The following is a 68,499-nucleotide window of genomic DNA, read 5'->3' as shown; positions in this document are numbered from 1 at the left end:
TGCAGTCACTTGCTGAGGGTAACGTCTTCCTTGTTCTGCGAGACCCTCCTGGGGCCCCCCGGGCTGCCGACCTTCAGCAGTCGAACTGGCTAATGGAAATCGGGCATGCTTGCAATTCCAAGTATTTTCTAAATTCTCTGGGGCTAGTTTAAATGGACATCCTTTGATTGAAAATATGTATGCTCATCATATCCATGTTGGTAACACATAGTTCATAAAGTTAGCATCAGGTTGATTTCTAGGAACATTTTGATTTTTGTTTTAAAGATAGAGTTCATTTTTAGAGCAGTTTCAGGTTTACAGCCACATCAAATAAAGGATACAAGGATTTTCCGTGTGCCCCCGACCCTCACACATGCTCAGCTCCCCTTGTTATCAACGCCCCCGGCCAGAGTGGGACGTTTCTTACAGTCAGTGGACCAGAGTGATGTCACGATCGCTCGGAGTCCATAGTTTAGGTTCAAGTTCCCTGCTGGTGTTTCTCCAGTCTCTGAGTTTGACACATGTGTGACGTACCCACCGTTGTAGTGCCGTACAGAGCGGTCCGTCGCACTGCCCCCAGAATCCTCTGTGCTCTGCCTCTGTCTCTCTCCCTGCCCGCAACCCTCGGCAACCACAGACCTTTTCATCTGGGATTAGTTCCTAGTCTCTTCTGTGTCTATGTGCGTATATCAATAGTATAATAAACCTGGGCATCTAGTGTGTGCACAGTTTTATTTTCTGTTTCAGTTTTCCTTTTAAACTTTTAAAACTTCCCATTATGGAAGTTCTCCACCATCCCTAGAAAGAAGAGAGAAAACTGCAATGAAGCCCTAGGTGCCCGACACCTGGCTTCAACTGTGTTTCCATTCTCTTCCTCCACTGCCCTTTTTTTTTTTTTGGCCGAGGTATCTTGAAACAGATCCAAAGCATCATGTCATTTAACTCATAATGTGGACACAGGTATGAATGCAGATGGCCTTTGCATTTAGCATGACATCACGAATATTTTCCATGTTATATACTCTGGTTTGAAACATTATTTTTAACAACTGCCAAAGATCGTCACTGTCTGTATGTATTACAGACCTTTGCGTGCATTGCTGACTATTTCCTTGACATACGGCTCGAGAAGTGAGTAACAGGATGAAAAGGTAAGAATTCTAAAGACAGCCCTGACTGGCGTGGCTCAGTGGGTTGAGCACCGTCCTGCAATCCAAACGATTCCTGGCCAGGGCACGTGCCTGGGTTGTGGGCCAGGTTCCTGGTTGGGGACCACTCTCTGTGGTTTCGGAGACTGTAGCCTGGAGAGAGCAAGCTCTGAAAGGGACTAGTGAGTCTCCCTGGAAAACCAGGTAATGCAGGTGGCAGGCGTGACCTGACTCTGACACCCAGGGTTCCCATGGGAATCAGGTCTGAGATGTACAACGTCTCCTTGGAAGCTTGCTCTGCCTAGCATACATAGCTCTGCTGATATAAACCAGATGTTTAAGTTCAAGGCAGAAGGAGCAAACTCCTCATCTCATGAAAACCGTCTTAAAGAGCACCTGGCGCCAGCATGACTTACAGACCCTGACCTGAGGCCGATCTCCGTGTTCCTTCCATTGTTATCTATAGCTGATGCCTGTTTTTGAATGACTGTGGCCTTTTGACATTGACTGATGGGCTACGATGAAGGCTGTGTCCCCCTACACATACCGTTCCCAATAACAGCCGTTTGGGAGAAGGGCTCAGGGCGTTCTCCACTAGAGGGAGTCACCACCCCCTTTTCCACCGGAACAACAAGATCCTGTCCGAGATGACTTGTTCTCATCCACAGCGGCCAGGAGAGCTCTGCGGGACAGAGTGTCTCCCACAGGTCCCCGGCCGGGAGCTTGCGAGAGGCAACTGATCAAAGTTTCTCTCCCTCTCTCCCTCCCTTCCTTTCTCTCTAAAAATAAGTAAATCTTTAAAAAAAAATTCTAAAGACACAAGAGACGTCATATTGATTGCATTCATATATATCCCAGTCAGTGAACCCTCATGGACTCTGGGTATTACCAATTATATACATCAAGGTTCCATTGCAGATTACAGAATCCACTCTAGCTGGAAGCAGAAGACTTCTTACCAGTTTTTAAGAAATCATCAGCCCTGGCTGCTGTGGCTCAGTGGGTTGAGTGCCAGCCTGTGATCCAAAGGGTCGCCAGTTTGATTCCCAGTCAGGGCACCTGCCTGGGTTGCAGGCCAGGTCCCCAGTTGGGGGCGTGCAAAAAGCAAGTTACCTCTCACACATGGATGTTTCTCTCCCTCTCTTTCTCCCTCCCTTCCCCTGTCCTTTCCTTCTCTCTGAAAATAAATAAATAAAATCTTAAAAAAAAAAAAAAAAGGGAAATCACCAGAAGATTTGGAAGAGCTGATTGAGCTCCCAGGAATGGATCACAGAATCACACTGCAGAGCGGGCACCCTGCTCCCCCAGGAGCTGCACCCCCCCAAGGAGCTGCCCCAGCTGCCCCTGCCCGCCTACGAAGGGGAGCTGGGAAGTGGAAAGCTGCCGTCACAGTCGCGGGGTCTAGGTTCACAACGCCTTTGTCGTGATTCATGGTATCGAAACGGGTGCCTATGAATGCCAGGGAAACTCCAGCTCCCTCTGGGACCTTGCTTGCTGGCAGAAGCATCAGAATTATGGCTTGTGTCATGTAACACCAATTTTTATTGTCCAAACTGCAAATGGGCACATTGCTAGTCTGATTATATACCCCTTACTGGGCAGGTCATGCGGGTAGTCACATCCCAGGCCCGGAGCCTCCTCAGCAAAGGTCAGTCTTTACCCTCAGTGAGCTCCGTCCACTGCTCTCACGCAGGTAGGGCCACATGCCTTTGAAATGTCAGAGTAATTCTCCCTGCTGGACCCTCTGAAGGCGCCGGAGCAGGAGACCACAGAACCCCTCACCGTATGTCCCCTGGTGCCCGCACCCCCTCTCCACGCGCTGTGGATGTTCATCAGTCCCCGCACTCGCCGATGAACAAGGAGCACAAGCTCCTCTTTTGCTTTTTATCCAACCCCAGAGACCTCCCCGCCATGCTGTCTCCCGCCTCCTCCATCCACCGCCCGTGGACTTCCCGCCCCTCCCGTCCCCTTCTCTCCTGTGACTCTGAGTGTATCAGACGTGAGCCGCAAAACGGCCGTTCGCCGTGGCCTTCTTCTCTGCCCTGGGGGTCCTGCCTCTGGGCACGTCCTCAGAATTTTGGCTCCAATGAACTCTTATAAACGTCTTCTCTAGGCAGCACGTTTTTCGTCGACACCTCAGAACCAACTACAGGAGCAGGGGCTGCAGCTCCTCCCGTGCCTTTTCCCGAGTACGTCCCTTCGGTCAGAGCCGGTGAGTGTCCGTCCTCCTGGAGACTCGCTGCTTTGGACCTATGGTGTGGCACACGAGAATTGCGAGATGCTAGTGTTCTCCCCACGTCCTCTTGGTCTCTGGTACCATTTGGGGCACACCAGCTCCCTGGCAGTTTTTTCCCCCAAGAGCCAGCACCTGCAGCTCTTTGTCCAAGGGCTGCCCCCCGGGCTGCTGACACCACTGTGCCTTGGACACTGAAGGCCAAAGTGCTTGGGACGACACTGCCTCCGCCTCTCCTCCACCCTGACTCCCAGCCCTTAACCAGTCACTGAAGGGCATGGGGGGACAATTGCTCAAGCTTCCTGGTCCCCGTCAGGACAGTGTAAGTCTTGTCCACAGTGTCCAGAGCTCCCCAGGGGAACTGAGCCAAAGTTACCTCCACGGACTTCGCCAGACGTCACTCACTGGGCCTCAGAACCTTCTCCTCCCACGTCCCACACCCCTCACCCCTGCCTGCTTTTTCTGGGAGTACCTCCTAGTTGTCTCAGGACCCACTCCTAGGACCCGCCTATACTATCAGAAGGTTGAAATAGTTTTGAATAAGCTGATCTGTAATACTGTCCACCCTCATGATACATATTGATTTTTTATGGCTCCCAAACTTTAGTGCCCTGATTCTTGTTACCTACTTGAATAATCCCTAATTAAAATTTTGAGGGTAAGAAGTTTCTAAGTACATTATTATTCTCCCTGCTCACTCATTCTGCTTAAACCACCCTCCCTAAAAGAAGACACATTTAAAAATTTTTTTTTTAGTTTTATTGATTGATTGATTTGAGAGAGATTTGTTGTTCTGTTTATTCATGCATTCATTGGTTGGTGATGTGCCCTGACCTGGGATCGATCCCATGACCTTGGTGTATCAGGATGATGCTCTAACCAACTGAGCTACCCAGCCAGGGCAGAAGATACATTTTTAAAGAGGCAATATTCTTAAAAGAGGGTTAGCTTGTAAATGTCATTATTGACTCTCCTAATTATTGTCACATGGTAAGCCAGAAAAAAAAAAAAAACAGAAAAAATTATCAGACCTGGGAAACAGAGAATTCAAATAGCACAAGGCACTTTGGTACAATTTTAATGTAGAGGCATTAGTACTTCTTGCCTCTTTCTCCCTCTCTCCCTTCCTCCCTCTCGTCCTCCCTCCCTTCCTTCCTCCCTCTCTCCCTTCCTTCCTTCCTTCCTTCCTTCCTTCCTTCCTCCCTTATCTACGGGTTAGAGGGGCACCCTAAATAAAGTAGTTTTCCACCGTCAAAGAACTCACTGTAAGAAGACAGTCGTGTAAATGCAATAAAACACGGCACAGTTTAATAGCAGAAGTCAATGGAAGGAAAGTCCCTTTTCCTAACTCGCTGAATCCTCAACTACAACACAACTTCTCCATCCCAAAGGAAGGTGTTTCAGCACCTGTTGAAACCCATAGTATGACATCTGTCCCTTAGTTGTCACCCCCACCGAAGGTGGTCCTTATAGGTTCTCTCATTGAACGGGACTCTCCTCTCTAAAAGTGGAAGTCGCAAGCAAGAGCACGATGAGAAAATAAGTTCACAATATCTGGTAATAGACGAGGACAGAGGAGGATGGCAGTTTAGGATAACCCCTACATCTAGCCTCTGTTTTATACTGCACGGTGTTTTTGCGGGTGTTTTTATCAATGAAATATAGTTCAACAAAATATAGAAGCAAAAGCAATCCAAATCTTTATTAAGTCTGACAGTGCCCAGGTGACATAGTGGGAAGTACTTTTGTTAATTCAAAGAAAAAATTTTCGATATCTTCTTTGGGCAGGGGGACTGGGAATGTGGAAGGGGATGGGGATAGGCAGTGAGTACTGCGAACTCTGTATGTGTATCCCTACCATGTGCATTTATATAAAGTTGTCTACCTTTGTTTCTCACAGTTGAACATAGAAGTATGTGCTCAGTTAAGTGGTCCCCTTCCCTAAATGAAGAGGATAGTTTGGTGGGTAATAACGATCTGTCAGAAGCTCAAGAGGTAAATGCACGAGCTCAGGAAGCAAGCAGAAATCTGACTCCCCTTTTACTAACCTGTTTAATTCTACTTTTACACCTGCAAAATGGAGAGTATTAATGGGTTGAATTGTGTCCTTTAAATTCCTTTGTCAATGTCTTCGCCCCCGGTACTTCAGAGTGTGGCTGATTTGGGAACAGGGTAATTGCAGATGTGATTGGTTAATGTAAAATAAGATCACCTTAGAGTAGGGTGGGCCTCTAGTCCGACACAACTGAGGTCATTAAAAGGGGGGAATTCGGATGCAGATGCGCACACAGGGAGAATGCCACGAGAAGATGAAGGGGAGAGATCAGAGGGATGCTTCTAAAAGCCAAGGGTCCTGCCCTGTCAGCGCCTTGGTGTCCGACTCCCCTTCCCCAGGCCTGGGAGACAGGGAATTTCTGTGGCCGGAGCCACCCAGTGCGAGGACCCAGTGGTGCTTTGTCACGGAAAACCTTGCAGACTAGTACAGACATTCAAAGAGTGACCAGCCCCACGTTACGCGTGGACAACATAACCATCCTGGGGTGGGCAGCAGGGAAGAATGAACTTACATCACTTTGGTAAAGAATATCTTTGACTATCTACTTGAGGGCTGAGGGGGAAAATTGAGCACAAATGTTGGAGTGGCTGAGTTCAGGGCTAGGGCAGGGACAGTACAAGATGCAGGCGAAATAGAAAGCAGGAACTCTGCGCGCGCACACACACACACACACACACACACACACACACACACGCAAGGATGGAACAGGTTCGAACAGTGCCGGAGCCCATTGGAGGAGGCTTCAATAGTCTATTTGAGCAAGAGATTAAATATTAAGAGTATTAGCTTACAACTGATAGAATAAAATAAGAATCATGAGTTCCTACTGATACAAACAGATAACTACAGAGACAAGAAGGACAAGCTCTTTTTTACCATAGAATTTCAACTAGTAAATGAAAATAGAATAATCTTATTTGGCAACACTCGGGCAATCACTTTTAGGTAAGAATCAGGAACAGAAGCTAGAACGAGTGGGTAAAATACCGTGAGAAATGGGACATTGACTTAGTCTCAAAGATGAAGGAACCTGGTAGACATCACCCTAAGCAAGCGATGGAAGTGCACGCCCTCAGAAACGGGACAAACATCGCGTCCCCCCCGAATGTGTCGCGCTGAGAAGGACATGGCACTGCTTCTTTGGTAGTCCCAACAGAAGCGCGTAAGTTGAATTTAACCAGCCAAACCCCAAATGAAGACCACCACTCTACAAGACCACCTGCCAGTTACCTTCACAAATTGTCAAGCACACGGGAGACAAAGGATGGAGAAACAGCTCCAGACTAAAGGAGGCGAAGCAGACGTGACAGCTAAACGCAGGGAAAAGGGCTATTAGTGGGGCAGCTGGGGAGACTTGAATGAGGCCTATGGATTAGATCATGGTATTGCATCAGTGTTCATTTCCTGGCTTTGATCGCTGTGCTGTGATTACGTAGGATGTCAACGTCTGAGGAACCTGGGTAAAAGATACACAAACGTTCCTGGTTCTATTTCTGCAATTTATTTACATCTGGAAAAAAGAAATCATCAGCCTTTGTCGCCTGGGGTTGCCTCATTCCAGCAGGCAAAATCTTCTTGGCAAGGTCTCGTAAGACTTCTGTACCTGGTTGCTTCGGATGTGCCGAGTTCCGGAGGTGCAGACCAAGCCCACCACGGCTCGCTGTGCTTTCCCAGCTGAGAGTCAGGCAGCAGTCTGTGGCCCCACCTAAGCTCCAGGGGACACAGGTCAAGCGTTCCAGAACTCTCCCACCACCGTTTGCTCCCGTTCATGGTAGCACTGAGGCTAGCGGAGGTAAGGGTACTTCACTTCCAGGCCGACAATGCCTTCCACAGAAACCTCTTCTCTTCTCTCTTGGTTGAGTGGCTTCATTGCTTTTCTCTAACTAGAGTCCACAGGACTGGTTTAGCTACCTCCCTGTAAGTTATGTATGGGTGGTGCACTTTGTCATCTGATTTGAGGCTGAAACCGGAGCCTGAGAAAATGCCTAAAATGCCAATTAGCACCTTGTAACACCTGCACCTGAAAACATTCTCAAACATGTTTCCAATGACAAGGAAATGGTAGCATTCCCGATCAACCCTTTCTTTTGTTTTGCTTGAAGGGATTCAGTGGCACCCTTGTAAGGGATTGGTCCGAACATTACTGCAGGTCAATGAGCCGGGCAGCTGCCAAACCAGCTGCCTCGTGTTTAGGGACACTAAATGGTGAATTTCAGCAAGGCTGACATAAAACAACATCATATGTAAGAAAGCATCTTTGCAAGCCCTGGCTGGCGTAGCTCAGTGGATTGAGCGCAGGCTAGGAACCAAAGTGTCGCAGGTTCAATTCCCAGTCAGGGCACATGCCTGGGTTGCAGGCCATAACCCCCAGCAACCGCACATTGATGTTTCTCTCTCTTTCTCTCTATCTCCCTCCCTTCTCTCTCTAAAAATAAATAAATAAAATCTAAAAATAAGAAAGCATCTTTGCAATCAAATAATTTACCTAAAAGAGGAGGTTCTCTATAAGATAGCAAGTATACCCAAATGTATTGGCAGTCTTTTGTTCAAGTCAGAGCTACACGCTGGTTTATTTTGTGCTTTGGGGTAGGAAGGGCATTCTTTTCACCCCATTTATTCCTTGCTACCTACTGTCTGATGACAGTAATCTTAACGACACTTCCTCTCAAAGATCTTCAACGGCTATTCGTCAACTATAGACATCTTTAATCTGGCATTTAAGGGCCTTCCATGTTCCAGGTCTATTTTTATTTTCACAATTTTTTAAACTCGACTTTGCTGTAACTTGCTAGTCCCCTGCCCACCCTGCGATTTCCTTCATTTATTTGCTTGTATCCTTTCCTTTGCTTAGCACACAGTTCCCCTCCATCGATGCCTCAGGGGTCAGTTCAAATCCTACCTCCTCTGAAAGACCTATTTGTTCATAGCTGTTGAAGCTGGGTGATTGGCAGAGAGGTGTTCATCATACTATTCTTTCTACTTTTGTCCATGCTTGAATATTTCCATCACAACATGTATTACTGGTAACAAATGAAGAAATGAGTAAAGCCTAGACTTTAAAAAATAGTCTGTGTTCATGAGACGGACTGTTACACAACTCCTCAAAAGAATGCGGTGGGCCTCCACGTCATATCGTGGGAAGATAACTAAACCACGCGACATTAGGAAGGGAAGTTGCAGAACAATTGCTATCATCTGAATGTTTGTGTACCACGCCCCCCCTCAAATTCCCATCTGAGATCCTAACCCCCAAAAGTGACGGTATTGGCAGGTGGGGCCTATGAGAGGTGATGAGGCCAAGAGGGCACAGTCCTCAGGCCTGGGATGAGTGCTCACAAGAAAGAGACCCCATAGATTCCTTTCTGCCGTTGGAGGACACAACCATGTGTTCGGCCTGGAAGACAGCCCTCCCGACGGGGGATTCTGGTCTCGGACTCCCAACCTCCAAAACTGGGGAAATAAGTTTCTGTGGTTGATAAGCTACCCAGCCTGTGCTTGTTTTGTTACAGCAGCCAAAACACACTGAGACAGTGATCTATAGAACATGACCCTATTTGCGTAAACCATGAAAAAATGTGTTTCTGTGCGCACACATTGGTAAGGAAACACCTGCCCTTTTACTGTGTAAGTCCAGTTCTCAGAATACATTGACGGAACTACCCTTAGACATCCCTGAGGGTGTCTGCACCAAGACACTGATCAGTGCATGTTTTGGAGCTGGACAACTGTCTCATCACTTCCTTCCGTCTCTCCACCAGCTTCCTTGTCTGCAAAATGGGGAGAGTCGCACACACTGCGGACAGACAGCCTTTTTAGTAGCCCGGGCCTGGTTCCTGTCCTGCTGGTATGCAAGAGGCTGACCCCCAAGATGACATAAAGACGAGGGATTTCACTTCAGAGATGTTGCCTCAGAAAGAACAGGGCTATAAAACCAGAGCTGAGTAAGTGTGGCCAGCAGCTCTAGCCTTTCTCCCCAACAAAGAATAATCCGGAGTGCACTCTGGCGCCTGGAGCTCTAACTTTGCAAAAACCACACGCAGCGAGCCCAGGCCTTTAGGCACGTCACAAATCCTGAAGTGGTTCTGCCAGTTTGCAGGCCCGCGAGGCACGAGGGGAAGGAGGACGGGGAGCCGAGCCGCTCTCCGGCTTACGACCGGCCCGCCCTGCATTCCTCCTCCAAGCCGGGGGCTGTCGTCGCCATTTTGCAGGGTGGGCTGCGCAGGCTCTCGGCGTCAGGCCCCCTGCGCCCGGACCTGGAAAGCTTGGGAGGGGAGGGGGCGCGCGCTACCGGGGGGAATCACGCGTGCGCACCGGCGGCAGCGGCGGCGGAGGGGTGGGGCCTGCCTAGTAGGGCGCGTGCTCGGTGGGAGCCCGCGAAGCACCTGGGGGAGGTGGGGGGCGAGGAAAGAGTGGGGTTGCAGAGCGCTTGCGCGGGAGGGCTACCGTGCGGGAAGGGGGGGGACTTCCCGAGCACGCGCGCCGCGACGGGACTTTGGGAGATATCGCGAGATCTTCAGGTACTATATATACACGGAGAGAGCCCGCGTCCTTTCCCTGGTGCGATTCCGTCCTGCGTGTCTGTTCTGCGGAACAGAAGTCGCGTACCTCCGTCCGCCTTCTCTCCCACCTAAGTGCGTGCTACCACCCCATGGAAGATTCGATGGACATGGATATGAGCCCTCTGAGGCCCCAGAACTACCTTTTCGGTAATTGCTGGGGGGTTGGAGCAAGGCCGAGCAGGGCCTGGTGGCTTTGAGGTGGGGTGGGCGCGCGGGGTGGGGGTGGAGCGGGAATCCGGCCGGGGCCAGGGTTGTGGAAGAAAGCGAGGCAGTCTGGAGACCTGAGGGATTGGAAAGCGAGCTGCGGGGGGGACTGCAGCCTAAGGGATGGAGAATCAGGAGGGGAGAACTAGCGGCACGAAGGGATGGGAAGGAGGGGCGGCCTGAAGCCTGGGGCGTGAGCGGTCCGAGGCCCAGAGTTGGAGGTAAATTGGAACCGACTGTCTCGGGGTTCGGCGTTGTCTGAAGCACACTGTAGAGGTCCGGGCATCATTTTTTTCTTACGGGTGTGTGAGTTCGTAGGCTGCTTTCTGATTTTCGGCCGGGGTCTCGGGAGCTGGGCCTCTGGTTGATGCAGGAGGTGGAGTGGGCGCGCGGTGGGAGGCATGGGCCTTCTTTCTGGAGGAGAGGATGGGTAGAGCCTGGCGTTGCCCCCCGGGCCTCAGGAGTTACAGGGACGGGCAGTCCCAGTGCCTCGGCGGGTTACAGGGGGAGGGGAGGCGCGGCCTGGCGTGTAGAGGCCGCCAGCGCTGGGAGCACGTGGTTGCCACGTGGTTGGGGGAAGGAGGGGGTGTGGGCGCTACATCCGGGGCTCGCCGGTGTCTTGGCACCCCCGAGCCTGGGATCTCCCTGGGATCTCGGGGCTCCATTGGGGCTGCTGGGCGGGAAATGTTAGGTGAAAGGGCTGGTAGCGCCCGAGTTGTGAAGGTCTTTGTTCAGGACTTAACGCCTCTGAAGGCAACCCTCGTTTATGGAGCCCTTGCTCAGCCTCAGTGGACTGGAAATGGCCCACTAGGCGGATGGCGATTGTGATGCTCAGAGAACCAACGTGACTTAACGAAGGTAGCGCTTGTAGGTAAATAAATAGAGATCAAATCTAAACCACGATTCTTGTCTCCAGAGCTGGTGCATTATAAATGACTTTGAGGGGGTGGGGGGGGGTGATCCCTGTGTGTGGCATCCAGCAAACAACTTTTTGTTCTTAAAGGTGAGAAATGTGATGAGGTTCCATTTGGGTCAATAGGATCTGGTACTGTAGTAATACTGTACCAAGGTGTTGGGGTCCTCCCACCCCAGGACCGGTACCTTCCACCCTAAGGGGAGATGCGGTTTGGTTTTCAATAAACTTAATTGTTCAAGCCATTTCTTTGTGGTAGGCTTTCAAGTAACTGCAAATTCTGCCCCAAGTTTATTTTGTTTTATATACCATGCTGAGTTTGTTAATTGAGTGATAACATTTACGCATGTGTATGCCAGTAACTGTTAGGTGGTAATTAAATAGAGTCATTTAAATTAAAATTTTATTCTGACAGTATTCAAAACAACTTGTTTATAAGTGGAATAGGAAATTTGCACTGCACGTTGAGGCTTTTATTCCTAGCCATTTTTGACAGCTGGGGTTTCCGATCAATTCCTATCAAGGTATTTTCTTAACCGCTTCTGTTGGAAACATTCCTCAGGGTATGCCTAGTTGCCTAGTCTTGCTTTAAACATAACTTCTGAACATAATTTAATGTGCGTCATTCTGTTCCGAGATAAAATGTTGCCCAGTATCAAGTTTTAGTTCTTCTACATTTGCAGTTTTTCTGTTGTAAACACAAGCTGTTCATGTAGGTGTTGGTGTAATCGTTCTCGTTTCTAATACTTTTCTTGGGAGTTTCAGTAGGTGATTCGGCCTTTTTAAATAGTGGGTTTTTATTAACGTGCCACCTTACGTTTGGTTTCTAGTACTCGTTTCGTTTCGTGTACTCAGTCTTGGAGCCCGTTCCCGCCTGAGAGCAGTAACAGCCGTGTGGTGGAGAGGGATGTAGTGTAACCGGACAGTGGGATTCAGGGCAGGTGTGGCTGTGACCTGGTCGGTCCAGACATTCCTGTGAAAGAAATCTGGGAAGAGAGGCCTGCTGGTAGAACAGTGAGAAATTAGTTCACAAGTTAAATGTGACCGTTTTGGTTGCCCACACTGAAGTTTCAGTGTTATTTTTTCTCCTGTGACATTTGCTTTTTCCCTTCATTTACAGGCTGTGAACTCAAAGCCGACAAAGACTATCACTTTAAGGTGGATAATGATGAAAACGAGCACCAGTTATCTTTACGAACGGTACTTACACTTTTCCAAATAAACTCCCCCTTTCCTGACTTCAGCCTTAGCTCCTATTTACCGTCTGTGGCTTTAATACTAATTTTTGCCATTGTGTGTTTATAACTGAGTGTGGCCTATACCCTGTGACACAAAGCCTGACACCCTTACCACCCCTTTGGTAGTCACACGCAAGTCCGGTCACACTGCTGTCCAACTTTGCATATTTATATGCTGCGTTTGCCTTCTGAAGTCCTTTACGGCAGTGACGGGTCTTGGTTCCCTGCAGAGATTAGCCCGTAGCCCGCTGGTCGGCTTGTAAGTGGTCCGTACATGTTAGGTGGTCTGTACTGTGGGTGATGGGTGGTGGCTTGGAGAGCTGTCATCAGCCTCCTTTCTTGTGCATTTGTTCAAATTTACTGGATGTGAGGAACGGGCTGTCGGGGTCCCGTAAAACTGGAAGACCGCGCTGGGCACAAGTTAGTTTTCTATCAGTGGTAATGGTGAAAAGCTCGTAACTTTTTTTTACCATGAGGACTTCCAGGGGGCTTGTAAAATAGTGGAAACCTGGGCTGAGGTACCGTTCTTCTGTTCGCAGGTCAGTTTAGGGGCTGGTGCGAAGGACGAGTTGCACATCGTGGAAGCAGAAGCAATGAATTACGAAGGCAGTCCGATTAAAGTAACACTGGCAACTTTGAAAATGTCCGTACAGCCAACGGTAAGGGCACTTACGCTGGGGATTGGAGGTCGAGGTCTAATCCTGTTGGCGTTGGGGTAGGTGTCATTTGGGTCACACCAGGAAGATGGGGGAATTTGGTTTGTTTTGGGGGGATTCGGCTTGGTTCTTGTAGTCACAGCTGCATCACCTGTTGTTGGTCGCTGTGACAGTGAACGGTGAACTCTCAAACGTGGGAGTTGCTGCTTGTATGTGTGGGGTGGAAAAACAGGTTCATTGGTTTATTTAGATTGTGGATTTGCCTGTCATCCTATTAATGGAAACATTTGTGAACAGGTTTTTTACCAAACATTTAACTTACCCTTTTTAGGTTTCCCTTGGTGGCTTTGAAATAACACCACCCGTGGTCTTACGATTGAAGTGTGGTTCAGGGCCTGTGCATATTAGTGGACAGCACTTAGTAGGTATGTTATTTTTATTTGTTACGCTGTTTATTAACTTGTATGTGGTCACTTTGTTCTACTGAACTATCTTTTACAGTATGTTCCACTGGGGCTTGAGTGATTTATAACTAGGAAAGACTGGTATTTTGCATTTAAAACCTAGTAAATGAGGATTCGGCCTCACGATTCCTTTTAGAAAATTTTAGGTGGTTTGCTGTATTTTTTCCCTTTTTTGTAGTAGAATCTGTTTTTAAATACTCGCCGTATATTGGCACTTTTCTTTCTGAGCACTCGCCCCTCGGGTGAGCTGGAGTGCGCGGCGGCTAACAGAGAATTCCCTTGCAGCTGTGGAGGAGGACGCGGAGTCGGAAGACGAGGAGGAGGAGGACGTGAAGCTCCTCAGCATGTCGGGGAAGCGCTCGGCCCCCGGGAGCGGCAGCAAGGTCCCACAGGTGCGGCGGGGCTGACCCGGGGCCTCATGCTGGCCTTTAGTTCGCTGATGGGGGTCAGCACTTGCTCACGGGGTTTTTTTGTCTGTCTTTGTCCTGGTTTTCTTTTTACAGAAAAAAGTAAAACTTGCTGCAGATGAAGATGATGAGGATGACGATGAGGACGACGATGATGATGAAGAGTAAGTATGCGCGTAGAAACTTGACATGGTTGTAAGGGTGAGTATTAAGAAAAGTATTTGCCGGACTATTACTGTGGAAGTGAGCGATACAGGGTGCTGGTCGTTGATTGTCGGTTTGGGGTGAAGGAGCTGAGGTCAAGGGTATCGTTGGAGCCGGGAGCCCTCGAGTGCTGCGGTGCACTGCGCATTCTCAGAAGGCTCTCCCAGATGTGTCTGAGTGGGTACCTTTCCCTGAGGAGGGTTGCCGTGGACACGTTACTGCACACTAATGAGTCTGGTGTGTTTTATGCTGGACGGTTGGTGGCGGAAGGATTGGGTGGAAAGGGAATCTGAGTAGCTTCTAGCTGCGTGCATTGTGTAATGTGTTGCCTACAAATCTGCGCCCCCCCCCCAAAGGGGGTGGGAGATTTTGGCCCGTGGGTCTCTGGCCCTTACTGAGAAAAATAAGATTTTTTCAAAAGAACAGGGTTTCCATGGAGAATTTAAAATTTGGTTGGAAAGAAGGTTTGGTGTGTTTATTGGCCTAAGCCAGGCCGTGGGAAATAGTTACATGCCTACTGTGGAATGATGTACCACTCAAAGCCAACCTTCCCTGTGTGCAACTGTGTCAGTAACTTTGACTTTGTAATTGTCCGTCAGCTTTGTCTTTGAGTTCCCAGGTTGATCCGTGTGTATTTATTTCTTGAAAACATTTGCATAGACTCAAAGACTTCAATGAACACATTCACTAGCGAGCACCCATGGAAGTTGGGTTTTTCCGTTACTGCCTTGACTGGCTGGTGGCGTGTTTACAGCCCTTTGAGCGTGACGGTACAGGCAGAAAATAGGGAAAGGATGAAAGAGTTGAAAGAAGTTGGTGTCAAACTTAACAAACCCAGTATAGTGGGTATTTGATTGTTACTACTTTTAGGGTATTTTCATTAGTAAGAATTAAAACAATGCACCAAAAGGGGGGTGTGGGGCAGAAACGAGAAATCCGTGTGACACGTGGAGTTGAATTAGGCTTCAGTTTGTGTGGTCCTCGGTGGTTTCAGGTTAGCCTTGTGTGGGTTTATGCGTGAGTGTCCAGCAGCACAAAAGTCACTGAGATTTTGGCAACGTTTCCCAGGCAGGCTTTCGAGCCGGGGGTGTGCGACTTGCAGGCCGCATGTGGCCCAACACAAGATCGCAAATTTACTTAAAACGTTGAGGTGTTTTGTGATCGTGTGTCGTAATTCAAGTATAATGAGTGTACATGTCCTCGCTGTTTGTGTACAAGTGTGGCTTCGGTCGTATGGCGTGTGTGGCGTCCAGTGTGTCACCTTTCAAGCGTAGACGGTAGAATTGACGCTGTCAGCTGTCACACGTGCTTGCGGTGACTCAGAGAGGCAGCGATTATCAGTAATATCTCCGCTTACCATCGCAGCGTTGGGTGTTTCGTGTTATTTGGAAGTCAGGCAGGCATCCCGGTTTGGTTATGGAAGGTCCTTCCACGCCTCACCTGCCGTTACTTACAGTCGGCCCTCCGCCTGGCCCTGCGTCGGCAGCCGAGAGCTGGGGAAGGGCCCGAACCTTGCTTTCTAGTTCCCTGTCAGTTAATTTTCATAATAAAAGTGAGCAAAGTTCCTAATTTATTATTGTTTTTTTAAGCCCAGTATGGCTTCCATACTGTGTCAAGAAAAACAAACACCACAAAAGAAAAATTACACATGAAGGAAGATTGTTCAGTGAAAAGTGGACAGATGACTGCTTATTTGTCATGGCACATAGTAGGGCGCTCTGCTTAACTTGTAGGCATTTTATGCGAGCTTTCAAAGACAAATTTGAAGCGGCATTATATGCAAAAAACGTGGTTCCAGATTGAATCTGGATTGCAGATGAAGGATTGTTTCATAAAGACAAAATAACAACTGAAAAAAGTCTGTCTTAACAAAAAATTTTTCAGAGACTTACAGCTTGGGCAGGTGTTGTGAAAGCGAGTCATGCGGCAGCATACTCAGTAGCCAAAAAATCAAAGCCGTTCATTGATGGTGAGTTTCTTAAGCAATGTGGAGGAAGCATGGCAGATATAATTTGCCCTGAAAAGGGAGGGTATTTCTAAAATCAGTTTGTCTCACCAGGCTTTGTCAGGTGAATTGAAGAAATTGGAAATCTGTTGAAAGAAGTTTGGAGAGTGAAGCTGCTAATTTTAAATTTTATGCTTTGGCAATGGATGATGCAGCTCAGCTTGCCATTCTTATCAGGGGTACTGATGATGAATATAATGTCACTGAAGAAGTGGCTTTTGCAGTGCCATGAAAAGACACAAATCAAGATTTATTATGCAAAGCAGTAAAAAAATGCATTGAAGCCATTTTCTCTGTCCATTGTCAACATACCTGGTGCAGTTACTGGTGGTGCCCCAGTGGTGTAGGTGAGAGAGAGGGACTGGTGAAGCTGATACAAGACAATGCTGCCGCCGCCCAGAGCTCACCTTCGATGGAGTGTCATCATTGCACAGCGCAGCGAGAAGAGGGATGCGCAAGAGCTTTAGAATGGATAGCATGCAAATCATCGTCAAGACCGAGTTCCCTGAGAGCCAAGGGATCGAATCACCCCCAGTCCCAGGAATTCCTTAGCAGTGCTGATGCTGACTAGGGCAGCGTCATTTACTGTTCGGAAGGAAGATGGCTAAGTAGAGACCAAACGCTGAAAAGATCTTAGGTTTGTGGCATGTTATCAAGTTGTTTGTGGTATCAGAAAACCAGTTTGTGCTGGAACTTGACAATGATGAAACTGGCTTACAGATTTGGCATCTTTAGTGGATTTAACTGCTCATTTAAATGAGTTAAACATGCATCTTGAAGGTGAAAACCAACTTAATACTGTTTGAAGCCATAACAGCATTCCGAGTGAAACCAGAGTGCGTGGCAAGCTCAGATTAAGACAAGCAGCTTTTATGCATTTCGACAGGTTGGCTAAACACAGTCCTGTGAACGGTGAAAAATATGCAGCCTTGCTTTTCGATTTGATAAAAGAATTTGAAAACATCTCAACATTTCTGAGAAAATAATACTTTGCTACATTTGCAGCCCCATTTTCAGTCGACATAAATGTTACCTGCCAGTTTTCAAATGGAATGCATAGAGTTACATTTTGACATTCAACTTAAAGAAGTTGTTGGCCATATCTCATTACTGGGGTGTCATGAGTCCGATCTTCGCAGAGACGAATATGCCTTGCTTCACGGTCAGGCTTCACTCATGTCCTTGCTGTTTGGCAGCTCCTACGTTTGCAAGCAACTATGTTCAAGAATGTAACACAGTAAGGGTAAAAAGAGCCTGGGCTGGTGTGGCTCAGTGGATTGAATGCTAGCCTGCAAACCAAAGGGTTGCCGGTTCGATTCCCAGTCAGGACACATGCCTGAGTTGCGAGGTAAAATTAGAAGCAAAGTATCTGATGAGCCCCTTGAGGAGCTCACTGAGAATTGCAGCTACTTCTATTAAATCAGATACTAGTGCACTGGTTTCTCAACCACAGTGTCAGACATCCCACTGGTTTTATGTTGCCCTCTTTTATAACAAAACAGAAAAAATCAGTGATGCTCTGTTGCTTAGATACACAGATTTTCTGTATTAGTGATCACAAACTTGGGGCCTGCTTGACAATTTTAAAAGGTTATTGAAAGGGCCGCTGTGGAAGCAGGGTTATGTGAGGACTTTTTTGCTTATTTGAGGTGGCGGATATCATGAAAATTATGTACTGGCCTTTTCTTTTTGTGCTCAGTTTTCGTTAGCGTTTGTGTATTTGACCGTGGCCTGTGGCCCAGAGACGCCAAAAGGTTGGGTGCCCCTGATTTAGAGAGTGCAACCTGACTGGTGTCTTGGTCTGCTTGGGCTTTGGAAGATTTCCTGTCTTTAAAACGGGGGTGATTTCTGATGTAACCGCAATGCTCAGTGCAAGACAATTATTAGAACGTGAGAACAAGGTAGTGATGTCTTCTCAAGTGTCTTTAGGTTAGTGAGGGGGGGTGAGAACTGGAGATGTTAAGGCCAAATCCGTGTTCAGGTCAGAAGAAAGCGTAGGCAGGTGTACGCGTAGGGAGGGACAGTTGATGGATGCCTAGAGGATACCAAGTATTAGAGATGGAAATGCCACTGGTCGGGTGGCAGTGAACATATGAAAAGGTACCTCGAGGCCCGTTACTTGGAATAATCACGTGGCAGTTACAGGCCATGGTCCCAAGAAAACTTGGAACCCACGAAATCCAAGGGAACGAGGGGTTCTGTCTAGGGGCTGGGTAGGTGCGCTCTGAGGTGAGTTGACTGCTCTTGACGAAAGCAATCTGAGGACCACTTGGTGCGTTCCAAGGTAGAGTGCTACCCTGAGTGCTGGGGCTCAGTGGGCGGGCCGTCGTCCCGCAAAGCAAAGGGTTGGTTCCCCGTGGGGGTGCGCGCCCGGGTTTGCAGGTTCGGCCCCTCGTGGGATCGGAGCAGGGCGGTGCCCTCTCACGCTGATGTGCTGATTTCCCCTTCTCCCTCCCTTCCCCGCCATAAAAAAGTATTTTTTTAAAAATTGACATTATGTGTGGTCCTCTCCATAAATACCCTTTCCCCTGTTTTATTAGGGAATATTCTAATAAAGCAGCTTTTATGACAGTAGTTTTAAAGAACTGGCCATCATGTTTTTAGTATGAAGGCGGGCGGGACTGGGTTCTAAAGGCCGAAATGGGCGAAAATCACCTCTGACAATGACCTGTGTGTGGCTTTACCTGTACCGGGGGCTTGCTTGGCAGTTAAAACCGCCGACTACACGTCAGTCTTGGGAAGATGGGTGTTTCCTGGTTGCACACCAGTGACGTCGCTCCCGTTTTGTTAGGCTGACAGGATGTGGGAGAGAACTGCGTTGGCCAGTGTGTCACCGGTCTGTGCAGGAATTAAAACAACCAGCGTCACTACTGGCTGAAGCAGGCTGCCGTGGGCTTCTCCGGTGATGGGATTTTCTAATGGACTTGTCTGTTCTGGGTGTTTCTATTAATGGGGTCCTGGCACAGTGTGGAGGGTTCGTCAGTGCTGGAGTGCATGCCCGTACTGGTCTTTACGTTTTATATTATTGGGCTGGGAGAATACTTTATATTTATTCTTTGGAAACAGATCCATTATTAGATAAGAATTGCAAATATTTTCTCCCATTCCGTGGGTTGTCTTTCCACTCTCTTTTGGTGTCCTCTCAGTTTTCTTCTTGGAGTCCAGTGTCTTTCGTTGATTATGCTGTTGGTGTCCTACCTAAGCTAGTACTGCTGAGTCTAAAAGCTTGTTTCTAGTTTGTTCTTGGACTCAGCTCTTTGATCCAGCTTCATTCTTTTGCACGTAGCCGCCAGGCTGTCCCAGCGCCATTGGTTTGACCCGTGTCCCCTCTGAACAGTCTCGGCACCCTGCACACCGTCACCGTAAAGATGGGGTGGGGCAGAAGGGGGTTTCCAGCTGTGCGTGTGTGAAAGTTCTCGTATTACTTACTGATTTTTGTATTCAACCGCTTCATCTTCAAAGAATTTGCTTTAGCATTTCAGTTACAAAGAACACAACCCTGTTAAGTGTATATACAGTTCAGGAGTGTTGGCCGTGTTCACACCGTTTACAGATCTCAGACGCCGTGGTCCGGGCCCACCAAACACGCCCGTTGCGCCGCTCCCCCTGCTGCCTCCCCCCACGTGGCAGGGTTCCCCCGAGACGGATCCTCATTGTGTGTGCCTGGCGTCCTCTTACCCGTTTATCCACGGATGGGTGTGGGGGCTCCCACCTCCTGGCCAGCGTGAATGGTGGCGCCTCGGACATGAGCGTGCGTGTCTTTTCAGGATCCTGGTTTTTGATTCTCTTCGCCTCCCACAGTTTGGAAGCTCTTAATGTCTTAATTGACTGAACGTGTAGATTCAGCCAGTTTCTGTGGAGTCTTTATGGGAGTCGGTGCATTGAATGAGTAACAGTGACTTATTTCATTTGTAGTGATGATGATGATGATTTTGAGGATGAAGAGGCTGAAGAAAAAGCTCCAGTAAAGAAAGTAAGTAGGATGTATGATGCTACGGGATTGCCGGGAACAACTGCTAACAGAAGCGAGGGCAATTTCCTAGTGCTTTCCACTCGTTCTATAGTGAACGGCCGGGTCCAGCCTCGCCGGGTCCCCGCGTCCCCGGAGGAGGAACAGCTCAGGCAAGACGAGACAGGCACCGGGTGGGGCGCCGGAGGACAGCCAGGCTCTCTGGACCCGACTGGCTCACCGAGGAAAACCAATCTTTATGTTTATGGGGGGGGGGGTTATACAACCTTCAGTACATAATGTGATTATTAAAACAAAAACGATTACCACAGAAATAATTTCAAAAAACACAGATTTTACAAATCAATCATATTAAAGAAATAACTGAAAAGTACAGGAAGCCCCACAGATCAACCACATTAAACAAAGGTGGTTTTGACCAAGAGGGTCATTAATCAGTTAGCCAACGAAGCTATATGGGCACAAACTTTTAAATGCTGGTTATAATTAAATATCTACTAAGTTTCTATAGATTGGTCTAAATTAAAGGGGTACATGGAGTGATTTAAAAATTAGTTATTGTTTATAGAAATTAGATTGTCTAAATTAGATAAATGATTTTTTGCCTAGATCTATTAACTACATATCTGGGGGGGCCATGTTATGTTTCCATGTACTAAGATTATTATATTTAAATTAGAACTCCTTCCTCCTCTATTTACCTGGTCCCATCAATAACCGCTCCTGCCCAGGGCATGGGAAAGGCAGTGGTTCTAATAAATCTTGAGCTTTTGAATGGTGACTCCTTAAGCATTCCTAGCAACGGCCTCCTCCAGCGTTCTGGCAGCTGGTCTGCCCATAGTTTAAATCTACCCTTAACCTTCCAGGTGGGGGGAGTGGGCAGCATTAGGATTATTAGGGGCTTCTAGTTAGTGGCCAGCAAGTCATTTCATGCAGAATCAGAGGCATCATGCAAGGTTTTTTTGTTACAAGCACAGGTGTCCAAAAATCTCACCACCTGATGCTAATAGGGACAGGCATACAGGAAGAGAGAGACAGGAGACCCAGCCACAGCCGCCTCTGCTGTGCAGACGCGTCTCACCCGTCCCGACTGTGTCAAGGGTCGGTTGTTGGACGGCCTCCAGCAGTGAACGGAAGCTGGCTTGGGGGTGGGGGGATGTAAATGATGGCCTCGTGCTTGAAGTTGGTCCTGGGTGGGGCTGTCTGATGCCCCTAGTAGTGGGGAGTGGCTTACTTTCAAGCGCTTTCTCCCTCTTTGTTGGCCCTTTTGCAACTTTCTGTCAAAATGATTGTTTCCATCTTAGTCTGACAGCCGCTTTTCTTAACCAGGTTGGGGCAGCTTTATGTACACTGGTATGTCTGCATGTGTTGACTAAAATGAACTTTTAATTACAGTCTATACGAGATACTCCCGCCAAAAATGCACAGAAATCCAACCAGAATGGGAAAGACTCAAAACCATCAACACCAAGATCAAAAGTAAGTGGCAACCTACAAATAGAGGCGTCCTTGGACGAACTGGAGAAGTGAAGTGTCTACTGTGAAAGAGTGCAGTCTGAAATCCGACCTGAAATGTGCTCGTTGGTGGTCGCTGTCATTCATGTAACATGCGTAGTTGCTGGCTTTCTAGCTGGGGAGAAAGCCAACTGGCAGTCCTTTTATTGTGATACAAAGTTATCTCCCAGAAGGGATCTTGCCTCGTTGAAAGGTAAATCTGTTGCACGGTGCAGAGTTTCCCGGCCCTGGCTGCGGGCTAGAGTCCAGGAAGAAGCCTGAAAGAACCCCAGCACCTGGGTGCCCGGGTCATTGGAGGGCTCTGGGGTGGCCCCGGGCGTGATGAGGCTGCGCTGACATTCATTCTTCTTCAGAGCCTGCCGGTTTCCTTTTAGTGTGGAACTGACCTGGGTGGATACAATTGGGGGCTCCACATAGTCCTGTTCCTCTTTTTAAGGAATGACTTAAAGAACAAAAAGTCATTCAGACAGCAGCGGAACTCTGGGTCTTGACTCGTTTGTACCAGGAGGGGTTGCAAGAATTAGCTTCATGGAGAACATCTAGGTGGGGTGGGTCTTAATTATGAGCTGTATCTTTAAACTTTCTGAACTTGCAACTTTTTTCCCAGGGTCAAGAATCCTTCAAAAAACAGGAAAAAACTCCTAAAACACCTAAAGGACCTAGTTCTGTAGAAGACATTAAAGCAAAAATGCAAGCAAGTATAGAAAAAGTGAGTAAAATGGCCTTTAAGAAGATGAAGGAGGGGAGGCCTCTCGCCTGGTCTCCGGGTTGTAGGGTGCCACGGGACCAGTAGAGGGCGCAGGAGTCTTAAAAAATGGAAACAGCTGGAGAAGCCGAGGCTTTGGCTGCTTGGTGTTGGAGTGACAAAACATTTCTCAGTAGTCAAACTTTTTCTAGCCATTGAATCATTTCTGTTCACCTTTCATATCATGTTTTCACCGGGTAGTACGTTTGGTTACAGCTTGAACTTTTGAGTGATGGACAGGCGTCCGTTGAGTCTCCTTTTGTCTTCAGTAGTGGGGGCGTGAGACGAGGAGTAGCCCTCGCTGTGCCGCTTCCTTGGCGGGTGCTCAGCTAACTTCAGGGGACTCGGCGTGGAGGTTATGGGGGACTGATTTAAATACATTCACACGTTTCAGGGAAGCTGTGACTGGGTGAACAAGACTAATTTCAGGTCCCAATTACTGAGAGTGGGGGTGTGGGGGCAAGAGAAAGTTTGCGGCTGTGCCCGTGCTCCCCGGGTTCTCCTGGCCTCGGTAGGCTGCCTTCCTTGTGCGGTGGTGAGCCCACTGGGGAAATGACACTTCAGAACCAGGGTGTGTTTCTTGATTTTGCTTTTCTGCTGCTGTAGGCCTTCCTCGTGTGGCTGTTTTATTTTCAGCCCCTGCGTACAGTGCTGAAATGACCTTTAGATACCCTCCCCCGTGTTTTAATATGGTCCTGTCTCCTTGGTTTAATTGCAGGAACATTGAACAACCCTGGGCACTACTGGTAAATTAAGTCCAAAGATGGGGAAAGAGGAAAAGGAGAGAAATGTAGTCCATACTGAGTACCATCAGCAACCCAGACTGGCGTCTTCCATTTTAATCTCAGGCCCCTTTCCTGATTGGCCGCTCGGCCTGCCCCTCCAGGCTGGACGCGCCCCCCCCCCCCCCACGCCCGCCCTCCTGCAGCACTTTGCCTCTGACCGCTGTGCTTCCCCGAACTTTTCTTTCCGCTCTTCATCGCCTTACTTTTTTTACCATGTTTTAAACACCTTTGTATCTCCTTAGCTGCTCAATAAATATTTGAATGACTCAAATCAGAATGTATGTGACAATAATTTAAAATTGGAAATTGTAGCGAGGTTTATTTTCTAGGTGATGGAGGCAGTTAAGTATCAGGTACTGTACCTGATCCCTAGCCTGTTTCATGCCATGGTCCCTTGGGCATTCCTGACGCCTTCTTGGCTCTCCAAAATGCATAAAAAGATTGAAGGTACAAGGGAAATCAAACTTTAGTCATCAAAATAGTAGACAAGCGTGATATACGTGGTACTGTAAGTGGCTCTAAAGTAGTGATGAACATCCCGTGGTTGTGCTGCTTTGGTGTTAATACTGTTACTGGTTTCTTCCTCGTGCCCATAACCGAAGGAAATGCCAGGCTTTAGGTGGAGGTTAGCCAACTGTGGAAACATCAGTTATTGTCCATCATTCATGTACCCCTGAGTGAACTCCCAGGAGTACATCAGGTTCTGTGCTGGACTTGGGTTCTTGGTGTGTGCACTGAAGTGTGAGCTCTGGATGGGTTTGGTCACTGGTCTGTATGTTCCTCGGGGTGTGCGTTCATTCTGTGCTTGATTCTGGGCGGGTGCGGGTGTGGGTGAAGAACCTGGCCGACCAGGTAGTGTGGTGGGCAGTCACGCTGACACTGGAGTGCCTGAAGAGCCTGAAGCGTGGCTTACACTTTGTATTTACAGAGGGGCTGGGTGGGGGGGGTTGGAACTGGTGAGCCTGCGGGTGGGAGTGCCGTGGAAGGACTGGGTTCTCACAGTTGCTCAGCAGGTCCTTCCGGGCCTGAGAAAGAGGTGTTCGGTACTTTTGCAGAACTGAAGGGGTGAGGAATGAACCGACGAGCCAGGTGATGGCGTGCAACTAGGAGGGCTTTCATCGTAGCTCACACACGGTGTTCAAGTACTTACCCTTCACCCTGCTTTTGTTTCCACAGGGCGGCTCCCTTCCCAAAGTGGAAGCCAAGTTCATCAATTATGTGAAGAATTGCTTCCGGATGACTGACCAGGAGGTAACTTGACTTTTCTCAAGGCATGACCTAAGTCACTTCTTTTATTGTGGTTTATTGTGATCGTTTCAGTCTCTTTTAAGTGTTGTGCTCTTTTAAAAGGTTCCTAACCATAGACAATACTTCAGACTAAATATATAGAAACACTGAAGAATTTAGTTGGAAGATACTTGAGAAGGCAACTTTTTTAGTATATTTTCCCCAGCTTTTACATAGTTGGTAGATTATCTCTTGGTTTCTGAAGTCCGTTTTGCATCTGGTATTATGTTGGCTGAGGAAGTGGACTGTGGTTTTCCTTGCTGCTCCATTTGGCTGCTTGGGGCGGCCTGGTCTTCGCTTCCCTGTGAGCTGGCCGAGCAAGACCACGTTCTCCATACGGCTCATGGGAGGCACGTTTGCCGAAATGAGCCTGGCGCGCTGAATGTGGACACGAGACGCCAAATTGTGATTGACGCTCAATATTTTTAGCTTGAGTCAGTTCTTAGATTTTCTGTTCCTGACACCTGAAGGTATTTTGTCAAAAGGAAATGGATGCATTACTTTTTACCATCTTACAGTTACTGAGTGTAAAACGAACAAGCAGTTAACGCAGGGCTGCTAGGCATCATGAATAGACCAGACCCACCCTGCACTTAGTTTGTGTCGGGTCCCCGGGTCTCGCAGCTTTTTTCAAGAAAGAAACAAATTTGTCAGCTGTTTCTGTGATATTTAGTATTTGAATCACTTAAGCGGCAACACTTTTTCTCGGTTTGACACCCTTTCAGTGGTTTAGCTCTTCACAGTGGCTTGTGAGTCCAGCCTGGACCGGACTGGGTGGCCACGAGAGGCTCAAATTCAGCCTTTTCAAATCTTTTGGTGGTCGTCTGTGTCTGTGTCTGTGTGTCTGTGTCTGTTTGAACCCCCAAATGCAATTGTAAATTCTGCATTTTTCTGAGTAATTGGCAGTTTTCAAACAGTCTGAGACTGCAGTGCGCAGCGTTTAATTCGGTGTTGAGAATGGTGGGGAGTCCTACAGACCAGCATGGACCGACAGGTGAGCCTGAGAGGCCCGGGTTTTCTTCAGCTTGTCTCAAAGAAGCGGCGGAGTGAAACTTTGAGTAAGGAGAATTCAGGTGAAGATGGAAGGAATAAAGTTGCAAGGCCCTCCATACAGGGCAACGTCAGTCTTCCAGCTGAAAAGTGACCGAACTCACCGCTAACAGAAGTATTTTCCAACTCCAAAACTGAAAGTGTGTTTTTAAGTGCCAGGATGAAATTTCTGCAATAGTAAAAAATGTAATGGCTCAATTTACTACTACAGAGATTATCAAAACTAAATGCCTCACGTTTTTACGGCATAGCTACAGATGCAAGTAATCACTATAAAAATTTTCCCATTGCTTGTGCAGTTTTCCTTGTGAAAATGTGTTGCTTATGAGGATTTGGCTAGTAAAATCCCTTCCAGATGGACTTGAGAAACAGCAAATTTTTTGCAGAAATTCTTGACTGAAGAGTTGGAAAAAATGACAGTTTTTTGCGGAGAGAACACCGGTACAGACTCGGGTGGGTGTGTGAAGGTGCGCACGGTGTCGTCCGGGAACGAAGCAAAGCGTGCAAGGCTCCGGGGCCCTGTGTGCCGTGTGGCCCGTGGTCGCCCTGAGGCTGGCTGGTCGGGCGGACTCGGCTGTGACCTCGGCCCCGGAGGTCGTGAGACTGTCCTCTCGGCGTCACTGAGATGAGCTCGCGCACTGAAGGCTCTCCGTCGCTTCTGAAGGGCTCGCTGGGCTCTTTATGAAGAGTTGGCGAAGCACCGTCTGTTCCCTCCGAGAATGCTCTTTATGAGCACAAAGAGGAATGCCAACTTGAAGTAGGTGATGCTGCGTGTATCCCCTGAGGGGTTTGGTACATTCCTCCAGAAAGATGGGTTTTTACCACCTAAGGATTGGGATTTTGCGTGGTGGTTTCTGAGCAGGCCAGCATGCGAGCAAGCGCGGGTGGGGCGGCAGGAGGGTTAAGTCCCGCGCTGTGGGAAGGAGCGCGGTGACCGATGGGGGGGGCTCGGGAACGGGGGGTCGCCACGCTCACGGCCGTGAGCCCGCTCGCGCCCCACCTGTGTGCCGTGTGTGCGCTGAAGACCCGGGTTACAGTATAAAGAACATACAGGGGGGTGTTGTAAGCAAATTCTGTAAAACGGGGAACTTGCAATCCCACACCCTTAGGGAAATACAAAAATGACAGGAAAAGATGTCATTTCAGATAAGCAGCTTTCTGTGTGTGTCCCATGGACCTGCGCTGGGGTAGAAGCGAGAGTGTTGAGCTGTGTCCCGTGTTCATGTCCCGTGTTTGTGTTCGTGTCCCGTGTTCGTGTTCGCTAAGCCGGCAGCCCCGGCCCTGGCCAGTCCTCAGGAGAGACGTCTGAGCTGCCGGCTGTGTCCCCACACTGACTTCGCTTACACAGAGTCATGCGATGTTATGTCAGAATTGAAGTACTGAAGATTGTGTCAGACTATAAATTTTTTTGAAATTCTTAATTACGTAGAGGGAACGTTTTTGGTGGCAGAATGAAAAATGGATGCGTTGACCCGTACAGAGAGACGGGGTTGAATTTATTGGTTGTCTGAAGTGCTGCGGTTCTTAACCACATTTCTTTCTCTTTTTTTCCAGGCTATTCAAGATCTCTGGCAGTGGAGGAAGTCTCTTTAAGAAAATAGTTTAAACAGTTTGTTAAAATTTTCCGTCTTGTTTCATTTCTGTAACAGTTGATATCTGGCTGTCCTTTTTATAATGCAGAGTGAGAACTTCCCCTACCGTGTCTGATAAATGTTGTCCAGGTCCCATTGCCAAGAATGTGTTGTCCAAAACGCCTGTTTAGTTTTCAAAGATGGAACTCCACCCTGTGCTTGGTTTTAAGTATGTATGGAATGTTATGATAGGCCATAGTAGTAGCGGTGGTCAGACAGATGGGAACGGTGGGGAGACAGAAATATACATGTGAAATAAACTCAGTATTTTAATAAAGTAGCACTGTTTCTCTTCTTATTATTTCTCTTTATACTTGGTCAGAGGTAAACGTGCATAGTTGAAAGTGTCACACGGCCTCCCGAAAATCTCATGAGAAGAGCCCCCGCCTTACCTCTGTAAAACAGCTACTCTGCTCACCGTTGAACAGTCTGTTTTTCATTGTGAGCATTCAGCACTCATCCCGTCTTACCTCCTGATAATAGTTACTGTTGTGCTGATGCGTTGCCGAAGGACTTCTGTCCGTCTGTCCCAGCCTTTGCTCGCCCTGAGGAAAATTTGGCATGTGGGAACAGCCGGCAGTGTCCTTCTCACACGGGCCAGAACACGATCTCTGGTCCCACTTTCTCTGTTTGCCCTCCCAGGCCCCCTCCCCTTCCCCTCCCCTCAACAACAGCAGCAGCGGAAATCCCTGGGAGCAAAGTTCGTTTGTCCTGGGGTCACACAAGGGCGTTCAGGGGCTGCCCCTCCGTCTGCTCGCTGTGATTCGAGGGCACGATGGCCGGGGATCAGACTCCTGGTTGCTCCTGTGTGCTCTCCAGTGGTTTCCTGGTGACGTGGGCAGAAATACTTCCTGAGTCTGTGTATCTGGAAAATAATTGATTTTTTAAAGAATTTTTTTTATTTGTTTATTTTCAGAGAGGGAAGGGAGGGAGGAAGAGAAACATCAATGCACGGTTGCTGGGGGTCATGGCCTGCAACCCAGGCATGTGCCCTGACTGGGAATCGAACTTGCAATGCCTGGTTTGCAGCCCGCGCTCAATCCACTGAGCTACACCAGCCAGGGCAAAAAAAAAAAAAAAAAAATTGTTTTTTGACATAAAATTAAATGTTACCTTGTAGGTTGAATCTTAGAATCAGTTGTGTGCCTTCTTTCTTAGCCTAGTCTCTTGCCATTTTCATGTATTTTGTATGTGGCTAGAGTGGGTTGTTTATAATAGTGCTAAGATTGTTTCATTGCAGGTGTTCCGAGATTTTACAATGTGTTCGCAGAGCCTTGTTCTGGGCCCTGGCTAGACCAGGTCTGTTCCCCAGAGACAGCCCTCCAAGTCTGGGCAATTTTGGGGGGTGATTTCAGTGGCCTGTCGGAACTCCCATTCCTTGTTCGGTCTTCTGTTTGATTCCTTGGAAGATTCTCCTTACTCCCTTCTGTTTAAACCTGTTAGGTGGGAGACTTCTGTCCTCAAATGTGTGGCTTCCGGTGCCCGTCCTTGGTCCCTGAGGGGATGTGCACTCTGGAGCCTGAAGGGTTCTGTCATCGCATACACTGCTGACTCATTTTCCTGCCTCTCCCTTCTCGGCCTGTTTATTTTGTCTTTTCTGTCGAGGAGGGTGGCCCCGGGGACCGGGCGGTGCAGCTCAGACACCTGTCTTGTGGTCCGCGGGCCTCAGCCTGTACCTGCGAGGTGCCCGAGCACAGCGCCCTGTCATTGGGGGGGGCAGTGCTTCTGTGTCCCGCCCCAACTCCCAGGTGTCCGGTGCCTCTTACGGGCGCGTGGCTTGAGTTCTCATGGATGATTCCGTTCCCTGTGGGACACCCTCTGCCCTTGCAGCTTCTCTCTTTGTACCTTTTATTTCAACAGACTCAGTAGGGGAGCGTGTTTCCCTGGAAGGTGCCTCCATTTTAAAAGACGATTATTTTGTTCAAGTCTAAAAGTTCATCTCCAAATGGACAGGGCAGTCCCAAGCCAGACCCTAAACCAGCCTGCCCGTGGGCTGGCTCGTGACTGGTGTCCGAGCCACCGAGAACCACGTTCGAGCCGAGTCACTCCTCTCCGGGGCAGCGGCTCGCGGTGCGTGGTGGCGGGTGTGGCGGGTGATGGCTGTCGCCACGGGTGTTCAGACAGAAGTGTCCTTACCAAAGTCACAGCCAATGCATAGGCTGGACATTTTTAGTGCCCTCGTTGCTCTGTGGAGAAGTGACACCCTCCCTCCGCGAGGGCTGCCGGGCACGTCCAGGACGCAGGAAGCTCGAAGACTCCTCGCCCTCGCAGTCGCCTTCCTGGGCGTCCTGTGTGTGTGCTCCTTAAACAAAGCTACTGGGGCCCATCTTTGGGAAAAGTTCCAGCTGGGCTTTTTTTTTTTTTTTTTAAGCAGGAGGTAAGATTTCGCTGTTCCTCCAGTCACTCATAGCAGGAGTCGTTTGTTAGACCTCAGCCCGAGTGTGTGCGATGGTGGCGGGAAACCGAACCGGTCTTGTGTCTTAGGAAACGCCTTCTCCAGAGCTGACTTCCCTTTGCCCAGGGACACCGGTCAGGCTCGGATGGCCGTGCGTTTAAGGTTTTTCTAAGACCAAGAAGGAAAATTATTATTTTCCCTTCGATCCTAGTATTAACCTTTTTCGATTAGTAGTAGGGAGAGCTGGAGGAGAAGCCGGCTCGTTCTCAGATTGGGGCATTTGTCGCGCATCTACCAGGAAGACTGGGTTTGGTTGAGCTGGGCCTGCGTTTGCTGTGAAGAGCTTGCTGATCGACTCAACTAGATTCCTTCAAGCCAGACTGCTGAACGAGATTGTTCCTCAGTGGTTTAGTTTCTAGCAACACCACTTATTATTCTGCAGGCATTTTCTTTAAAATCCCCACTTGCATTGCCTCCATTCGTACCTCACTCTGAGAAGCATTTCATGTTTTGTTGTTTTAGCAATTTTCAGAATGATGGGTTCACGTCCCAGCAGCCTCTGAAAGCCACTGGTGAGTTCTCAGTGCCCTGAACTCAGACTGCTGTGTGTTTGCATTTCTTCGCGTTGTGTTTATCTTTGTGGCCACGGGAATCCCCTTCCAGCCTGCTCCTGCCATCAGGGAGACTCCAGGGGGCTTTGATGTCGGGTCTTATCTTCATTTTCTCAGACCTGGAACGGAGCGCCGGTTCCTTTCAAGAAGGGAAGGGTAGAGACCGCAGTCTGGTGAGGGCGATGCCCATACCGTTGATACTGTCACTGTTCAGCTGACTCGGTGGGTCATCGGGTCAGACCCTTTGGGGACAAAGCCAGAGGGAAGTCCTACGAGCATTTGGGGGACAGAGGTGCACGTGGTGGCTGACAGCAAGACGCCGCTTGTCATTCCATGTCTTCCCCCGTGAGGCCAGGTCACGGGTGAGAACAGAACAGGTCACTCCGGCCGTTTGGCGGGGAGCAGATGGGGCCGTGCCACCTGGATCAGGAGAGGGATGGGAAGGGGTTGACATGGGGTGTCACTGCTTGCAGAAGTGGCTGTCGTTTGGACAACTAGTAGCTTGGGTGGGGGGAGGTGTTCCTGTTTGAGAAGAAGGGTTTGAGGGTCACAGATACGCACAGAGCCTGTGACTCAAGGGTGATCCGGGCTCTGGAGATAGCGGGGTTAAGGCTGTTGCAGAGGGCTGAGGCCGCCTTCCCGCCAGCGCTCACCAAGGAGCCAGGCGCGCTCTGACTCACAGGCCTGGCAGCAGAGGCCCTGCTCTAACGCTGAGAAAGCTTCGAGCGCTGGTTCTGAGACGAGTTTCAGAGCCTGGGCTGCTGGGGGTGTATGTACTTTTCTCCCTAAACTCCTGGATCCTGGGGAAGACCTGCAGGCTGCGTTTGTCTTCTGCTCCTAGGCTGGCGTTTCTGGCCTCTTAAAAAAAAATGTTTGTGCTCTGCAGACTTCACATTTGTGAGCCTTACCCTTGGGCGGGGGCGGGTGGGGGGCGCAGAACACAAGACTCAGATCCTGGTGCTGTTACTTCCTCTCACTTGAAAGAGAGAGAGGAAGACTCTAAACATTCGGGCGTGTGTACTGCGTGTCCCGAAGTTCTAAGGGCTGCGGATTAGTCAGTAAGCAAAACAAGACATTCAGTGGGCGGCCGGTCAGCATACCTTCTCGAGTCCCCTGGAGACAACCGGGGATTTGACGGATGCGAGTCTCGGCAGGAAATGGGGCTCCCTAGCCTAGGGCCAGGGGTGAGGCGCAGGGCTGGCGCCGGCACCAACCCAACACACGGCCCCCTAGTCCGAGCTACCGAACTCATGCCCACCCCCCACCAGAGTGTAAGCGCCTGCGCGCTGACCCCCTTACCGCACGGTGCCAGTTCACCTGCAGTGGTTTTTAAAAACCGCGTTCTGACCTTTAGCTGTAAAGCCGTCGATAGGTTGCCAAACAGCCTGGCGTGTCCACACTGCCGAGCACGACTTGGTAACAAAGAGGAATGGCTGGGTAAAGGCGACAGACAGACAAGGGTGAATCGCAAAAACATACCGGGCAAGAGGAGCCAGACACGAAAGCACACGAACTGAATAGTGTGTGATCTACGTGAAACCGGAATCTGGAGCCACGAGGCTGGTTTACACGCGGGACCGGGGGCGGGTGTGGGGACGTGGCCTGAGAAAAGGTGTTTGCGCAACTAAACATTCCTCAGATGTCCAGTTCCTCCCAGGTACAATTAAAGCATACATTTAAAAACTTCATGTAAATAGTGCTTTTTAAAAGGCCTTTGTGGCCGGCTACCTGTGGGCCTGTGGGGGCCCACAAGGGGTGATCCGCCATGAGCTGTTGGCACCCTCACCTGCCACACCCTTCCCCTGGCTAGCCCCACCTGTCGCCCCGCCTTCTGCTGCTTCCAGGCACTGGGCATCTTGTGCCTGGAATATTCCTTTGCACGGATGACACTCGGCCGACGGGCCGTCTTCCCCAGCTGAAGTGTTTTTTAGAGCAGGGAACTGGGCCACCCTTAGCCAGGGTCTCACACCCAGGAGGACCCCGATAAAGAGTGACAGAATTCATGAGAAATGACAACCGGACACAGGGGCGCATGTCAAGTGCCATGTGAACATAAATTGAGAACATTTAAGGTGCACATGTCTGTTGCATAGGTACGAGGAAACTGGGTGCAGGGGTGTGAATGTTGGGGAAAAAGGTAAAATGGGATTTGGAGTCAAAAAAGATTCTGGCTAAGCAATCTCTTCGACCATAAATTAAGAACAACCCTGCCTCCCTACTTCATGGAGTGAAGAAATGAATGTGGAAATAACCCAAAAACCATAATTAATATTATTAAAAATAACAGCTAAAGCGCGGGCTGCGAACCAAAGTATCGCAGGTTCGATTCCCAGTCAGGGCACATGCCTGGGTTGCAGGCCAGGACCCCCAGCAACCGCACATTGATGTTTCTCTCTCTCTCTCTCTTTCTCCCTCCTTCCCTCTCTAAAAATAAATAAATAAAATCTTTTTAAAAATAAAAAATAACAGCTAAAGCCTTCAGAGCCTTCCCGGTGTCCCTGGCGTCACTCAGTAGCACGCCAGTGTGCCGCCACCATGGTCCTCACCAGGGCGTGCAGACGGGCGGCACAGTCGCGGGCGCTCTGGTGCTTCCGTGTTCGAGGCAGCGCCCAAAGGTGCGGCCTCCCGACCTGAGTGTATACCCTTGAGTGGGCGTTCTGGTCAGTCTCACTTTAGTGACAGTCTCATTTGTGAGATGGACACACACACTTGACCTGAGCACTGAGCAAGTGGCAAGCATTTCAGGTAGAACAGCGCCATACACCTTTCCCATCTGCAAGGAACGGGCCAGGACGGCAGCCTTGAAGGGTAGGTTGTAGCGGGGAGACACTGCAAACACCCCACTCGGCCCGAACCACCTCTCGACTGGTCTGGTGGGTGGTCTCCCTATAAAGCAACATGGAGGACGGTGGCAGTGACTCAGGTCCCAGCAGGGCACTTCTGTCCACCTGTGTGCTTGGGGGTCGCACCTCTCTCGGGACAGGTGCGTTTTCTCCAGGACGTGGGACTTCCTAGTGACCCCAAGCCCGATTCTGGCAATGAGAATGTCGGAGTCAATGCAGCCCAGCGCTTCACACAGACACTTTCCCCATCACATGGCAGCTCACTGTGAAGAGGTTCTCCACCCTTAGGTTCAAGGCCAAAGCAGAGGCTGTCTGTTGAAGGTGGCCCCCCTTGGGAAGGGTACGTAAAATAGCTTGCAGAGAGGCCTGGTGTTTGGGACAGTTGTTGCTTATTTCACATTTCGAGACTCTAGGCAACAGCAGCGTTGGAGGGCACCTTAACCTCAGTCTACACGCCAGTGAAATGGGAGCATCGGCCACAGCCAATGACGCAAGGAGGCTTTAAATCCAGGAGTCCGGATTCCTGGGCTTGGCTTTGTGGCCTTGTACCCGGGCTTCTTTCCTACTATGACCTTTTCCCCTTAGCGTCAGACCAAAAAGCAGAGTCTGGGGGTGGGGGGGGTGAAGGGGGCTCTGGGGTGAGGCAGTTAGTTGCATGTGACAAGGACACTTTGAGGTTGCTGGGAAGGAGAGGAGTGGTGTCTTCGAAGGGGCAGAGGCAGTGAGAACAGAGGTTCAGGGGCGGGGAGCGGAGTCCTGGTTCAAGGAGGCAAACTGCTCAGCCTGCAAAGGGAAGCCAGTCTCTGTCCGGAGGCCGCAGCGGGGCCTAGAGTGGTCGCTGACCAGAGTCCTGCTGGCCCCTCTGGGTCCGTAGCCCGCCCAGGCTGGGGTTGCAGTGAAGCCTCGGGGACGCTAGGTGGCAGCCGTGCGTTTCCAAAGCTGGCTCGCGGACCCGTGAGCCCAGCTGGAATCCCTTGTACCCAGCCCGGAGCCCTGGAGGGGTAGTCGGAGACACCCTGGAGACCCCTCTCCGCTCAACCTCACAAGGTTTTCTGCACTTGTATCCAATGCAGGGGAGGGGAGACTGGAAGGGGATCACTCAGTGCGGCTAGCTATCCTAGAAGGCAGCTGGGACACGCCACGATCCTGCGTGTAGTCACGGGGCGGGTGAAAGCGACCCCCCTTAAGTGGGGCCGCCCCGGGGGCTGGGCCTGACCCGCCCCCTCCGCGCTCCCCCACCCCAGCGCCGGTGGGTGTGAGTGAGTGTGACTAGCGAATGTGGGCGAGCGAGGACGTTCCGCACCTAACTGCATTCTTGGGGACCACCGCCTGCCCGTTTCGGGCATTTGCGCCTCGGCGCGGGTCTTCGCTCCCCGGCGCAGAGCGCCGACGGCTTCCAGCGCTCACCAGCTCCAGTCTCGCGGGCTCTGCCCCTTCGGAGCGGCCGGTCCCCGCCGAGAGTCTGAGCACCTCCCTCCAACCGGAGCCGCCAGGAGGAGGAGGAGGCAGTGGAGAGGCCGCGGCAGGCAGGCAGGCAGGCAGGCAGGCAGGCAGGCAGGGCCGCCTTTGATGTGGGCGAGGCGCACCCAGGCGAGCTGAGCGCCCGTCCGGCCGCGCCCCGAGGGGGGAGCCCCCGGGCCCCGCATCCTCATTGTGCCGGCTCGGGCCCGGGCCCGCCCCCGGCCCCCCGCCCCCTCGCCGCCCGCGCGTAGAAAACGCCCCGGCCGCCGCCAGTGGTGGGAGGCGGCGATGCGCACGGCCAGAGAGACGCGGAGGAGGAGACATGAGCCGGCGGGCGCCCGGACGGAGCGGCCGTGACGCGTTCGTGCTGCAGCCGCGCGCTCCTCCGGCCCCAGAGTGCTGACCCCTGGCCCCGTGCAGCCCCGTGCCCCGGCCAGAGAGCGCGCCCTAGGCTCCAGTCTCGCCACGCATGCTGCCCCCGGAGTGAGCCGGGCAGCCAGCCTCCCGAGGACGCCCGGACGGCCGGCCGGCCGGTAGTGAGCAAGCTTCCCCGCACCAGCCTCCTGCACAGCCCGGAGGGCGCAGCGCTCGGGAGGAGCCGCGCGGGGCGCTGATGCCGCAGGGCGCGCCGCGGAGCGCCCCGGAGCAGCAGAGTCTGCAGCAGCAGCAACAGCCAGCGAGGAGGGAGCAGCAGCAGCGGCGGCGGAGGCGGCGGAGGCGGCGGAGGCGCCCGGTCCCGGCCGCGCGGAGCGGACATGTGCAGGCTGGGCTAGGAGCCGCCGCCTCCTCCCCGCCCAGCGATGTATTCAGCGCCCTCCGCCTGCACTTGCCTGTAAGCGCTCGCGCGGGGCTGCCCACCCTGCCTGGCCGTCCGTGCGCCCGTGTGCCCGCGGCTCTATCTGCCCGCCCGTCTGACTTTCCGACTGCGTGTCTGTCTGTACGCGCGCCCCCCTCTCTGGCGTCCCACTGACCACCTCTCCATCTCTCTTCCGCAGGTGTTTACACTTCCTGCTGCTGTGCTTCCAGGTACAGGTACGTGGGCTCCTGGCTCTGACCTCCCCCCGCCCGGGCCCCGCGGTCCACGCCGCGCCCCCTCCCTGTGCCCCACCCCTCCCGGGCGCCGAGCCTAGTGCACCTGTTCCCAGGGCGCGGAAGGGCGGCTCCGCGCGCGGCCGGCGCCGGCGGGGCACCGGCCAAGGGCTCGGGGTTCTGCTGCGGGGCTCGGCCTCCGCCGGCCTCTACTGGGAGGGGATCCCCGGAGCCAGCGGGGTCAGCCACTGCAAAGTGCCGGCTCCAAGCCCCCTGCCCGCAGCCGGTGAGGAGTCGAGACCCGGGGATTTTCTCTGCGGACTGTCCCTTGGCAAAACCGATCGCCCTTCTGAACAAAAAGGCTCCTTGCGGCGGAGTGGATTTTGAGTCCAGGGAGAACCAGCTTCAGTTGTAAATTACTCCGCGTTTTCAAAGGCGTTTTCAGCGTTGCAAGAGGAAGAGACAGACAGACAGACAGGGACGCGGTACCAGGGGAGGCTGGGCTGAGAGGGCGCAGAGTCCCGGGCCGAGGGGCTGTTCCCCGGGAGGCCGCTCCCGAGCCGGCGGCGCTCCTCACTCCCTCGGCCAAGGCGGTGCAGCCCTCGGCTGGTTCCCGGCCTCGCTCCCCGCTCGCTCGCTCGCTCGCTCTCCGAGAATCAGAAGAGGGCTTGGCGCTCAGCCTGGAAAGCACTTGCTAAAATCTGATCTGTTACTTCAGCAGCTTTCAGACTCGGGAAGGTCTTGGCACGCAGACAGTTGGAACACGCCGGCTTCCAAAGCCGTGGAAATGAAGGAAGGGGGGGGGCGGTGGAGAGAAGAGGGAAAGAGGGAGCCGAGTTCAGCCCCGATTAGAACCAGACCAGGGCTGCCTCAGCGCGGTGGTGGGGAGGGGGGCAAAGGGAAAGGGGATAGGAAGTGCCAGCTGCCCTGGCCCCCACCCACCTAGAGCTGCAAGGGAGGGGCTCTCGGAGGAGCTGGACTGGGGCCAGAGCAGACTATCTGCCCCGTTCCCCTCTGGGTTGCAGGCAGGTGTCCTCCCAAGGTTAGAGAGGATGCTTAGGCTTTAGACTTCTGGGGTCCAGAGGTGCCGGAGGGCCCCGAGCGGACACAGCGGTGGCTCTCCCCGTCCCCCGGCAGCTGTGCGCGCTGCGTGCTGCCGACACTCAGCCCCTCTCGCCGTGTGTGGGGTGGTGGTGGTGGTGGTGGGTCTGCTATGCCCCCTCCCACTTTCTGGGAGCGGACTGTTCCCGTGGGGCGGGCACTGAGCTGGGGACAGCTAGTTGGGGCTGGGGGCTGGAAGGCAGGCGGGCAGGCAGGCAGGATGGATGGATGGATGGATGGATGGACAGACTGATGGGCTCTTCCCTCCTGTTGGCCGGGCTGGGGTCCCCAGTGACTCCTTGAATCAATACAACTGGAGTCAGTAACTTAAGACTGGCTGTTTGCCAAAGCAGATGTGACCCTGTGCGGGGGTGGGGGTGGGGGAAAGGCTGGTGTTGGGGGGGTGGGGAGAGGCCAGTGCCAGGCATGGCCTGCCTGGCTTGCAGCTGAGTCCCCAGGCAGAGGGCAGGCCCCAGGGTCACTGCGGAGGATCTGCCTGTCTGACCTGGGCAAGTGCTCTCCTCCTGAGGGCTGCGCCTGGGGGTGGGGCGGGGGGGGTGCCGTGGCATGGGCGTGCAGGTGGAGAGGTGGCTGCGGACTGTGCCGCCCAAGCTTCCTGGTGCTTGGTGACTCTTGGTCCTTGAAGGGGGCCCAGCAGGGGTTGTGTGTGGTCTCTGCGTTCTCTGGGGGAGTGTGAGGGAGGGAAGCTGGCCCCTGCATCCCACCTCCACCTCCTTGGCCAGCGCTGGAGCCAGCCTCTCGGGGAAGAGCTGGGTGGTCTGTCTGGGTCCCGTCCATCTGGGCTGGGACTTCGAGCAGGTGAGGGAGCCCCCTCCCCTACCTCCCCTTCCTCTGCAGCTTTTCCCCATTCAAACGGCAGTGGGGCGGATGTTTTTAACCCATACACCCTTGGAGTGTGTACGGGTGGGGGGAGGGGCCCTGAAGCATTGCGCCCAAATGGTGCTGTGTCTGGGAGAGGGTTCCCAGCTCCCCTCTGATCTTCAAAGGCACCTAGGACTCCTAAAAGATACAGAAACACCACTGTGGGGTGTGGGGTGTTAGGGCAAGGTTGGCAGGCTCATGTCCCCGCCTCCCCCCGCCCCTTCATGCTGTAGGGACAAAGGCACAGTAGCCAGGAGAGGCAGAGACGAGGAGTCTGAAGTCTTCTCCCCACAGAGTGGGTGTGGGGCAGAGACCAGAGGGCCGCTAGGGCCTGGGCAGGGGGGTCTCCAGGGTGGCAGCGAGAGGCCCCTCAGTGAGCAGGCCGGCAGGCCTCCCTGCCGCCCGTGGGAGGGCTCCAGGCTGAGCCCCCCTTCCCCCTTCCCTGCCTGTAGACAGACCCCCGGGAGTCTCGGCTTCATCATTTGTGGAACAGGGCTGAGTGACCCACGAGAGGTGCGTGAGAAGTTTTGCAAGTCCTCCTCCACCCAGGCGGGCATGGAGTGGTGCTGGGAGCGGGGTGCACCTTGGCCCTTCCCTCCTCCGCGCCCCCCCCCCCGCCCCGTGTCTTGGGGGGCTGGTCCGGTCTGAGCCCTGGAGTCCCGTCTGAGCTCCTCCTCTCTTCCCATCCATCAGCCCACCAGGCCCAGAACGGCCCCCGCCCCGCCCCCAGCCACATTTCCCTGAGCACAGTCAATGCCAGACACCACCCCCCCTCCCCCGCGTGCCGAGCCCCGCCCTCTCCGCCGGCCACCCCGGGGAGCGGGAAGCTGGGAATTTAATAAAATCCCTTCTCCACACGACCCAGGACACCGCGATAGCTCAAATCGGAAGAATTTTAAAAATTTCCAAGGGGAGCAAGCGGCGTGACCAGTAAAATTGCTTTTCTGCACTTGGCTGAGCGCTGACAATGACACGGGCTGGGCCTTTCACGCGGCGCGGCGGCACCTGCCCGACATTGTTCCCGGCCTTCCCCAGCCGGGCCGGGCCGGGCGAGGCGGGCCAGGGCGGGGGGGGGGGGGGGGGGGGGCCTCGGCTGCCACCCGTGTCCCTCCCGCAGCGCCGCTTCCTCTCCCCAGGCCCCGTGCGTGCGTGCGTGCGTGCGGGCTCAAGTTGGGCAGTTTCCACGCCCCTCGCCGGAACAGCCCCCACCACCCCTGCCCCTGGCGTCCCTCCTCGGGGTCGGGAGAGGGAGGGGAAGCTGCCCCGCTGGACAGCACTTTTAATGTCGCACAGCGGCGGCGGCACCCTCTGTCCTTCGGCCCAGCCGTCTTCATTCAACAAGTCCCTGCTGGGAGCCTGCTTCCTGCTGCCCCGGCAGGCAGGCAGGCCGGGCCTGGGGTCCCGTCCCTGGCCCGCCACCAGGGCTCCTGTCTATACGCAGGCAGGCGCTCCTCTCACCGCGGCCCTGCGTCCCAAGGCTGGGAAGCGCATGGGGGGGGGGCGGGGCGTGTGCTCCTGCCTAACTCAGGTGGGAGGGAGAACCACCGCTGGAGTCAGAGAGCGCTGCGCGACAGGGTTCCAGAGTGGCCGCTGCATCAGAAGCGTGTCTCCTCCTTCCTTCTGAAGTCAAGAGGGGGTGACATTCCGACCTCACAGGTGGAGAAACTGAGGCACAGAGCAGGGGAGGGATTTTGGTTCAAGGCCATGGCTGACTAAGACTCTGGGTTCAAGCTCTTGTATATTTTTCCCACCAGCCCCGGCAGGCATTTTCAGAAAGAGTAGGAAGTGATTCCGAAGGAACACTGGCGGGGAGAAGGGTTCCCAGGAGATGGGCTGCCGCCCCCCACCATGCATCTGTGCAGGCGAGGGATGCTCAGGGCCCAGGCAGGCGTCTCTGGGGTGGAGGGCGCCTGGCTTGGAGTCCTGCAGGCTCTGGCCGTCCTGGAATGTTCTGGTCTGAAAGGGCCTTGGAGCCAGCAGTGGGTATTTTTTTGGGGGGGGGGGGAGCCCTGGGGGATTCAGCACCCCCCTCCAACTTCTTCCCAAGCACGGAGGGGGAAGGGGAGGGGCGCCCTGCTGACATTCCTGCATCATCACCTGCTCTGAGATAAGAAGGCGGATTTTTAAAATTTCTTGTGCTTGGCACAGCAGCCAGGGTCAGCAGGCTTGGGGCTGGGTGTTGGGGCCACCGAGCGGCCTCCACCCTGCCTTGGGCCCGTGGGGTCCCCAGAGGGAGATGGGGGGGCCCAAGGGGGAGACCTCCTGTCCTCAGCAGGACCTTTGGCTCTGACCTTGTCCTCGGGCAGGAATGTCGGGGGTGTGGGAGTCAGAGCGCACATAGATCAATCAGGCTAACAGGACACGGGTGGCCGCCACCAGGTATGGCGGTGTGCTCACTATGGGACAGGCCAGCGTTCCCTCGCAGCTTCTATGACACCCCACACAACCAGCGGGGATTAAGGGGTGAATTCTTCAGGGGAAGACAGTGAGGCCCAGCGGGGTGACACAGCCTGCCTCTGGGGGCGCATCGGGAGGGCGCAGGGTGCTGTGGCTCTGGAACCCTGGCTCCGTACCCAGCAGTTGCGAGGGCTCCGGAGTCTGCCAGCCTGGGTGACATGGCTGCTCTGCCTTGTCTTTGCTGTGTGACCCTGGACAAGTTACTCAACCTCTCTGGGTCACAGCTGCTGCACACGTAAGATGGGAAGAAAATAACCAACAAAACAGTCCCTACTGCCCAGGGGTGCCTCTGTGGGTCAGACCTAGCCCTGGGCCTCTCGCCCTGGCTGGACTCCCTGCCATCAGCCTCCTGTCCATGTGCTGAGCTCCCCTCGCCCAGGGCACTGCCACCTCCTGGTGACAGGGGGAGGGGCCGCTCTTGCTCTAGCCAGGCTTGCTGGGGGGGCTGGGAATATCATTTGCCCTGATACAGAAATGGCATAAGGCCTCAGGCCCCTTTAAAATGTTTCTGTGCCAAGGACAGAGCCAAGGACAAGCCTCCCATGGGCCAGAGCAGAAAAAACTCTTGGGATCCCTGGGACCATGGCCCATTGGACAACTTCCCTCTCTGTGCCTCAGTTTACCCACCTGGGCATTAGGTGAGCAAGGAGGCTTCTTCGGTGCTAGAAGGCACGGGCATTGGCACAGGAGAGACCTGGGTTTGCTGAGCAGCTGTGCAGCAAACAGCTTAACCCTCAGCCCCCTGCACCTCGGTTTTCCCCATCGGGAAAATGGGGTGACGAGAGTTACCTAGTTTTAAGGGTGACTGTGAGGGCTACGTGAGAGATTGCACACAGAGTCGCTAGCACCGTGGCTAGCATGCCGTGGGACGGCGTGGTCGGTCGTACGTTGGGGATGTTACACGTGGCAGGCGCCGAGGAAAGCGAGGACGGGCCTGCTTCGGCACCGGTGACAGCAGGACCCCAGGTTGCGGCTTTGGGCTCAGGTCCGGATGCATTCCTCACCGCACCACTTGCAAGCTGTGTGGCCTTGGGCAAGATCCTTAACCTCTCTGAGTTTCTGCCTCCTTGTCGTGTGGGAAGTGGGTAGAGCACGGCCCCTTTCCCCGTCGGGAGGACTCCCAGAAGCCATGTCTCGGACCAGCGCTGCAGCGGGCACTCGGTCGTGGTGCTTCCCTGGGTTAGCACCCAGCCAACATCTGTGGGGCACGCGCTGCGTGGCAGGCCCTGGGCTGGGCTTTGGGGGCGGGGGGATGAAGAAGACACCCAAGTTTGTAGAGATACCCAAGGCCTCAGCTTTGTCCTGAAAACGGTCCCTGGGGAGGGATGGCCGACACTTTGGGTGGCTTTCCTTACTGCCCTCTGCCTTGGGACTCCTTAGCCCTTGGTCACCATCCCGTGAGCCAGGGCATTCTCTGCTGGGGCTCACAGGGATGCGCACGAGTTTGGGCTCGGGACCCAGCCCCCAGCTGCCCCTGCTCTGCCCTCGGTGGCTGGGTCTCGAGCAGACTGCTCGGGCTCCGTGTGGCTCATCTTTCTCGGGGCATCCGGAGAGACCTTCCCTCTTGGGGTCGCTCTGAGGTGGGTTGGGGTCCCCCGGGAGGCCCTGGCACAGCGCCCTGGCTCATTATAAGTGTTAAGTAAATGTGCACTACGGTGATGTGAGGGACTCTGGAGTTTCCGGAAGCCTGCTTGTCCGCCAGCTCCTGGTTCCTAGAAGTCAGGGGAGGCCGGCCGCACCCTCGGGCCCCGTGGCACCGGCCGCACAGACCTGGCGTGCAGGGGGAATGCCGGGTCAGTGCTGGTGGGGGTGGGCAGCAGCTTCTCTGGGGGGCTGGGCACCTGGATTGAGCACCCCCCACACTCCCAGGGTGCCAGATGTGTGGCACGGGGGGTGCAGGACCTGTCCCTGCCCCTGAGGCCTTGAGAGTGGCCAGAAGGGTCTGTGTGGGGGCGGGGCTCGAGGGTGCTGTGTGGTCTGATAAAGGGCCCTGAACCCTGATGCCGGGGAAGGGATCTGGCCAGGACGGTGCTCCATTTGAGTCTTGAAATAGGAGAAGCCTCTGTGAGTGTGTGTGTGCATGCATGTGTGAGTGTGTGTGCGTGTGCGTGTGCGAGACCGAGCATCGCAGACTCACAGAAGCTCTGCACGCAGAGCAGGGCTCGCCCTGAGGTGCTCAGGGGACTCCAGGCCGGCTGGGGTGTCTGGAGCATCAGGTTCAGGAGTGGGGGTCAAGTAAAAAGCCGTAGTGGGCATTGAATGCCAAAATAAGGGGCTTTTTGTATGACCTGACTCCTCACCCACGGCTTTAAGGGAGAGGGGATGGACGAGCTGGGGGAGGGGAAGAGAAGAAAGGAGGGAGCCAGGGTCTTTGGGTGCCCTGCTGCCCACCCCCCCCACCCCGAGGCCGGCTCCAGGCCGCCGGCCCGCGGCACCCATATCGATGATCTGTTCCGAGAAGGCTGATGTATGGGAAGAGGCAGCTCTGGTCAGCCGCCTTGGGTGGCAGCAGCCCCCACCCCCATGCTGATGGCTCAGCCCCGCCAATCAATACATTGATAGCCCTGGGAGCTTAATGGAGAGGCGGGGGGTGGGGCAGGTCCTGGCTGGGCTGGGCGTGGGGAGTGTAACGGGAGAGAGGGGAGACGCCTGGGGCTGAGCAGTGGGCGGGGGCGTCAGTCTGAGCCAAGCTCGGATCCAGGGGTGGGCCTGGCCTGCCTCCTCTTCTTTCCGTCCAGGGGTGCTAGCTGGGGGAAATTCTTGGGCTCCACAGCCAGCGATGGGTTCCAGTCTTGGCCCAGTCAGTTTCTGGACGGCTGGGGCCAGTCCCCTGGCCTTTCTGCCTCCCTTTGTCCCGGGGATGGTGATCGTCAGACCTGCCCAGGTCGTGCGAGGAGGACGGAGTCGGTGCCTGGAAAGTGCCCCGCTGGGGCCTGGCACCGCGCGAGCGCCCGCTCAGTGGGAGCCAGCCCCAGTCTCGGCTCTCCGTGATGGTGATAACCCGTGGGGCCCCGGGGGCTGGCAGCCACGCCTGGGCCTGTGTCCAGGCCGCTTGCTCTCGAGGAAGAGCTTGGGGAGCTGCATTTCGGGGTGGAGAGCAGGGCTGACTCTATCAGGGACCGCTCCTGGGGTGCGGGGCGCAGGTCTTAGGTTCGAATCCAGAACCAGGAGAAGGCCTCGGCCCCGCTGGGCTGGTGGCGGCTGCTGCTGCCACTGGAGGAGGCTGGTGGTGGTGGGATGTGGCTGGAAGTCTGTGGGCCGCCCCTCCGCGGACCAGGGGGACCCTTTCTGGGCAGGCTGCCTGCAGACAGGGGCACAGCTCGTTCGAGGCCTTGAGGATGGGCACCTGGGCGGGAGGGGCAGTCTGACCCTTGGCCCTGCCCCACAGTGATGGCTGGTAGCCAGACCCAACTGCTGCCCCGAAGAGGGGGAAGGCGCCAGGGGAAGGAAAGGAGGTGGGAGCCGGCCACAGGGGTGGGGTGGAAAGCCCTGTGTCTACACTAGACGGAGGGGGAGCTGGATGTGAGGCTTAGCTCCTTTTCTCACCAGTTCTGACTTTGGACAAGTGATGTGACCTCTCCGAGCCTCAGTTACTCCATCTGTAAAATGGGGGCAGTAACCACACCACCCTCAGGGCCACTCTGGGGAGTCCGTAGCATCCCTGACCTCACGTGGCTCTTAACTCGGAGCATGCGTTTGATAACTGTTAACGCGGTGGCTGTTTGGGAACCAGACAAAAGGGGAAAGGCCATGACCCTTGCTACGAGTGCAACCTTTGTCTGATGTCCGTATCAGCGACGACTCCCATGCTGCGGGCGAGAAAACAGGGTCACAGAAATCAAAGAAGTTGGTCGTGGGGCGTGGCCAGGAAGCCCCTGAGACGGTGCTGGTTATCGGATTGCTGGAGTGCATGGTGTGAGTGTGTTTGTGTAGTGTGTGTCGTGGGTGACGTGTGATGTGGCAGATACCTGCGGGGCGTGGGGCTGTGTCTCGGGAAGACGCAGGAAGCCCCCAAACATAGCTTCAGAGCCAGGAGTGGGTGAGTGAGGCTGAAACCTCCCGGGAGCGCGGGTGGCCGGAGCTGTGGCAGTGTGTAGGGAGGAGGTGGGGTGCAGGGGGGACTGGGGCTGATGTCCGGAAGCTGGCCCTGGGCTAGGGGCCCATCGCCTGAGCCTCTTCACCCCACAGCAGGTGCTGATCAAGGAGCCTCAGAGCGGAGGCCCGGAAGGCAGGCAGGGCCAGAGCGTGAAGATCGTTCCCTCCTGGGGACGCCGTGCTGTGGGCAGCGGGGAGGCGGGTGGGGTTTGGAGCAGAGAAACAGCCCCGCGCTGACCAGGGTGAGGCTGCAGGTGCAGGGGGTGGCCCTGTCCCACTCAGCACCACGTCCCCGAGGGGCCTGGGGGGCAGGGCTGGGGAGAGAGTTGTACCTGTGGGACTCTTGCTGCCCCTGGGCAGTTCCTGGATCAGGGAGTCAGTGTTTCAACACCCCCCACCCCCGCCCCAGGACCGGACCCCTGGAGAGGAGTCTGGCTGCTCTAGGAAGGCTGGGAAAACAGGCCTCCTCTTAGACAGCGAGGCCAAGCACCCTGCTTCCCAGCAGCAGTGCAGCGGGAGGTGGACCAGCCCTGAGTCCGCCGCTTTGCGTGAGCCCAGCAGGCCGCCCCGGGGGCCCCGTGGGCCCCAGAGCTGCCTCAGAGGTCGGACCTGCGCTCCGCTCCGGCTCTCCCTGGAGCCTGCCTCCCTGGGTGGCTGAGGGACTTAGACAAGGTGCCGCCATATGGAAAGGCTCCGTAGCAGAGAGCCCGGACAGGACCCGATAGCTTTGGCACTCCCCCTGTCATTCCTGTGTTGGGCGCTCTGCTTGGGTAGGAAGCAGTGGCCACCAGGTTTCCCTGGTCCTGGCCGCAAGCATCGAGCGCACGTTTGCGGGATGCCTCCTGGGGGCAGGGCTGGAGGAACAGGGAGAACAGACACGCCGGACGCTGGGGCAGTAAGCCACAGTGTCCAGAGGCCCTCGGCCAGCCTGGGGTGGGGCAGGGCAGGAAAGGCTTCCAGATGAGGCACTGAGGACAGGTGTCAGGTGGGCGGAAGGGGCAGGGTGCCTGGGCCCGTGCAAAGGCCTGGAGCACCCAGAAGTCTCCCCTGGGGGGCCCAGGGGCCTCCCGCCTTGTCCGGGGGACGGACTCTGTTTCCATGTCAGAGGCCACTCCTGCCACCTCCCTTGGGATTTATGTGACAGAGTGTGACTTGAATGGTGGAGGCTGGGCAAGATGGATGGTTCTTCCCACATCCTGGGGAAGGGCCACCGGATGGCCCCCGCTGACCCCGGGTCACCACGCCGCCTCTGTCCGGGGCGCCAGGGAGAAAATTGTTAATGGGAGCCTGGCTTTTGGGGCAGGGCCGCTCCCCTCAGGGACCTGGGGTGAGGAGATTGGTTTGACCTCTGGTCGATAAGGTCTCCTGTGAGCAGGAGGAGAGTCGGAGGGCAGGGAGGCAGGCTGGAGACCTGCCCCTGGGGGAGGGGACACGGCCAGGCCTCTGCAGGAAGTCATGCCAGGGAGGTTGAGGGCCATGGGCGGGTGGGTGGGCGGGCGGTCTTCAGGACCCATGTCCACCACCCCCTCCAGCTCTTCCCTCCCTGCGTATCGGGAAGTGGAACCATTGGGTCCTGGCTGTGAAGGGTGGCGGGGGGCTGGCCACGAGGGTGGTGGGAGTGAAGGGTGTGCATGCTCGGTGGGCCGGCGGCCAGGCTCCCTGTCACCGGACTGTGCGACTCAGAGCAACTGACTTGCCTTTGCTGAGCCTCAGTGTCTGCATCTGTTCAATGGATCTGATAAGCATCCCCATGCTGCAGGGTGGTCCAGATGATCAAAAGCAATAATAGCTTCCTAAATTGTAGCCCCTGCCCCGGAAGTACCTTGTCTGAAAGGACAAAGACAGTGCTTTGCTTGTGTCCCCAAGAAGCTTCTGCTTGCAGGGCTTCCCTGAGGGCCTGTCCCCAGGCGGGCCACCTGGCATCTCCTCCAGCAGTGTCCCAGCAGTCCCCCTGCTGGGCCCTTACTCTGGCCCAGGCACTGTCCTGGGACCTCGCATGTTTAGCCCCAGCACCCAGAGGTGGGTGCCATTGTGCTCACCCTCACGTTAGAGGTGAGGAAACTGAGGCCCAGGGAGGTTAGTGAGTTGCCTGGGGTCCCTTTGCCAGGAAGCCACGTGCTCTGGGTCTTGAACCTGCTCCGGATGGCCCTGGCGGGGCAGGTGGGGTCCAGCAAGGTGGGGCCGAAGGTGGGGTCTGGGTGACCATCACCTGCTCTGTGACTTTGTCATTCAGCTTCAGAGCCTCAGTTTCCTCGTCTGTAACCTGAGCCGAGGCTTCCCCCCGAGGATGGTAGTGAGGGGGCGGGTAGTGAGGTCCAGCTGAGGTGCCTGTGGGGTCCAGGCCGGGGTGGGAGGGTCATGTGCAGGTCTGCTGGGGGCAGAGACCCTGGGCTGGGCGTGGTGGGTGTGGCCACGAGGGGAAAATGGTTCTTGACCTTGGCGGCTCAGAGCTGAGGGGCGAGACAGATGCAGCCTGGGTCCCAAGAGCTCTGCCAGGGCTGAGCAGGCTATGCTGTCGTGGGACCGAGGTCCTAGTGCCGAGCATCATGCCAGGTCCGCAGAATAAACCCAGAACGCTGCCTGTCTGGGGTTTAAGAATCATTCAGCCTTGTGGTTACGAAGAGCCGGGCAGGTGTGTCATTAGCAGGGCATAGAAAAACCTAATTTAATGTCAAATGGAGTGACAGGACTCCAGATTGTTGCAGCGCTCATGTGTTCTTGTCTCTAGTCCTTTACTCAACAAAAGTTCACGTTTCGCCTGTGCTGGGGATGTAGCAGCGAAGGACACAGGCACAGCCGCGGCGTCCCGGGGCTGCCGGTGGGGTCAGGAGGACAGACTCACGCCAGATGAATAGGCGTTACGTCTGGTCGCAGTGCCGGGAGGAAATGCAAGCCGTGGTTGAGTGATGGGCGGTGGCAGAGGTGGGACACAGCAGTCAAGGCCGGCCGGTCTCAGGACGTGACATTGGAGCAGAGTCCCAGACGAAATAGAGGAGCCAGAATGTAAAGACCTGGGAGAGAGCGTCCGTGGCAGGAGGAGCACGTGCAAAGGCCCTGAGGCGGTTGTGCCCTCTGTGTTTGGAAAGCTCAGAGGGGGGTGATGAGGCAGCCAGTGTAGCTGGTGGGGGGGAGTGGTAGGTAGGAGATGAAGGTGGGGGGTGGGGGAGCCAGCAGGCTCACCGGCAGGGCCTCGAGGCTGCGGTGGGGACTTCCTCTAAGTGCATGGGAAGCCCCCGGGGGTGTGCAGGCAGGGTCCCGGAGCTACTTGGGTTTGCGGGAGGAGAGACAACCAGGACGGCAGGAGTGGAAGCAGGAGGCAGGTGGGGGGCTATGCTGGGAGAAGGGAGACTGAGGAGGTAAGAGTGGGCGGAGCCAGGGGCGGCTTCTGCAGGATCCGGTCACGCACGCTCGCACTGAGGCCGTAGGGACACCGGATGTTTGGACGGGGGAGCAGAATGAAGGCTGCTGCAGCGGGAGACGGGACATGGGCAGCTGCTTGGTGGTCCCCTGGGGACCCCCTGAGCACCAGGTCTGGGAGAGTGAACTCTGGCCCATTCTTTCCCGGAATGAGACCTGCCCGGTCCCCCTCCTCCCCACCGAGGCCCCGAGAAGTAGTAGCCCTGTGCTCCCCACCCGCTCCCATCTCCATGCCGATCCGGGGACCTTCCCGCCCACTTCCTCGTTTGAACCTCACGGCCACCGGCCACCGTGGGATGCAGCCAGAGTGAGGGCTCCGCTCCACCGTTTCGCTGGGAAGGAACCTGAGACAGAACAAACTGTGTGTCCAAGGTCACGAGCGAAACCTCTGCCCCACGCTGCCTGCTCTCACTTGGGGCTGAGGTGGAAAAATAGCAAGCTTTGTTTCAAACAGGCCCGGCCTGATTCCCGCCTTTGCCACCCCCTGCCTGGGCCGCCGCGGGCAGCTCGCCTCACCTCTCCGAGTGAGCCTCAGTTGCCGCCTCTGTGAAATGGGGGTGGGAACGGGGCAGTTACGAGTGTGTGTGGAGGCCTGGCCTGGAGCTGGCGCGGAAGAGGCCCTGGTGCGCAGGGGACCAAGGACTTGCAGGGGGGTCACCGACACTCCTTTCCCTCCCCAGGTGCTGGTGGCCGAGGAGAACGTGGACTTCCGGATCCACGTGGAGAACCAGACGCGGGCTCGGGACGATGTGAGCCGTAAGCAGCTGCGGCTGTACCAGCTCTACAGCCGGACCAGCGGCAAGCACATCCAGGTCCTGGGCCGCAGGATCAGTGCCCGTGGCGAGGATGGGGACAAGTATGGTAGGTGCCAGCCCCTCCCGCAGCCTCAGAGACCTCAGCTGCATGTCCCAGCTCTGCCGGGCCCTGGCTGTGTGATCTTGCTCCTGACACTGAGCCTTTCGGGGCCTCGGTTTCCTCGCCTGTGAAATGGGGAGAGCCTCGCTGGGAGCACCAGCCAAAGAGGTGCATAGAAAATGCTTTTACTGGTCAATGCCCCATAAATGGCAGTTGTCCGGCTATCAGGGGCTCGCTTGGGGACGGCCCAAGGCAGGTGGCTGTGCCCCGTGGCCCTGGTCCACCAGCCCCAGGTTCAGAGGCTTGGAGGGGTGGGAACCTCTGGGTGATGCTTTGTGGGTGTTGCTGGTGGTGGTGAGAATCGGCCTGGAGTGTGAGTCTGTGTGTGTGTGTGTGTGTTCAAGTGTGCTTGCGTGCGTGTGCGTGTGAGCTTGAGCCTGTGTACCTGTGAGGCATGCGGACAGCACCTTGGGCGATACCGTCTTCTTGACCTGGCCTTGACCCTGGAATCGGGTGTTCGGGAACCACCAGCTGCCTCTGCAAAGGGGCTGGGAGGAGTGGGACACCCTGACCCCCTTCTCTGCCCAAGGCCCCAGCCCCCAGAGACCCTCAGTGGGGAGCAAGACAGGCAGGACTCCGTCTTCCCAGGGCCTGGAGGGGACCTGGGGACAAGGGCTGAGCAAACCCCAGCCACGCTCCTGCCATTCCCGCCTTCCGGGCCAGGCTCTGGGAGATGGAGGGCCGGGGCCGTGGGTGGCCGAGGCTGGAGGCGGGGGGCTGGGGCGGGGTCCCGGGTGTACGCTGGGGCCTGGCAGCCCCAGCTTTCTTTCTGGGATGATGCCCCGCCGGCCCCTGCCCATTGCAGTCAAGACGTGACAACAAGACAAATAATTTCTTGGACCTTTTATCTTAGACACCATTTATTTTCCTGCAGCCCCGGGGCAGGGCTGACCTCATGGTAGGGCCCGAGTGTGGCAGCTGCACCGTCACTGGGGGCTGGGCCGGGCCAGGCCGGGCAGGGCTGGGCCACCCGGGCTCCCCCGCTCCAGGCCAGCTGCCTCTCTGCCTTCTCCCGGCCCCATCACTCTCCTCGACCTCCCTTCCCCTGCCTCCCTCTTCCCCTCCTTCCTTTCTCAGTCTGGCTGCTGCTGCTCTCACCGGGTCTCTCTCTCATCTCTCCTGCTCTTTGTTTCCGGTCCTCGCGCTGCCTCCCCCTCCGCAGCGTCTCTGTCCTCTCTGCCTCCTTCCCTGGACCACGGCTCTGGGCCCTGCTCCCCACCTCTCCCAGGCCCTCTGCTGGCCGCCTCTCTGGGGCCTCTGCTGCTCCGGGGCCCCCCCTCCGGATGTCTGGCTGTGCTGGGCAAACCCAGGTGGCGCTTTTCCCTGGGATCTGCTGTCCAGTTGCTGCCAGGGAAGGGGGCAGCTGGCTGGCCCGGGCGGGAGGAGGTGCCCTCCTGGGGAGTCCCTGGAGCTCTTGCTGGCCCCTCCAGGCTGGGTGAGTACAGGGGGGTCGGACTCGGGTCTGAACCATCTGTCCACACCCTGGGACAGGAGGCAGGAGCTCGGGAGGGAGAGGGGCCTGGCAAACGGCGGGCCCCGCGCTCCGGAAACCACGTGCCCTCCCATCTCCTCTGTGTGAACAGGAGGCTCGGGGGGAGCTCGCTTGCTGTGTGACCTCGGGCAAGCCTGTGCCTTCTCTGGGCCTCGGTTTCCCTTCAGGACAAGGGTTGGACCAGAGTGGCGCTTCTTACACATTAACCTGTAGGGAAGTCACGGGGTGGGTGTGCTCTCATGAAAATGCCGATGTCCACTCAGTGGGTCCGGGGGGGGGGCCCAAGCCCAGGTGACACTAAGGGTCTCTACCCTGAGTGTCCAGGGACCAGCCCCTCCTGGCTTCCACTCCAGCTCTACGAACTCTAGATGTATAATTCTCTCTCAAGGAATACGTTTTCTCACCCCCCCCCACCCCGGCACCCAGGGCAGCCAGGGGCCTTGCTGGCACGGAGGCTGTTCCATTTAAATGTCACATTAGAAACGCAGATGGGGGCCGGGACCCCATCTGTGAACCCTGGCAGAGGAAGTGAGACAATGGAGCCCACCAAGGCTTCCAATCTAGATGATCAATACAAATATTATCGGGAAGGTGATTTATGTGTTAGGGACCTTCCCTGCCCCTGGGGGCGGGGCAGCCGGTAGCCCTTGGTCAGGGGACCCGGGACGGTCCAAGAGCTGGCTCCCTCCTCCTCCTCAGGGCTCCGTCCCGTTGGGCGGAGGAGGCCGGCTGAGACCCCCGTCCACACACGGTCAGGGTGCAGCCTGGGAATCACAGCAAACGCCAAGTGTAAACAGAATCCCCAAGAATGCCTGGACTCTGGAGTCCCCACCAACACTCCCAGTGTCAGGCTCCACGGTCCCTTAAGGTGCTGGACTCCATGGGCAGGTGTGAGTGCCAGGCCCAGCCCTGGGCGCCCCGCCCCGGGGCTCTCCGCCTGCTTCAGGGCGCTGAATGGCCTTGAAATCCACTTTGAGCCAGCGGGGTTTCCACACCATGCTGTTCCGCTAGGGGGTCTCCCGGTGGCCCCTGAACTTCCCGCAGTACCCCGAGGACCCGGCGCCTGGGCCAGGCCTGGGACCGGGGGCTTTCTTAGCTTTGGGTTCGGCTCTGGAGGGAGTTGTGTGCTGCCGTGGTGGTCACAGCAGGGTCGGGGGGACACGGCTGGAGGCTCAGGTAGTGGGACACCTGGTGGGCCCACCTGGGACTATTGTATCTGCCCCTCCTTTTCGGGTCCTTGTTCCCGGTCACCTCTGTCCTCCAGGCAGTTGCCACCTCCAAGAATCAGCAAGGGGCCAGGAGGCAGAGCATCTGGCTTCCGGTCACTGCTCTGCCACCAAGCAGCCCACAGGGCTTGGGGCAAGTGTGTCCGGCTCTGGGCTTGGTGTCTTTTCTGCCCAGCAAGGATGACAAGGCCCCGCCTCACCTGCCTCCGAGGTGTGCACACTTAGGCCCGGGACGTGGAGGTGGCAGCCCCTTCTGACGGCCAGAAGCCGGCTGCAGGGGACAGGACTCCAGTCTTAGGGGAGCGGAGGCCAGGGCCGGCTGAGTCTGCTCCCGGGGAGGGGTGGGGGCCACGGCTTTGGCCATAGTGGCGGGGTGAGTCGGTGGGAGGTGGGGGTGGCAACGCTGCTTTTATAAGTCTCCTGTTTGGGCATTCCTGCCTGCTTTCATTTGGAAATAGGGATTTTCTACTTGATCAAACATAAAAAAAAAAAAATCCCACGTTTTGCAGTTGGCCAGCTTCCCGGGACTGGCAGCGCCCAGGCGGCCCCCAGCAGGCCGCAGGGGCCTGCGTCAGCCAGGAGGTGGCCCTTGGAGGGCGGAGCCGGGGGGCTGCGCCTGGGGCTCCACGCTGGAGACCGGGCTCTGAGTTAGCTCTCCTGGAAAGTGGGTGACTGAAGTGAGAGAAGAGCTTAAGGCCAAAGGTTCTGTCATGATTAAGAATGTTACTGACAGTCCCCTGAACTCATCACTGTCGTAGGGGGCCGAGGGGTGCTGTCACGGACTCAGGCCGAGGTCCCCTCCTCAGGAGCTGGTTCCTAGGGCCTGCAGAAGGGACCCTGCCTCTGTCCCACAATCGAGCCTTGGAGTGTCAGCCGCAGGTGGAAACTTCTTCGTGATTCTGTGGTGTGGCTGGCCGTGCTCTGGCTGCCGACTCAGGCCAGGCGAGGAAGGGTCTTCGGACCCTGTTGCTGGGCGTGGTCTGGTCTCCTCCCGGTTCGCCCTGGGGCACCCCACTCACGGGGGAGCTCCTTCCTCAGGGCTGACTCAATAGGAAGAGCCTGGGTCCCTGAGTTCTGGCATGACCCCGGGCCCTTCCCATTCTCTCCCTGCGCCTGGGTTCTTCACCGTTTATGGGGCCGGGGTGCAGGGTCCGGGGCGTGCGGTTCGTACTCTCGGCCTCCTAGAGGTCGTCACGTGTGAGTCTGTGATTCCAGCCGTGTGCCCGCTGCTCACGGCCACGTGGAGTCGGCCTGCCCTGCTGGGCATCCTCCTGAGCCCCCTGCTCACCCTGTCCCCCCGAGAATGGGAGCTCCTTGAAAGCAGTGACCCCCGTGCATGTCCCCTCTTCCTTTCCCCGGGCCCACCCCGCCCTCAAGTGTTGCTGGACGAGTGAATAAAGTAACTATGGGACCACTCACAGCACAAGCAGGGGCTGGCTCATGTGGCTCTGCAGGCAGGTGTGGGGGCTGTGCCGGGCTTTTGCTGGGCAGGTGACGGGAGGGGCAGGCGGCACCCTGGTCCCCACCACCCTCTCTCTGGGACTTGCTGGAGAACAGTGTGAGCAAGGAGCAAGGCCCTGTGGGCTGGGCGGTGTGACTGAGCCAGCGGGGACCCCTACTTTCTGAGCCCGACCCCCAGCGTGCATTCTCGACACAGCAGCCTAGACGTGAGACGGGGCCACTGCTCCCCAGTGAAGCCCCAGCCCCAGGCGGGGCCTGGCTCCTGACGGCCACTGCAGCCCCGGGCTCTCCGCCGAGCTCACTCTGGCTACGGGCCTCGGTGCTGGCCGCCCCCTCGACCCGGGAACGCTCTTCTCCCAGCTCCCCTTCCGGCTTCTGTGCACTTCCCCCTATCAGAGAGTCCGCTCCCCTGTCTCCTCGCAGGCGTATTTCTCTTCCCAGCACTGACCGCTGCCTGACGTCCTATTCTGTGTCTGGTTGTTCACCCTGTCTCTCTCACCGTAGCGCAGACTCCGTGAGGGTGGGGCTTGCGTCTGTTTTGCTCACCATGGGGCCCCCCCCAGGCACAGCGCCGGCCACAGACAGGTACCGACCTGAAGGGATCAACCCAGGTGCGCTCCCAGGAGCACCGAGGGCCTCGCTCCCCAGGGGCAAGCGTCCGCACACAGTAGGTCTTCCCTTCACCCTCCTGGCCAGTCAGCCTCTTTCTGTGCAGCAAACTCAGGGGCTTCCCCCAGGGGCTCCCCAGCTGGGAGGGGGTGCTGGCGTCTGAGGCTGAACCCCTGCCCTCCGAGCTTGCGTCCCACCGATTCCGTCCCCAGAGGCGCGGCCACCCACACCTCGCCGCCTGCTCAGCTGACACGGCCACACTGGAGAGCTCCAGCGAGGATTAAATACAGCTCCAGATCAATCCTATCGATTGCTTCCCTCCTGCTTTCCGGCGAGCCCACGCTCCCGCCCCCCTCCTCCTCCTCCTCGGGGACTCTAGGAGAAGGGGGACCGCAGGCCCCTTTGGAGACAGGCCACCGCGTGTGTGTGCGTGCGGTGCACGCACGGTCAGCGATGCTGAAACGTCTCCAGGAAGGACCCCTTCTCCCCCCACCCCCACCGCTACCCCTTCCCCTGGACCTGGTCCACCTGCGGGGTGGGGGGGGGGCGGAGGGAGTGCAGCTCCAGCGCACCCTCCTTTGTCTTTGTGGCAAGGACGTTTCCTTGCTGGAGGACATGGCCTGGAGAGCCGCCAGCAGCACCGTCAGCAACGGAATGGCAGCGGCAGCCGGCGGCTGCCCCCCTGCGCTGGGCCCATGTGAGGGCGGGCGGGCGGGCGGGCGGGCTCTGCACCTCGCCCTCGGCTCCCGTCTCCCCCATGTGCTCGAAGGTCTTGGGGAGGGTTGTTCCCTGAGGTTTGTCCGGCGGGGGCGGGAAGAAACCCATTCTCCAGTTCTGTGTTCTCTGCCCACTCTCTCTGGGTCCCGTGTCCTGCGTCTCTCTTTGTACGCGTCCCTCGGGTTCTCCAGAGGCTTCTAACCGAAGCCTTCACACGGAAGCCTTCGAAGTGAGGCTCTAGACCACCCCCTTCGAGGCCCTGCTAGGGAAGCACTGGAACCAGCCATTCCCTCAGTCGATCAATGAATCAATGTCACTTCTCCATATCTGCGGTCGCAGGCAGCCACGACTGTCCTGCTCTGCCTGCCTCGGACCCCCTGTCTCACTCACACTAGCTCTGGAGTTCCTCTGCCTGCATCCAGGTCCTGGCCCCACTGTGCGGCTCTGGCAAGTAACAGCTCAGCGCCTCAGTGTTTTCATCTGTAAAATGGGTACAACACGGCCGACGCTTTAGGGTTGCGATGAGGGACTAGCGAGACATTGCACATTCGGACCCCAGCACAGTGCCTAGCAGAATGCTCAAATAAGGCTTAGCTGTGAGTTTTTAAATTGTCATTGTTACTCCATCTATTTAAGAGAAGTGGGCGGAGGGGGTGAGGGGAGAGCCTGTGTTTCTGTGTTTTTTATAGAAAGGGCTTCCTTGCTAGTTCCTTTTTTTCTCTTTCCTGCTTTCCTCTCTACAAGCTGCCGGAGCCAGTGGGTCTTTGAGCTCCTGGCCCCCAGCCCTAGGCAGGGCTGGGCCCTGCTCTGAGGGCTGACCCCACTGAGACAGGCTCCGTGGACTTTCCTCTCAGGGGCCTGGGTTGTGCCCCCCACCCCCGAATCCTGTACTCACCCCTCCTCGGGTTCACGTAGCTTTTTCTTCCCTTGACCAGATCTGAAGCCACTCCTGCCTCTCTGGCTGCGCTTTGAGCCTCGGGTGCTCCTGAGGGCCCCCCATCTTCCAGTGACCCCGAGGGGACCCCTCCCCCCTCAAGGGCATTTGCAAGCGGAGCTGGGAGGGATGGGCCCGTGGCTTTGGCTCTGTGGGCTGCCCTGCCCACTGACTCCGCCCTAAGAAAGGGAGGTCAAGGCGAAGACCTCTGCTGCCCACCTCTGGTGTTCACTCACTCCCTCGGAAAAGGGATGGGCCCAGAGGGAAAGGGAGGTAGGGGTGGGGTAGGCAGGCTGACCCCAAGACTTCTGGGTTCGTCTGCCGGGTTTGAATCCTGCCTGGGTTTGAGCTGCATCCCAGGGTGATATGGGGACCCCGTTTTCTGACCTGTGCAATAGGGATGATAATCACAGTCCGAACCTCAAGCGTTGTTGTGAGGATCCAGTGAGGGAGTGCATGCCAGGTAGTTTGAACCGTGCCCAGCACGTCACATGGTCTAGATACGTGTGAGTCACTGAGTCTTCCTAGAAGTGCCGAACCGAGCGAGGCCTTGCAGGTCAGCTAGTCCTGGCCCAGAGAGGGACAGGGTCTTTCCCTCTGTCACACAGCAAGGCAGAAAATAGGGTAGTAACCGGAGGCTGGGGATGTGCGGGTAGGGGCTCAGAGTCTTGGGGAGGCAGGAGAGACTGCCCCAGCGGGGAGCAGCGTGGCCGGGCGCAGGGGCCGAGGAACCAGACCCTGGGGCCGAGCTGCGGCCCTGCGCTGGCCGGCGGTGCGCCTTTGGGAGTGATGCCTCTCCTCTTCCCTGCATCTCGTTTCCTCTAGTGCGTCCCTCACGCGGTCATTTCAACATTGAAGTGCAGTGTCCTGGTGGGTCACGGACTGTGAGCCGGGGGTGGGTGGGCTGGTGCTGGGAATCATGGCGGTGAGTAAGACGGGCTGGACCCCGCCCGCCTGGGGCTTCCCTGCCGGTAAACAGAGGCAGACGATAAAGAAGGTAGCAAGTAAGAAATTTGGAGAAGAGCTCCTAGGACAACGGATCGGGCGGTGGGTCGTGCTGGAGGGGGGAGGCTGGTGTGACCTTGGGCAGCGTGGCCGGGGCGAGTCTCTCTAAGAAGGTGACATTTGAGTGGCAACCTAGGAGACGAGAAGCCACGGGAGGAAGCTTGGGGCGAAGCAGTCTCCGGCGAGAGGGGAGAGCGAGTGCAAAGGCCCCGAGGTGCGAGCGAGTGAGCTGGGTGTGTCAGGGGGGAACCGCAAGGAGGCTGGTTGGCTGGAGGGCCGTGGGCGGGAGCCGGGGACGGTCAGCCGGCCCCAGGTCTGGTGCCCGGATGGGCCCCTGAGAAGAGGCCGGATTTTCAGTGGGTCGGAGGTCCAAGAAGGCTTTCAGCAAGGATCCCTCTGGCTGACGTGCAGGGGAGACTGCGAGACTGGTGAGGGGCAGGAGTTGGGGGCGGGGGGCGGGGGAGGGGAGGCTGTTGAACTGTGAAAACTGGAGGGGCCGCCAGGGCGGGGCGGAGGCCCGGTGAGGAGGAGAGAGTGAGATAATGTCATCGCCTCCTCCTGCCTGGCCTGGTGCGGGCCTGGGAGCAGACCCGGGCAGAGAGGAGGCGTCTAGAGCCCGGATGCATGCTGGGGGGTGGGTCTGGAATCATGGGGTTGGTGGGGGCGGGGGGCCGGGGAGCAGCGTGATGCTGAGGACCAGGCAGGCCCCGGGGAAAACCTGGCCTGGGTGGGTGTGGTCTCTCTCCCTCTCTCTCTCTCTCTCTCTCTCTCTTTCTGAGAACTGCTGCTGCTATTACTCCCCAAAGACTTTACATAATTCTGGCCCAGCTCCCCGCTCATTATGTCATGCACGGAGCGGAGGGTAGGTCACTCCGTGGCTCGCTGCGGTCGGGGAGAACAGACTTCTGGCTCCCCTGGCACGGCAGCCGGCAGCCGGCGTGGACCCTCCCCGCCCCGGGGTCGGGGGGAGGGGGAAGATCGGCCAGCGGGGGTGGAGGTGCGGTCCAGCCCCAGGCCCTCTGGACGCTCCCTGTGGTGGTCCGTGGCCGACAGCAGCGGAGGGCTGTGCTCTGAGCTCCGTCTTCCTGAGCTGGGGGTCCTCCCCCGGAGCTCGGGCCCCAGCAGAGAGAGGCAGGCAGACCTGATGTCAGCCCTTCCTGCCGGCTTACTTCTCTGAACCCCAGTTTCCTCCCCTGTAAAATGGGGGCAAAGGCACTCAGGCGCGTGAATTGGGTGACCTCAGCGGGCTCACACGGGAGCCGGAGCTGTCTCCCCCTGGGAGTCACTTGGGGTTGCCTGGGCCCCAGCCCTGTGGTCCCGCCTCCTTCTTACAGTGTCCCTTCCCTACCCGCTGTCCCAGACCTTGCCCCCAGTCTCAGCGAGAATCAGAACAGGGCGGAGCCCCCCTTTGCACAGGTAGGAAAACCTGAGGCTCACAGCAGGGTGTAGAGGCCACACAGCCCAGGAGGGCGGACGCCAGACACAGAATCAGACCCTTAAGTCCCAGCCCAAGGCCCCTTCTGATGCGCGCGCCGCCTGCAAGCCCCAGGGTGCTGCAGAAGTTCAGGCCAGAGGGCACCCAGGCCTCGAAGGCAAGTTCCACCCCACCCCTGTGCTTTTACACACACCTCTGACTTTTCCTGCGGTGCATTTCTTTCTCTCTGGGGAAAGCAGGTTTGTGTGGTACTTAGGAAACTTGAACGATGGCACCGAGTGTCCCCCGCCCTGCCCCTGAGGACAGGCACTGGGCCCTCCCCGCCTCCTTCCGTGCGATCCTCACGCCGACCTGAGGACCATGGGTGGTTTCCCCCGTGTTACTGGTGAGGACACCGAGGCCCAAGGTCATACAGCTGGGCCAGGGGCTCAGACCCAGGGCCGTGCCCTGCAAAGCTCTCCCCTTCCCTGAGCCGTGCTGCCTCCGTGCGAAGCTCCGGGGGGTGGCAGAGGACCCTCCTGAGCCCACATCCCCACCCCGGGGGGCCTGCGCTGCGAGGGCCGGCGGGGAGCTGGCCCCGGGTTCCGGGGGACCGAGCGAGCACAGAGAGTCGTAGGGTGCTTGGATTAGGGGGAGCAGGGAGGACGGGGCGCCTGTACCCCCCATCTCAGCATCAGTTCGGGTCCCTGACTCACTGCTGACTAGGGTTGGGGGAAGGTGGCGGGAGGAATGTGCCAGCCCCCTTGTTTCTAGAATTACTAAATTCTTGTTAGATCTTTAAATTTTATGTAAATTCTTCTCTTTTTTCCGTGGAAAGGTGGGGTATCATATTTTAATTAGTAGTGGTGTCAAAGGAGAGCTAGATTAATGATTGGAAATCCTGCTTTCCAGATGGTTTTCATTTTCACAGCAGGGCACCGGGGTATATATTTTTAATTTTTTTTAATTAAAATCATACCCAGTGTATTTTAGGGGCACTGAGCTCCACTCTTTGTGGCTCCAAGGATGCTGTATTTGGGGCTATGATTTTGTTATGGAGAAGCAAGTCCCTTGTCACTGAAATTAAAATTTTGCGGGTGAGGGAGGGGCAGGTGCTAGGAAGCACAGGGTCAGGGCTGGGGGGGTGAGAGCGGGAGGGTCATAGGTAGAGAAGGACAGGGAGGGGGTGTGGTGGGGCAGGGGGACCAGGTGCGTGTGCTCAGGACCAGACAGGGGAGAGGACAGTCACCCTTTGGCCATTTGGTGTCCTTGTTCAGTCAGGGCTCTGGGAGGTCAGCTCCGGACACCCCGATCCTGCACAGCATGGACGGCAGCGGGGGTCTCCTGCCCAGGACAGGGAATGCTGGGCCCTGACTGGGACTTCTGGGCTCCAGGGGGTTAGTTACCTTTCAGCCTGGCCACCTTGACTGAGGAAGGTGAAATCCTGAAGATCGCCCGCCTCCCTGCCCCTGGCCTTCAAGGGGCAAACGTGCAGAGGTGGGCGGGGCCGGGGCCTCTGCCGGCCCCCCAAGGCAAGGCGTGTGTGAGAGTGTGTGTGCCTGAGTGTGTGTGTGTGCCCGTGAGAACTCCTGTGCGTGTGTCTGTGCCCTTGTTTCGGAGATGACTGCTTCTCTGGAGCTATTTGTCTGCCCGTCTTTGGGGAATGGAGTCGAGGGGCTGGGAGAGGTGGGTGAGGAAGGGAGGGGACGCCCGCGTTAGTGTTCGGTCACAGCGACAGAACCCCCTTCTCCCTCTGGCTGGAGCCATCTTGGTTCCCAGTGGAGTCCAGAGAGGCTGGGGGGGTGGGGTGCAGAGGGAACAGGTGGGGACGGCTCCCCTCTCCCTGCCTGAGAGGCGGGGTGCTCTGCGGGGACCTGGCAGAGGCCTCTTCCGAGCCTGACTTGGCGGCGGGGTGGGGGAGTGCCCAGGGACATGGTGAAAAAGCCTGTCTCCTTCTGCTTCTGCCTCCCGAAGCCCAGCTCCTCGTGGAGACAGACACCTTCGGCAGTCAAGTCCGGATCAAGGGCAAGGAGACGGAGTTCTACCTGTGTATGAACCGGAAGGGCAAGCTCGTGGGGAAGGTGAGTGCCGGTCTGGGGTTCTGGGGAACTTGGGCGGGTGCCCTCCGGCAGCCCCGTGTGGCTGGGACAGCCGGCCCAGGGCCATGGCAGCCTTCAGTGGAAACCAGCCGGGGGGGGTGTGTGTGAGATTCCCACAGCAGTTCCCCCCCACCTTTTTTAAAAAATTTTATTTATTTATTTTTAGAGAGGGAAGGGAGGGAGAAAGAGAGAGAGAGAGAAACATCAATGTGCGGTTGCTGGGGGTCCTGGCCTGCAACCCAGGCATGTGCCCTGACTGGGAATCAAACCTGCGACACTTTGGTTCTAAGCCTGCGCTCAATCCACTGAGCTGCGCCAGCCAGGGCGCAATCCCTCCTTTTGCCCCTTTCTCCTCCGCCCACTCCCACAGCCTGCCAGGCCGAGTTACCCATGTTACTATTATCGTGACTGTGACTTGGGGAGAACGTGGGGCCCTGGGTCTCTCCTGGTGGATGTGGAACCCTAGCTGGTTGGGAGGGGTCCCCCGCCTGGAGGGGGGGGGTTCTGGGGCCCCCGGCCGCCGCCTGCGTGTACCTGATGTCTGGGAACAGGGAAGCAGCCGGCGGAGGGCTGGGCTGCGGCGTTGTTTTAACAATCGCCAGGCTCCGGAACTCAGCCGCCTCGTCAGCGCTGGGCCTCACGGTTCTAGCGTTTCAGGAAGATTTTATTACTTTGGAACGGGCAAGGGAGCGGCATGTAACAAATTAGGGCAGGGGTGGGGGTGCGGTCGGGTGGGCCCGTGTGCCAGGGGCTCCGAGCCTCCACCGAGGCCGCGTCTCAGGGGTCCCCGCTTTTTTCCCGAGTGTGCTTGTCTGTGAAGCTCGCACACGCGCTGCCTCTGGGACTTCCAGTGGGTGGTGTTGGTGGCAGTACCTCTGTTGGATCGTGCCTGTGTCCCCTTCTTTCTGCAGGGGTCCCCCCTCACTTCTGCACTAACTTGGGCATGGGGTGGGGGGGGGGTGGCAGGGCGGGGCTTCTGCCTGCTGGACAGGTGGAGCGGGTGTGGGGTGGAGTGTAGACCCAGATTCCCAGCAGGATGGTGTCTTTGGCTTGGGGGCAAGGCCCTGGCTCATTATTTACGTTTTTTACACCTCATTGGAGTGGGGGGGGCACATTACCCCAGCCTTGTTTAAGCCACGTTTTTGATTTCCTGCATCTCCCAACGCATTCCTCTTTCATCTGCCATACCCGAGTGGCTGGGGCAGTGTAACAGGCCGGGGACTGGAGCCCAGGTATTGCCGCCTACCGTGAATAATAACGGGGCTACTGGCCCCCGTTCATTGAGCACCTGCTTTCTGCCAGGCGCTCCCGCCTGGTCCCAGGAGGTTGGTACCTCCGCCATCCCCATTTCACAGATGCGAAAGCCGAGGCACAGCGGGCCCCAGGCACTCGCCCCAGGTCCCACCCTAGAGCTGGGCGGGATGCAAAACCCAGCTTGGCAGGCCAAGATTCCAGCGGCGCTGCCCACACCAACGACAGCTTCTCAAAGAGCAAACAAAATAATAGTAATCACGTCGCGCGGCTCGGGGACGGCGATGAGTGGTTTCAATTAGTGATTCACTTTCCGCGACCGGCGGCCCGGCCGGCGGCGGCGGGCGGCGGGCGCGGGGTCTGGGGCAGGGGCGGCGGCGGGTGGGCGCGGGTCCCCTGGCCTGGCCGGGAGTTTCCTGTGCCGCGCAGCCGCCCCGCGGTCCCGCGTCCGGCGCTTTGTTCTCCTGCCCGGCCCGGGCCGTCTCCCAGGCCCAACCTGCTCGCAGTTGTGCTCTGCCTTCTTCCCTGTTGGAAGCAGGGCCGCAGGGCAGCCTGCCGTGCCCGGTGCCTGCGCGCCCCTCCCTCCCGTCTGCGCGGTTCCCGGCATCTTGACCCCAGGGAGGGCCGTCGTGGGGTCAAAAGAGCAGCCCGGTCCCCTCGGGCCCTCCGCCGCCGCCGCCCGCCGCCCTCCGCCCGCCCGCCGGCTGGCCGCTGAGTCACCGCTTCCACAGGAGCCGGCTCCGATTTCCTGCCCCCTCGCCCTCTCTCCCGTCATTAATATTGGGGACGGTTCAGCTGGAGGCGAGGCGAGGCTCAGCGCCGTCCGGGGAGGACCACCCCCTCGCTGCAGCTCCCCCTCCCCCACCCTCACCCCCACCCCGCCCCGTTTTCCCCCTCCAGGCTTCCGTCTTCCGCTCAGGCCTCCGGACCTCGGAGGGCGCCCCCCAAATCCACCTGTCCCGACTTCGCCAGCAGCCGAGCCCCCTGTGGGTCTCTGCCCAACCCAGGGCCCCGCACTCTCTCTGGCTCCCGCAGTGGACGCTGGGGGCCCCAGGGTGCTGCTGTTCGGCCGCTCTGCTGTCACAGGCTCCCTGGACTCAGACACAAGCCGAGCCGCAGCCGCCTGGCACTGCCCAGCTGCAGTCCCTGGAGGTGCTGTCCACGCTGTGCCCTCTGCCGGGACTGCCCTTCCCTCGCCCCTCTGCCCTGTGCCCTGGCTCATCCTTTCACACCCTCCTGCTCCTCTGACCCCCTCGGTCACCCACCCGGGGAGGTCAGAGGAGCCCCCACCCACCGGGGAGCCCCCAGCCCCTCACACAGCCCACCGCTGCAGGTCCGCCCACCTGGGTCGTCACTGTCTGTCCTCGGGCCTACCTTCCCCGTTGGGCTGATAATAGCTCATGGGGACCGATTCTCCATCCTTCTCTCTGCCTTCTGTCCACCTGCCCCAAAGCCTGCAAGGGCACCCAGGAAAGGAAGCACAGTTACTGTTTTCTGAGGCTCTTGACTCCTCCCCCGCAGCCAGCGTTGTGCACCTCAGGCCCCCCGGGCGTCCCAGCGCCCTGACCTCTCTGCACCCCAGCGTCCCCACCTGTGGAACGGGAACGAAAACGCTGGCACTCGCAGGCCCTTACTTGATCAGTGCTAGCCCCCTTCCCCTGGGAAACCGGATCGCGGAGTCTCTCCTCCACCTGTGGCCACCCTTGGCCTCGGCGGAGGCTCTGGCTCCTTGGGAATGGCTCAGTGGGACAGCTTTCTTGGGCGGTCTGGACCCTGGGGGCCAGCCGCGCCACGGAGGGGCACATTGCCGAACCCCCAGCAGATCCTTTCCAGGTCCTTCTGCCCCTTGGCTGTCGCCACTCCCCCCCGCTGCCTCGTGCCAGCCAAGTGCCACGGCCCTGTGCCGAGCCCCTCCCTCCCCGTCTGGACCCCACGACCGCCTGGCCCGGGAGGTACGCTTCCTTTGATTCCGAGTCGTTGAGCGCGGCCCACTACGTGCTAGGCAGTCCCCCGCCCCGGAGACTCAGCCCAGATGGGTTTTTCTCACCAGTGGGATCGCTGGTGAGGTCTTCTCTGGGGCAGCAGGCGGGGGCGGGTAGGGGGCTGCCCACCACCACGTCTTTGGGAAGGCTGCTTTGGCTGCGAGGGACTGAAACCCAACTCAAAATGCCTTAAGCCAACGAGGAAAAGTTGGCCCACGTAACTGAAAACGTCCAGAGGGTCGCTCTAGTTTCAAGTAAGACTGGCTCTGGGGGCCCGGATGATGTCATCAGGATTCAGTCTTCGAGTCACATGGAAGGAACAGGGTTCCAGTGTGGACAGACGGATGTTGGAGGGGGTTGGGGGGGGATGACCCAATTCTGGGTCCCCGGGGTTCTGGGAGGAGATAGTCACTCCTTCCCTAAGTCCTGTTCATCCTCTGCCGGGGCCAGCTGAGTCAGCGTGGCCGCAGGGGAGGGGCAGCCACAGGTGTTTTTACATCTCAGCAGGCCGCAGCAGGGTCACAGAGGTCATCAGGGGCGAGGGTCAAGCCCAGGTGAGGCCTGCCTTGGCGTCTTATCCCCCGAGTTCCCGAGGGGGCGAGGACATGTGACCACCACAGGTGGGCCCCATGGCTCCTGAGCCCTGGGGTGTTGAGCTCCCCAACCCTCTGAGTAAATCCAGACGCGTGTGAACCCATGTGCCAGGCCCCGTGCTGACCCTTCCGCATTCGAGAGTTTGCTTCACGCTGATGTGGGCGTGTGGGCCTGGGGAGGTGGGGTTTTGACAGGCAGTGCCCACGCTGCCATCCCGTCTCCTTGTGGGTGTGTCTGGGACTGGTCAGAGGAGACAGAAGTGAGCGGCCGTGGCAAATGCAGGTTCAAATCCTGGCTCTGCCATTGACAAGCTCCATAACCTTGGATAAGTCCCATTGCCTCTTTGAACGACTCTGTTTTCTTCTGCCAGGTAGAGTCTGCCTCTGTGAGTTAAAAGGATTAAATGAAATAAGGGATGCGCAGGTGCTGGCATGTGGTTGGCAGTTAATGAAGGCCGAATGAAAGAGCAGGGAGACCACGTGGGCAACGCACAGAGCGCCGGCCCTCTGCTGGCTCTGCCCCCTTCTCGGCACCTCCCCAGGAGGGGGTCCCCTAGCTCATGACTGTCTGGGGGCATTCGCAAGGGGTCCAGGAGGAGCCAGAGTCTGTTTTCTTTCCCGTGTGGCTCCCACCATTTCTATGTCAGAAGAACTCAAATCCGTTCAACCATAAAAGCTCTGGGCACCCCTGTCTTGGATTAAGGCCTGTGCTGAGCCATGAGACAACTGAGAAGCAGTCCCGACCTCCTGAGGCTCTTGGACTATTGAGGGGGCAGGCAGATGTGGAATTGCTTCTTTAGGGGGGGGGCTATGGGGGGGGTAGAAGGGGGTTCCAAGAGGGTCTAGAAGATGGAGTATATGAGCCCAGTAATGCTTGATACTTGAATGGAATATTGAAGAAAGAGGAGGAAGTAACTAGGGAGATAGGTAGCAGTCAAGGAAGGCTTCCGGGAAGAGGCAGTTGCTGAACTGAGCCTTGAAGGATGAAAGCAGTTTTCCAGGCAGGTATTTCAGGGTAGGGAAACATCATGGTGTGACCTTGGTTCCATTTGCTCTGACTGTTCCGTCGAGAGGGGCCAAGGGCCCTGGGCTCAGGTTGGATAGGCAGCTCCCATAATTATCCATGAGGTACCCAGAGCCCAGAGCCCACGCCCCTCTACCCCTTTGCACATATGCTCTGGCTTCCTTCCCTGCTCATCCCGCCAACTCCGTCCCCTGGGCCCTGCATGTGCCTCCCAGGCCCGCCCCCTGCCTGCCCTGCCACCTCCTCCTCGAAAGATCCCGTCCTCCAGACAATGTTTTCCTGCCCTGCCCGTCCCTTTCTGCAAAGTTCAGCACTTTGCAGAGCCCAGGCTTGCCCTCCGCTCAAAGGTGAACGTTCCTGGAAGCCCCAGCCTGTTTTCTACTTCAAACAAAAGGCTGGAACTTGCACCTCAGTCTCCGCGCACAGCCAGACCGCTGGGCTTCCAACTTGGCTGGGCATCTGTCCGTAGCGAGGAGTGGGCCCGGCCTAAATCTGGAGATGTTAGCTGGAAACTCCAGTGCTGCTAATTCAGGCCTCCCAGCTCCGCGTGTTTCCCACTCGTCCCCATCGAGCAATGCGGCTGTCTCGGGGCGGGTGGGTGTTGGGGGACTCAAAGCCTGCTGCCCCCCACCTTTGGTCCAGCTCAGGCCCAAGGAGGGGAGCCAGGCCCTCCCAACCACCTGGTCTTCAGCATTCATTCAGCAGTCCCTACTGTGTGCCGGGCTCATTTATGTCTTCAGCATTCACTCAGCAGTCCCTACTGTGTGCCGGGCTCATTTATGTCTTCAGCATTCATTCAGCAGTCCCTACTGTGCGCTGGGCTCATTTATGAGCGTCCTTCTGCACAAGGTTTCTAGGACCCGGGACGTCTCCTTGTCCCTGCTCGGTAAGGCGAAGAATCCGAGGTTTAGAGGGTGGGATGCACGGACCTGAGGTCACGCACGGAAGCTGTAGAGTTGACTCAGCTCCTGAGCCGAGTGCAGGTCGTGCTCCTGGCCCGGCAGAGCCCCCCGGAGTTTTCACGTGTCTGCGTGGGAGTCCCTGCAGCGAGGGCGCGGGCTTTGGGGTTGGGCCATGCTGCCGCGCTTACCCAGGGAGGCTCCTTCCTCCCTCACAGCAGATGCCGCAGTGCAGCCCATGAACTGTAGTGTTTACTGAACGTCATCCAGTGGCGTGTGAGCGGCAGTGGAGGAGCCGACTTCCTGTCAGGTTTTGGGCACACCTGTTAGCACTCCTTCCCATCACAAATGCTAGAACTCAATCTCAGCCGCTTCCAAGGACGTGGTACTGGCCCACGTGACAGTCAGGTGACTGCAGCTTCGGATGCAGCTGAAGGATGCGACCAGGACTTGGGTGTCTTATTCTTTTCCTCTTGGCTTTGCTCCCTCCGTGCTGGCTTTGTTGTCAAACAGGATTTCGCCTCGTGGTGGTGAAATGGCTTTGCCCTCCCTTTACTGCGGTGTCCGGGTGTAAGTCAGCCTGTTTGCAGGCGTTGTTGATACAGGGTCTCGGGGAACACCGATTGGATGGCTCAGGTCCCGTGTCCAGCCCTGCACCAGTCTCAGGAAATCATGTTTTGATTGGCTGCCTCTGGGTTTCTTGTTCTCGTAGAGTTGAGGTGGGAGCTCCTGGCTGCAGGGTGGAAAGTGGGGAAGGTTTGGATTCTTGAAGGATGCGGGGGCCCGATGTAAGAAGGCCACTTCAGCCCTGGCTGATGTAGCTCAGTGAATCGAGCGCGGGCTGTGAACCAAAGTGTCGCAGGTTCGATTCCCAGTCAGGGCACATGCCTGGGTCGAAGGCCACAGCCCCCAGCAACTGCACATTGATGTTTCTCTCTCTCTTTCTCCCTCCCTTCCTGCTCTAAAAAGAAATAAAAATTAAAAAAAAAAACAAACCTGGGGTACTTGAAAGGCTCTATACCTTTAAAAAAAAAAAAAAAAAAAAGAAGGGCACTTCACAGATCCAGGAAGTGAACTTGCTGAGGCCAGAGCTCGGGCCAGGCCTTCTCTCCTGTGCCGCCCCCAGGCCGTGGCCGCCCGCCCCTGCCCCCCTGCGCCCGCCCTGGCCCTCCTCACCTCCTTCTCCTCTCTCCTCCCGCAGCCTGACGGCACCAGTAAGGAGTGTGTGTTCATTGAGAAGGTCTTGGAGAACAACTACACGGCCCTGATGTCAGCCAAGTACTCCGGCTGGTACGTGGGCTTCACCAAGAAGGGGCGGCCGAGGAAGGGCCCCAAGACCCGGGAGAACCAGCAGGACGTGCACTTCATGAAGCGCTACCCCAAGGGGCAGACGGAGCTGCAGAAGCCGTTCAAGTACACCACGGTGACCAAGCGGTCCCGGCGGATCCGCCCCACGCACCCCGGCTAGGCGGCCGCCCCGGGCCCACGCTCACACTCCCCGAGAACTGCATCAGAGGAATATTTTTACATGAAAAATAAGGAAGAAGCTCTATTTTTGTACATTGTTTCCAAGAAGACAAAAACTGAACCAAAACTCTCGGGGGCGGGGGAACGGTAAGGACCTTATGGTTGACCCAAAACCCCCCTACGACAAAGACTCACTCGACGGGGAGACATCGTCAGCACCCAGGTGCGTGTCTCTCTCTCAGAACAGACAACGCTCAGCTCGTCCCCAGAGGAGGACTTGAATGAGGAAAACGACACTCTGAGAAACCAAAGTCCTTTTTCCCAAAGGTTCTGAAAACAAAAGAAAAACAAACAAAAAAAAAGGCAGAGAAAAGTAGTACCCCCCCACCCTCCAAGGAACTCCCCCTCTTTCCCAGTTTCCTGCCCCTGCCCCAGACTCCAACAAAAATCGCTCTCTGGTTTGCAGTCATTTATTTATTGTCCGCTGCAAGCTGTCCCGAGACACCGCGCAGGGAAGGCGTGCCCCTCGGAATTCTCGGCGCCTCGACCTCCGACGACAGAAGGCCTCGTCCAATCACGGCGACCCTGCCTCGCTCGCAGCCTGCAGGATGCTGCTATCGACCTTCCGTGACTCCCGTGACCTAGCACACCAATGATAAGGGAATATTTTAAAACCAGCTATATTATATATATTATATATATAAGCTATTTATTTCACCTCTCTGTATATTGCAGTTTCATGAACCAAGTATTACTGCCTCAACCATTAAAAACAATCGACAAATTATTTAAAAAAAAAAACAACCCACGAGGCATTGAGTGGTGGCCGGGGGCAGGGCGGCCCCTTTGTGTGTGGTTCTTCCTGGTCTTTGCGCTGAGAGCGGGGACCTTGCTCATTCATTCACTCACTCACTCACTCACTCACTCATTCATTCGACACCTGCTATGCTCCAGGTACCACGGATGCAGCCTTAAACGTAGCAGGTGGCAATCCCAGCCTGCAGAGAGATTACGTTCCAATGAGTCACTGATTTGACGATCGCTTCGGTTTTAAGATCACACACGTGTCCTCCCCGGCATCTCTTACGTGCCAAGGCTCTCGTCGAGGCACTGGAGGTTTATCAGACAACACGAGAAAAAAAAAATTCCCAGCCCACAGGGGACTTCACTTATAGCCGTTCACGGCTTCCTGGCTTCACTCGTTGATTGATGGAGTCACTTGTTCAGTGTCTATTTAGTAAGCCCTTCCTAAGTGCCAGGCACTCTTTCACGGACTGGGAGCTCACCAAAGACCCAGACAGACCAAAAGCAATCAGACTTCAGGGAGCTGGCCGGCTAGGGATTCCCGACCGAGTCCTTTGCAGAGTCCCCTCTGGCTTTTGCCAGGCGCAGGCTGGTGGTCCCCGGGTCCGTCTGGTGGCGGAAACCAGGGAGGTGGGGACCTGGCGGTGCTCTGCTCAGACCCTCGCAGGCTGGGGTCCGAGGAGTCTGTCTGGCCTCGCTGATGCCCCGCGCCCTTTCCTCCAGGTCTTCTCTTCCGGGGCTGCTCCAGAGTGTCAGGGAGAGAGACGGGGGGACAGGGGAGCTGGCCAGGCTGACTGAGGCAGAGGGAGCCTCCTGTGGGGTCCTACTGCTGTCACCTGCCTCCCTTGCAAACTCCCCTTGCCAAGACTGGCCAGAAGAGGTCCCTGTGAGGTCCTATGGAGAGAGAGGGGGCTGGGGGCCAGGGGTTAGAAGTGCCTTCTCTGCAGAGGGCCTCTGGCTGAGGGGGGGGGCGTGACCAGCTCCGAGCTGTGTGCCCTCAGCACCCCCACCCCCTAGGGCTCGGGCCAAGCCCGGCCGTTGCTTCTGCCCTGACTCTGCACTGAGAGTGTCTCTCTCTTTTCCTCCCCGGGCCTCGCCCCCCGTGTCTGGGGCTCCCTCTCCAGCCGGTCACAGCACATCCCCTTAGAGTTTCCAGGGCACAGTCTCCCTGTGGCCTCAGGATAACCCGTGAGAAGGGGACCATCATTATCCCAGTTTCACAGATGGGACTGAAACTCAGAAACGCGAAGTTGCTTTCGCAAGA

The 68,499-nt window shown here is 56.2% G+C and overlaps 2 protein-coding genes across 3 annotated transcripts; both read left to right on the top strand.

The window, feature by feature from the left end:
• The first annotated feature begins 9,958 nt into the window (after positions 1 to 9,958).
• Positions 9,959 to 27,332, top strand: NPM1 (nucleophosmin 1). Of its 2 annotated transcripts, XM_045828940.1 has the most exons (11): positions 9,959 to 10,125; positions 12,216 to 12,295; positions 12,873 to 12,992; positions 13,321 to 13,414; positions 13,739 to 13,845; positions 13,957 to 14,024; positions 19,985 to 20,042; positions 21,435 to 21,518; positions 22,162 to 22,263; positions 24,261 to 24,335; positions 26,976 to 27,332. In XM_045828940.1, the coding sequence occupies exons 1-11, from the start codon at positions 10,068 to 10,070 to the stop codon at positions 27,012 to 27,014; spliced, it is 885 nt and encodes a 294-aa protein (XP_045684896.1). In that variant the 5' UTR covers positions 9,959 to 10,067; the 3' UTR covers positions 27,015 to 27,332. The 2 variants fall into 2 exon arrangements, with proteins under 2 accessions (XP_045684896.1, XP_045684897.1); XM_045828941.1 differs by lacking the exons at positions 24,261 to 24,335; positions 26,976 to 27,332 and adding an exon at positions 23,018 to 23,355.
• A 7,746-nt stretch (positions 27,333 to 35,078) lies between these two features.
• FGF18 (fibroblast growth factor 18) lies at positions 35,079 to 67,141 on the top strand. The gene is made up of 5 exons (XM_045826857.1): positions 35,079 to 35,194; positions 35,358 to 35,394; positions 48,024 to 48,204; positions 59,091 to 59,197; positions 66,166 to 67,141. The coding sequence occupies exons 1-5, from the start codon at positions 35,163 to 35,165 to the stop codon at positions 66,430 to 66,432; spliced, it is 624 nt and encodes a 207-aa protein (XP_045682813.1). The 5' UTR covers positions 35,079 to 35,162; the 3' UTR covers positions 66,433 to 67,141.
• Positions 67,142 to 68,499: the final 1,358 nt, after the last annotated feature.

This window comes from Phyllostomus hastatus, unplaced genomic scaffold, assembly GCF_019186645.2.
Source record: "Phyllostomus hastatus isolate PE091 unplaced genomic scaffold, TTU_PhHast_1.1 phas_contig_150, whole genome shotgun sequence".
NCBI lineage: Eukaryota > Metazoa > Chordata > Mammalia > Chiroptera > Phyllostomidae > Phyllostomus > Phyllostomus hastatus.
The sequence above is the reverse complement of the archived record's forward strand: the minus strand, read 5'-3'. Positions and strand labels throughout refer to the sequence as shown.

Excerpts from the sequence above, each read along its gene's own strand:
- NPM1 (XM_045828940.1), top strand. The coding sequence starts at position 10,068 with ATGGAAGATTCGATGGACATGGATATGAGCCCTCTGAGGCCCCAGAAC. Across the intron at positions 13,415-13,738 it reads TAGTGGACAGCACTTAGTAG|CTGTGGAGGAGGACGCGGAG; the intron begins GTATGTTATTTT and ends ATTCCCTTGCAG. Across the intron at positions 13,846-13,956 it reads GCGGCAGCAAGGTCCCACAG|AAAAAAGTAAAACTTGCTGC; the intron begins GTGCGGCGGGGC and ends TTCTTTTTACAG.
- FGF18 (XM_045826857.1), top strand. The coding sequence starts at position 35,163 with ATGTATTCAGCGCCCTCCGCCTGCACTTGCCT. Across the intron at positions 35,395-48,023 it reads TGCTGTGCTTCCAGGTACAG|GTGCTGGTGGCCGAGGAGAA; the intron begins GTACGTGGGCTC and ends TTCCCTCCCCAG. Across the intron at positions 59,198-66,165 it reads AGGGCAAGCTCGTGGGGAAG|CCTGACGGCACCAGTAAGGA; the intron begins GTGAGTGCCGGT and ends CTCCTCCCGCAG.